The 72,089-nt window shown below is 34.5% G+C and overlaps 1 long non-coding RNA gene across 1 annotated transcript; it reads left to right on the forward strand.

Annotated features, from left to right (window-relative positions):
• The first annotated feature begins 28,590 nt into the window (after positions 1 to 28,590).
• Positions 28,591 to 36,526, forward strand: LOC132674934 (uncharacterized). The gene is made up of 3 exons (XR_009608646.1): positions 28,591 to 28,724; positions 32,875 to 32,955; positions 35,974 to 36,526. It is a non-coding gene; the product is annotated as an uncharacterized LOC132674934 (long non-coding RNA).
• Positions 36,527 to 72,089: the final 35,563 nt, after the last annotated feature.

Here is a 72,089-nt window from a genome sequence, read left to right on the forward strand (position 1 = left end):
TTAGTAGCAGTAGATTAAGTATACTGTTTTATTTAGTTTGGTATGAGATTATAGGTGGGATATATGATGCATATTTGGAAACATGAGGTGTAAAGGATGCCCTGAAACTATGTACCCAAGTTTGTAAGCCCTAGCTGAAGTTGTAAAAGGTGTGCAAGCTGGCAAAAAAAAAAAAAAAAGGCAGAAATACATAATCATGATACATAAGAAGATATTTAAGATCGAGACAGAAACAGGGAAGGGACACACAACCAATGAGAAAAGAGAATACTAATGTCCATTGAGGAAATTTCTATTCCCCTCTATTCCTGCAAGGGGAGTTTGAAGAGGATAAGATAGATAATAATATGTAAGACTACAAGGAAGTACACACGTTTGATATTTCATGACAGAGACAGCGTGAGGGAAACTGAGTTGTATGCATAGATCCTTTTGCCTTAGGATTGCAATTACCTATAGCAATGTTACAAAGCTGGCTCCCTTGGTCCAAGAAAAACAAATATGAAAAAAAAAAAAAAAACATGGGTGGGGGTTGCATGTATGTTTTCCTGAGAGAGCATTTCTACCATCATTATTTTTTCTCTTCATACATTATCCCCTAACTTTTGGACACAATGACTCCCTGGAAAAGTGGCCTGGACTGTCTTATACTTATGTTTAGTTCATACATTTATTTTGGTCATGGAGAATTTTAGGGCCATGTCAAAATTTAGGCAATATGTACTGAAGATACATTGACAATCAGAATTTGGACAGCTAAGATTCTTAGGGAATATTCAAAGATGATACTGCTTTGGAAAAATTACATTGTAATACTTTGAAATCCCCATTAAAATACAAAAACATGAAATACATTTAATTTGCTATACTAACCATCACTATAGAAACTGCCCAAAGCAGAGAGTTCATCCAAAATCTGTCACTGAAAAGTAGGTGGTAAGTAAACATTACTCCCCAACACCTCCAAGTCAGTATGAACTGACAGCTAACAAACTGCATTTTAGATGCAATTTTTTGCCATAATATAAATTTTCTTTGAACCAAAATATAAGGCACAGGATAAAGCTGGTCACCACATGATTTCACAAGAAGGGCACTATTTCTGAGATCCTTAAACTTAATATTCATTTGTACTTATAACTTCAGTGGTACTTTTGGTATCTTTATAAAAGGATCTTTATAATATATAAAGATGTGTACTTTTCAGTATAAAATGGTTATGTTTTTCTTACTAAGTCATATAGCTTTTTACTATAATCATGCAGTATAATAAAGACAACTGATTTTTGGCAGTTCTTAAAGTCCTAAATTAAAGTTAGGATTCCATTATAATTTTCAATGCTTGCCCTTACCCCCAAAGTATGCAGAAAAAGGAACTGAACAACAACAAATAGCAATTAAATACCACCTTTTTATGTTCTATCTCTTTACTTATTTCCCTCCCTGCAAAAGAAAATGAATGAGTGAATACATACATACATACAACATACAATTAGGCTCCCTCTGTGGTGTATTCCTTTGAAAAATGCTCTGGACTTCTGACCAAAACATGTACATGCACAATCTCCTTACCACACCTCAAGACTAAAATACATGCATGCACATGTGCCCCCCCACCCCACCACACACACCCTACTGCCCTATTTTTTTTTCACAATTCTTCAATCAGGGGTCTTTATGTATTTTTTTATCATTTTATTTGGGGTCATTTTTATCAGTGGGCCAAATAAATCTAAAGTAAATTCTTCATGATCTCTATTACCAAATCCATTTAAAAATTCAGTAGAACATCTATAACTACTTGTCATAAATATGTATGTATGGTAGGACATGTATGGTTGCTTTTGTAAATATGTATGCATACACACACCCACACCAGCATAGAAATAACCAAGCTAAGTAGCATTGCTATTTATTTAGAAAAACTTCCACAAAATGTATAAAGATAGAAACTTCAGAAGTAATAATCACAGGGGCACCTGGGTGGCTCAGTCGGTTAAGTGTCCAACTTCGGCTCAGGTCATGATCTCATGGTTTGTGAGTTGGAGCCCTGCATCAGGCTCTGTGCTGACAGTTCAGAGCCTGGAGCCTGCTTTGGATTCTGTGTCTCCCTCTCTCTCTGCCCCTCCCCACTCACGCTATGTCTCTCCTTCTCAAAAATAAATAAAACGTTAAAAAAATTTTAAAGAAGTAATAATCACGTTTTAAATTAGTTAAGTTTATGATGAATGAACACAAACTCAAGCCACATTTCTGCAGTTGTAATCAGCAAATTATTGAGGATATAATTCTCTCTCCAGAGTCAGTATAGGCATTTCTTGACTCAGAGAATTGAGGCTCTTTCAAGGAAGTAACACATAGAAATTAAAGGAGTTCTAAGCATTATGATCCAGAAATAGTTGAATATATAATAAATGAAGAGTAAGTACAGTCCATATAATGAGTATATAACTTGACATACTAACAAAAACCTCTTGTCGAGGATTAGACCCTACTTAGCCTATTAAAAAATAAATGAGTTATTGCATTTCTATTTATTGGCAATGGAAAAACTGTACAAGAACTGAGAGAGTTAATGGAAAATTAATAATAAAAAAAGGAAAAAATGATAAAAGTAGTGTGTTGGATGAGATATAGGGTCATAGACATTTATATAGTCAAGAGAGGAGAAGATTGAAGGGGATTTGATCACAGTCTATAAATACCTTACAAGTATCTGTATAAATGAAAGAATGTGATTATTCAAAAGCATCAGAAGATGGGAGGACAAGGAGCACTGATCTGAAACTAAAGAAGAAAATGTTTCAGCCTTATATTATATTAAGAAATACTTTGCAACAGTAAGAGGATTTGGCATTAGAAATAAAAACCAAGGACAATACATAAAGTTTAGAGAACGCCTGAAAATGAGGTACCTATGAGTACAGAGAATAAATCAGAAATGATGAAGGGAAGAATGGAAAACAGTGAAGCTCACAGGATCAGAAGATCACTTGTTCATGATGTGTGAAATATGTTAGCTGCTGGTCTGTTATGCATGATTCTCCATTAAGTCTCATCCTAGGAAACTATACCAAAACTGGGAAAGCAGTTTATATAAATGAAAAAATTTAACCTGTACTTTAATCAACTATTCTACTATGATACTCAATTATTTCCAGTTTTGGGCTATGTTCTTGCGTTTGATAAAGAGCAATGCATTTACGTGCTGATAGCTAGAGTTCACAATAGATTACACATAGAGATATACACATAGCATACTCTTTATAATTGCCTTAATTATACAGGCTCAGAACCTCTCCTAAAGAAAGTTAAAGAATAATAACAACAATAATAGTGAGATCACTAAAACAAATACATATCTTTCTATAATACTTTTCCATCTAAGAAAAAAGGAAAACCTGTATGTCCCCTTTCCTGAAAAACACATTAGCATAGGGGTGCCTGGATGGCTCAGTCGGTTAATTGTCGTCGGTATCTTTGATTTCTATTCAGGTCATATTCTCACAGTTCTTGAGATGGACTGTCAGCCCAGAGCCTGCTTCAGATTCTTTCCCTCTCTCTCTGTCCCTCCCCAAGTCTCTCTCTCCCTCTCTCAAAATAAAAATAAACTTTTTAAAAAAGACATTAGAGGAGCACCTGGGTGGCACAGTCGGTAAGCATCCGACTTCAGCTCGGGTCATGATCTCGCAGTTCGTGGGTTTGAGCACTGCATTGGGCTCTATCCTGACAGCTCAGAGCCTGGAGCCTGCTTCAGATTCTGTGTCTCCCTCTCTCTCTCTGCTCCTCCCCCACTCACACTCTCTCTCCCAAAAATAAACATTAAAAAAATGTTTTTAAGACATTAGTATAAAAATAAATGTATATTCTCTAAATAATGAAAAATCCATCAATGTTGCTTTTAATCATTTGTTTTTTTCATTGTTCAAACTTTAGATTTTACTTTCTTCCTTCATTCTTTCCTCTTATGAGTGGACCTTCTATCATCTTATCAAAAGCTTTGAACTTTTTTAAGAGAGGTGCTTTAAGGAGTAAGAAGAAGCTTGCTGCTTCCTAGGTGCAGGGTATAGTTGACGACGAACAAAGGAATTACTGCAAACAAGGAAGTGTTTAGCTGAAGTTAAATGAAAGGAATTTGCTGTGGTCCCAATTCATTAATTCCCTCACTTTAAAACAGACAAAAAAAGGAAATACATGTAAAAAAATTCTGATCATCTTCTATGTATCAAGAGATCAACTAAGTAGATCTAAGAGTATGGGAAAATTCTGGGGTGCCTGGATGGTTGAGTGTCCAACTTTGGCTCATGTCATGATCTCACAGCTAGTGAGGTGGAGCCCCAGGTTGGGGGCTGTGCTGACAGCTCAGAGCCTGGAGCTTGCTTTGGATTCTGTGTCTCCCTCTCTCTCTGTCCCTCCCCAGCTCATGCTCAGCCTCTCAAAAATAAACATTTAAACAAATTTAAAAAAAAAGTGTATGGGAAAATTCTATATAAAGATGATTTTGATCCAATCAAAGGCATTTGGCCTGATGTGTTTCACTTCCTTAGTTTCTTGTAATTACTTCGTAATGATCAATACATTGCAGGTGGAGAAAGTGGAAGTTTTTAACAGGTGAAAACTGGCTGTCTAGGAGTTCATGATAGGGTGAGGAATCTATAGGATACTAGTCCTTATACTGTTGACAAGGATGACTATATAAAAAGGCTGGATAGAAAAGTAAGTGGAGCCAGAAAGGGATGACATCCTTAGAGAGCAGAGAATATTTAATAAGAGCACATGATAACGAAAAAAGCAGATTCAGAAGGTATTAAAAATTGGAGAAGGTAGAAATCACAGAGATGATAAGCAGAAGAAAGATTTCAGAAATGTGAAATTGTAGAATTTATAATCTGAAATCAGAATGGAGTGGTCACTGGGTTTTGTGCTGGAATGGAAATGCTAGTTAGTGATTGTCAGCAAGGAAGCCAAAAGCTCTTAGTTGGTGAGATAAAGTATTTTAATAATTGAGATCTTAGAGTTATGTGGATTTTTATATATTTTACGATTCATAAACAAAATAGAAAATATATTAATTTAGATGTTCAAGTGCAAGTAATTTCATTTGACTTTTATATTAAGAGCATTATAGACCAAGTTCACCAAATTAAATTTAATTCATTCTTTTGTCAAATATTCTTTTGTGGCACATGATTAGAACAATTAGAACACTTGATTATTAAATTTCACTGTCTTAGGCTTAACATCAAAACATGACAATGTCTAAAAATGAATAAAAGAGCTAGAATATAAAGAGGGATACAGAATATGTAATCTTACTGTATTAGCTCCTATGACTTCTCTTTTTTGTTCCTACTAAAATATATATATTGCTTTGATGACTGATGAGATAGCACAATTTCAAATTTTTCCTCTCTTCTTCCCTTCCCTCCCTCCTTCTCTCATTTCTCTTAATCATCTAATTTGAAATGTTACTTAATAAGCTTAAATCAATTATGTGCCCCATACTTAAGACTGGCCTATAATATTATTTCTTAAATCACACATTTTAGAAGACTTCAGGACCTAACTAATGGAATTCTTGAAAAACCTATCAAAGTGTTTCAGAACATAAGAAATATATCAATGGGACAGAAACAGTTCTTCATTATGCTTTACACACAATTTTGCTCAACTGCTTATTTTAATTAGAGCAGAACTCTAGCTTCTGCTCATTGGTTTAGCATGAGCAATAAAATGAAGTTTATTTAATTTTCTAAAATAAGTAAAGCAGAGTAAAGTTAATTAAAAGTTAATTACAGAATAATGAATCATCTACCCTTGCTGTGCTAGTGTTGCCCAGATGATTAGATGCTGTCCTTCCTGAATACACTTCCATTCCCTTAAGCTGAGTATTCACTTCATTCAGTATAAGGATTTTCATTTGTGTAGTTGAAAAGTTTATGTTGCCTTCTTCTAAAGCTGTCTTTTTAGGAAATAAACTCAGACATAGAGGTACGTACACACACCTTCCTAGTTTCTCTTTTTATATGCTTTCCCCAGGCATAATTTTCATTTAGACTTCTGATTGCCTTTTAAATTTGACAGAATATACCTATAAAATTCGTTAGTAATTGTTTCATTTCCCAGCATGGCATGTGTAGTTAACCTTGAAAGACGGATTGGGCGTTAACTGTAGTGAACCCAACCTTTGCCAGTATCACAAAGGTCACGGATCTGTTCTCTCTAGCCCTGCGTCTTCAAATAGAAGGTTTTGTACATATTGGAATTAGAATGCTTTTACTGCTCATTAATTCATCATTAAAATGATGTTAACTAATCATTCTCTATAAGGCTCTGGTGTACAGATTTTCTGGCTTGAATTGCTGTAGCTTGGCTCCCAGCCACTTATAACTTGCTGAAAACAGTGCCATTCATGTTTTTGGTAGATTTAAATCTTTTGTGAAATTGTATCGTAAGTAGCAGGTCTTATAAATTGCACTGGAAATATAGTATGGCTTATACTGAGAGTATCTTAATTTTTATGAATGGATATATGCATGGAAATACTTGAATTTCAATTTCAATTTGGCAGCAGGCTTCTCATAGTATAAGGAATAATGTAAAATGAATATTATGTCCTCACCCCAATTATGTGTCTTGCATCTTGACATCATAAATACTAAGGCACTGTAGCAAATATTGCCACTTAAAATAGGGAAAGAAATGAATTGGTGTACTTAGGGTATTTACTGATGATATGTCCAGTCTATGGAAAAAGCTGCAAACTATTAATTTTGTAAAATTATATGAGATTGGATACAAGTGTGTTATGCAGTAACTACAAACAATTGAGTTGTTGAACCTCATCCATAATCCATAATTTTTCAACCCTCTGCTAACAGATATATCTAGAAGCATTCATTTCCCCACATGTTTTTAATCAGATGTTAGATAATAAGGAAACAGGTAGAAAAGATCCACAAATAAAGTTTCAAGAGGATCTTTTGCATGGGGACTGTGAGAAGTTGGAAGACAGGGTGTGTTCCTGCTTTCACAACTTCCTACTTGTCATGCCTTTATCTTCACTATTCTAAAGCTTTCTCTCATTCTTCTTTTGCCCCTGCCTTTCTATTCTAGTTATGTGTGCAACTTCACTCATATCCTAATTTTCTGGTTCTCAATTTTCCAAGCTTTAAAATGATGAGTATAAAGACTCAATAAATAAACAAATCGTCTTTCACTTTAGAAATGCTGATTTCTATTTTAAATATCATTTTCAAATGTGGATCCAAAAATTCGTATTCATATCCATTTCACAAACACAGATATTGGCTGTTCTTTTCATTTGCTTATGAAAAATATGCCAAATTAGGAAAGCACAATTTTATAAGGTGAGTTGTTCATTTATTTATTTTTCTTGGCTTTAAAATTTTATGATGTTACTTAGTATCTATGTGATTCAGACACCTTTACTTAATAATACTTGAAATTCTTCATAAAGAAAAATAAAATAATTCAACCCATACTATAAATTATAGGTATTTCACCATAAGCAGAAGTAAACAGTATACACTCAATAATGGAAATTCCTTCTTTTGGCTTTTTGGTTAGAAAGGGAAATGGTCAAATCAATGCCAAAATATTCTGTGTTGTTTTTTTTTTAAAGTTTATTTATTGTTGAGAGAGAGAGAGAGAGACACAGAGAATGAATGGGGGGAGGGGCAGACAGAGAGGGAAGCACAGAATCGGAAGCAGGCTCCAGGCTCTGAGCTGTCAGCACAGAGCCCAACCTGGGGCTCTAACTCACAAACCATGACATCATGACCTGAGACAAAGTCAAAGGCTTAAATGACTGAGCCACTCAGGTGCCCCACTAAGTCTTTTAAATTTTTTTAATTTTTTTTTTTTTTAGTTTTATTTATTTTTGAGAGGGACAAAGTGTAAGCAGGGGAGGGGCACAGAGAGAGGCAGAGAGAGAATCTCAAGTAGGCTCCACAATGTCAGCGCAAGGCTAAAATTCATGAACCATGAGATCATGACCTGAGCTGAAATCAAGAGTCAGACGCTTAACTGACTGAGCCATCCAGGTGCCCCAAATATGCTAAGTTTTTATAAACAGCTTCATAGTGTCTTCACTGCTGGAGCAGAACTAGGTTTCAAGTGTTTCATTCTCCACAGAGACAAGTTTGTGATTAAAGACTATAGTCTTAACAATCACAAATCATTTCTATAAGAACCCAAAAGAGAAAAACAGATTATAAAGCATCCTACAAATATAAAGATCTATTGTTTTGTGTTATTACCTTTTACTATAACCAATTTGTACATTTACTTAGAGTTCAAGTTCTATTATTTTTATGTGATTACTCCAGTTAATGAATACGCAAACATACAGTTGATATGTCAAGATCATCCAGTTAATTTATAATTTAGCACAAAATATGACTGGCAGGTAGTGCCATAAAACATTTAATTTCTTTGCATTGAATCATACGCATCACCTATTTTAACAATAATACAGTATATAAATATGTTCATAAGAATTTTTTATATATTGAACTAATTATTTTTTGATGTTTTTGAGCTTTTACTGAATCAAAAGTTTAAACATTATAAGCAGTATAAAAATAGCAGCACCACGTAGGAATTATGAGAAATCACAGAGGAAATAATAATGCAGCAAGTGCTCACACAGATAAGGGTCAGAGTGTATTTCAAATATATATATATATATATATATATATATATATATATATATATATATGTGTGTGTGTGTGTGTGTGTGTGTGTGTATGTATTAAACAAATATCTGTGTATAAAATAATAGTATAAATATACGTATTAAATTAAACACATGCAACATGTATTAGAACACCTAGTTTATAATAATTATTAACCATATAGAGTGAGAAAAACAAGCAAATAAGTAACTAAATTTTAAGACAATTAGTACAGTAGGGCAGGATGTATTTCCTGTATATATAAAATAAGTGAATGATGGGAGATCAATGGACATAATATGTTCATTAACATTTTTCTCCGCTTCACAGAAAATTTCTGCTCAGTATACTATAAGAAAACAAAAACTATGCAAAATGAGTCTCAAATGTCTTTAACACTGCCAGCTAAATTAATCTCTGAAGGAAAATATAAATTCATAAACCACTGCCAATCTGAGAATGTTGTTTAGGGACCTGTGCAACACGGTAACACACTGAGCAGACTGACAATACAGTCCTTCTCTAATGCAGTATTTGCAGAAAGAAAAAAACTTTTTGCTGGATTCATTACCCAAGATTGAGATTCCTGCTTTTAGAACCCAAAGAAGACTCTGCGCTGCCTGTTGATCTCCAATGCTGCTTGAGATAAGAGAGGCAGGATGGTAGCACTTCTAAAAGGGACAAGGAAAACCAATGACTCAATTATAAGAACAGCATGTTTGCTACAAGTTGGTCTACTCTGAAGCCAGGCTACTGGCTACTTCACTTACTATCACTCCCCTCTTGTCCCATTGGTTTTCTCTCCATTCCCTAAACACACCAGTCGTGCCCCTCCTGCCTCATGACCTTCGTGGCCGTTCCTTCTTCATGGAACATGTGTTTCCTGGATATGTGTATGTTCTTTCCTTTACCTCCTTCAGATCTTTGATCAAATGTCAATCTCTCAGTGAGACCTTCCCTGATTGCCCACTTAAAACTGCAATCCTTCTCCAACCCTTCCAATAGTCCTTGCCTACTTTAATTTCTCATAGTTTTCTTTATTGTCTGTCTCTAATCACTAGGATGTAAGTTCCCTGCAGCGAACAGCAGTTTTTATCTCTTCTATTTACTGATGTATCCTCAGTCCTAGAACAGTGTCTGGTACCTAGGTGCACTCAGGTAAAACATTTTTTGAGTGAATGAATGTGAATCATTAAGATATCTCATGGAAGGAAAGAGGAGAACAGTTTTCTTCCAAAAGAACAGCATGATTATAAAACACACTTATTTCTAACAATATAGGTCTAAGTACTACACCTTGAAGCCAAGTAAGCCAAACTCCTAGGTCATGTCTATCTTTGACTCAGCCAGATATGTTTTTCTCCAAGTGCTGATTGTGTAATCTCTTCTGCTCCAGTTCCCTTTATCCCACACATCAACAACTACTCTGGCTGCCAACTGGAGCTCATCTTTCACTTCCATAGTATTAAAGGAAGTATACAAGGGAAAAGAACACAAGCAGGAAATGTAATCCTTCACTTTCATAAAATTAGAACACTAGCTTATGTTTACTTGACTGACCTCATCTCATACCCCTCCTATTCCCACACTCCTTGAAAATCAGGAAGCAGAGAAGAAGCAGGACAATTTTAAGCTTAATATTAATTAAAGTGAATTATAAGCCCAATAATTTCCTACAGCAATACTTCAAGGGTTATGTTGACAGATCTACTGAAGGCAGTTAAAGTCATATAACTTCCCCTTGCCAAAACAACAAAACCTAGCTAAAGAAATTCTTAAACATTTCCTTTTTCATTCAAGTATAAGATTATTTATTGGCTTTACTTAACCCACAAAAAATGATCAAATATGTGGGGGTTGGGAGAAAGGGTATACTAGTTTTACAAGCAACTATTCCCACTTGCAAACTAGATAACTAAAAGATGAGTTGGCGATCTTAGCCCTGTTCCAGGTAACAGAGAGGTGTCTACATCACAGAAAAAGTCACTGCTCTTGAAACATTTTGAAAGGCTCAGCAAAAATCAAAAGGTCAACTGACTCTGAGATTAAATTAGACATTGAAATTTTAAAAACTGCACTATATATGAACATGTATTACCTCTTTTATGCAAATAACATCAAAAAGTACTACATTAGAAGAGATTAGACCTACGAAATATAATCCATTCAAATTAGAAATAACTTTAATTATGTTACTTTGCATTTGTATGTGCCAAACAAAATATAGAATAGTCCCCAATATTAAAAGTTATAGAACATAATCTAATTAAGCCTATGCTTTCATAATGATTTCACAATGTCAAAACAGTAAATTTCAAAATCAACCCTGTGGAACTAAATGAATCAAACTGGCTTGCCATTTTAAACACAAACACCAGTCATTTGAGAGTCAGTGTTGAATATCAGTTAAGGACATAGTATTTAGAGCCATCTTCCCTCGGTTTAAATCTTGCTTCTGCTGAGAGCTCTGTGACCTTGGCAGAGTTACTTAACATCTCCGTTCTCTAAGTATATTCTCTCATATAAGGATAACAATGGTCTCTAATTTGTCAAGTTAATTGAGGATTAAATGAAATAGTGTGAAGAAGGCTTGTGATGATGTCAGGGAAATACTAACCGTTTAATAAATAATTATCTGTTTTAGCCAAAGAGACGGGGGTGACAGGGCGCCGGGAGGATTAGGGTTTAGCACATCCTGGAAATTGTTACAGATTACATTTTTTAGCTAAAAAGAGAGGAGGGAAACCTCTGTTTTTATTAAAAGAAATCAGTACAAAGGTGAGTTTAGGCCAGGTGATCTTAGGCCAGGTAATCCCCCAATTATCCAGAATCGTGAAGGTTCTATGCAGTGTCCTTCTCCAAACTCTACAGGTCTATAAGAATAATGGATTATGGAGTTAGAACAAAAACATTTTTAAAATTATCCCTCAACCATTACTTTATAGATTTTCAATGTAATGGATCACCTTATCTAAAAGTTAACTCAGGTTAGTTTCAGATCATCTTTTTAAAATATATACATTAATTCTATATGTTATGAGCAAGGTTTTCAACTAAAACTGTCTGTTTTCTCTATGCCTTGGAGTCATATAGATGTCAGCCAAATTATTACACACTGACTCGATAGAAAATTTTGTTTAAAACATATATACATAAAGGTTTAGAAGTCAACACTGTCTACGTGAAGATTTTCTCTTTAGTTTTGTTATGCAAATTTAATTATAGAATATATATGACAACTTGACACTGGTTAATCCGGTAAAGTCCATTTAAGTAGCACGCATATTACTGTTCCACAAATACCTTCACCTGAATAAATATTTATTTTCTTATCATAATTGTGGAAAAGTTAACAATGCCAAAGTGGCTCAATTACTTTTCATTTAAGATATCTTAAATTTTTAATTAAAGCTCTCCACTTCCAATTTGAGATCTCACACTTGGCTTCAGATATAAACTTGCTTATAGAGACACAAAGCATACTATGTATTTACTGGTGTTTCTACATATTTAGTATATATTTAATGAAGGTCAAGAATAAAACTGCAAATGAGGTTTATGGAAGTGTTGTAAAGGTTCATTATTGTCATTGTGTGGGAAAGTATAATTTTCTTAAGAGAGATGATGACATATACATAATAAAGTCCCTGTCCGTGTCATGACAGCTCAAGAGCATGCCATCGTTACCACCTATGTCACGCCGCAGGTGTGCCTGCTACATGGGTGACAGCCGCTGACTTCTCTGATCAACACATAATTATCTCTGAATAAAAATGCACGTTGAAGTTAGCTGGACATAATGGATTGAAGACCCAGGGCAAAATTATCTCTATCATGGCACATAGCACCACCTGGGGGTAGGAGAGGGCTAGAGAGAGGTGTTGGCAATGATGCAACCTTGAGAATCCTGCTGTAGTGTGGGTACCTCTGGGGTGTTCATGTTTATCCTGCCTGTCTCCTTTTGGATATAAGAGGTCATTTGGTTAATGGTTAGGATGCTCCTGGCAGAGAAAGGTCCCACTGATCAGCGCTATTCTCCACTGATCTAACTGTATATCTCTCTCTCAGCATCTGGATAGTTTCCATTTGCAGAGTTCCCTTCCCCCATAAGATAATAAATATCATATCACAAGGATGGCAGTGCTCCTTCATGGAACACTGACTGTTTATTAGAGGCAAAAAAGTTTAAGAGAAATGCTAACAATGTTCATTAATGGCCCGCATCCAGGTTTAATGAGGCATGTCAATATGCGGACTGGGCAACATCAGTGGCATAATAGTGGTGGTAAATGGGAGTAATTGTATCCAATTGTACGGCACAGCTTCCAGGAATGAGCCCGAACTGCCAACTGACAATGACAGAGCAATTATGGGAAGGCAAGCGAGCTGTGTCAAATTAGCACTTGGTGAGAACTCATTTTTCAGAGATGTGCTTGCTCTACACCACCACAAGTGATAGCTACTTTATTGTGAGTGATAGGAAGACCAGCACTTAGACTGATGTTCTGATTTGTCAATAGCTGTATTTGAAAGCTTAGTGTCACAAATATATAGAGATATTCAGGGAGAGAGGCACACTGCTCATGATCCGAAGGATAAGAACGTTGCCGAGAAGGTCATCTGTCAGTGTGAGCTGTCAGAGAGAGATCACACTCTATGAAAAGGGAACATTCAGCCGACTTAAGTAATTACCTTTGACTGAGATTTGAAGATGTCTTCTTTTGTTGGCCTACATTGACTGCATAATTTATAATTTACTGCAATCAGCAAAGGGCCAGGACTTGTAACTAAGAAAATTCTTATTTTATTTCCCATAATTACTTTTCCTCTCTCTCTCCTCTTTTTTTTTTTAACTCCTTTAGCATTTCAGAAGTGTAAAATGGGAAACTGATGAAATTGATTTTTCTTTCTTTTTTTAAACAACTCAGTCTCAAGTACATCAGAAACAATGTATTTACTTTTGGCTGTTGTTTCACAGGGCCACACCTCCCTGTCATAACCCTATAAAGGGTATAAAACACCCCTTTATCCTTCATGTATTTTTTCTTGCTTTGTGGAATTACTAGGTAAAGAGGATAAAGGAATAATTCAATTTTGTCTCTCTACTGCAGAAGAATAATAAAGAAAAAAGCAGATTTAGAGTACTAAGCACGGAAATTGTAGTTCACATCCTCAGATACTCATCAGTTTGACTGAGTTCTCATAACTATAAAGAGATAAGTATTGTAGCAAATATTTCAGAACTATATGGATTAACAGAATTTTCAGTTCTTGTTGTCTTTTCCCCCTGGGACATCCTACAGGATCGGTGTTTGCAAAATAATTATTTTGCCTTTAATAACCTTATGAAAAAAAAATATTTTGTGACCCATTATATCCTGGGTGAAATAAACATAAAAATTTTATTTTTTATATATTTTTTAGAAAAAGTGATTACTTAATTTTGTTAGCTAAAGTATAATAGGGGTCATGACAGTGTAGCTTTTGATTTTTTACTCACTGGGTTAAAAAAGAACCTCTGAGGAAATACCAAACTTCTACGGTTTGGCATTATTATAAAATTCTAGCTGCTTTTCTTTTTCCCTAATGGTGGCCAATTGATTAATGAATTGTAACTAAAAATTACCAAGATTAGCCTGCTTTCTGGCAAAAACTGTTGTTTAATTCTAGGTGTATTGATTTACTGAAGAGATATTGACAAAAGAATTAATTTAAGTACTTTAAGTCAATATTACTTGAGTAGAAACTCCACCTTTTTGGTTTAAAGAACTACTCTTAAGAACACTCCTTTATTAATATGTTGTAAAACTATTGTCACATAATAAATGTTCATTTCTTCCTATCTGAAAGTCTGCATAGGTTCACACTGCTTTTTCCCCCCAAGACCCATCAAACACTCATATTTGAAATTAATAATTATGGGTTTTTGGATGTTTGCTGATGTATTTCATGTTTCCTTTCAACTAACAATTCTGATAAAAAATATTTTGTTTTCCAGAGTTTACTATCTACTACCTGGGATTATTTTAAATTATACACTTTGATGTTTTTAAAACACAGTTTTAAATTATTTTTTTAAATATTTCAGAATTCCTTGGACCATTCAGTTTCCCAGTTGTAGAGAGCTGTTTAATTCACAACGCCTTGAGTACAGGCCCGTCATCTATTCTATAGTGACTGTGCCACTTAATAATGGAATAGTGCATCAAAGTGGCACTTAGGTCTCAAATTGTTATGTATGACTGTCAAAGCGGCAAGAAAAAAGAATTAAAAAAGGGGTGGAGGGGGGAGAAAAACCCTTGATTTGTCTTTACTACTGAAATGTGAATTTGTCAGCCAGGTTCTGAAATCACAACAGCATTGCATCCCCAGCGAGATGTTGAAAACTTGACAGGTACATATTTTTTCAACTACAAGCACTTCTATAATGAAAACTAAATACACAAATCTTATTTTTTTTACTTTATTTTTTATTATTTATTTTTTGCTCTTGACAGATAGTTGTTGTCAATGGGATTTAATGTTCAGATTTGGGCTGTCAAGAGAAATAACCAATAAGCAAGCCAAAGAGTCACGATACAGATATTCAAAGGCAAAAGCCTTACTTCTGTGATATACTGAAAGGATTTGAGTGTATAATTAACTAAATCTAAACCACTGGCACTTAATCTTCCCCCTAATGGCCTCTCTCTCCCCCTAATGGCCTTCCCCCACTGCCTCTCTCAGGGGAACAAACTGTAACTTGTTTAGTGGTCACCAAGGTTTTTGATCATCACTGTTCTTTTTACTTCCTCACTTAAAGAGGACTTTGCTTTAGTCTGGCATTTTTCCATTTTATCACTGATTATTCTCAGGAAGAATATAAGCATAAACCACAATTCAGTATTGAATTCTGTTTTAGTAAGTGTTTTTAAAATTTCTTAAATATCCATATCTCCCAAACTTTCTACTTCTGAGTTTGATTCAGAACATATCCTGAGTATATAATTTCTCTGGGTATATTTTGTGCACAATGTAAGTGCCCTGACAACCAGTATTAATACCTACAATGATGCTCCATGTGTGGTGATTATTTACCTGCTGGTAGCTTCACTATATTACGGAAAACCTTATGAATATGCTTGGACATGTTGTATAGGGAGAGAGCAGGAGACCTGTAGTTGTAGTGCTGTTTCCTAGAAATGATAAATTGCAACTGGTTGTCACCCACTGCTCTACACAGATCAGTCTTACAGAATTGCATTCAACCATTTGCCTGAAGCAAATAATAGTTTTGACAGGTGAGTGGAATTTTGCAATGCTAGATAACACCACACAAACCACATATGAATAATCCTAAAAACTACAACTCCCATCATGCTCTTTAAATGAACATTAAATAATCATGAGCTCATCAGAATTTTCTTTTATTGCGGTAAGAATACTTAATATGAGATTTATTCTCTTAACAGGTTTTTTTAAGGGCACAATATAAGCATTCTTATCTATAGGTACAACGATGTACAGCATATCTCTAGAACTTAATTCATTTTGCATAACTGAAATTTTATACCCATTAGTTAGCAATTCCCCTTTACCCATGCACCTCCCCGCCCCCCACCCCACCCCCCCGGCCCCAGCCCTTGCCAACCACCATTCCACTTTTTGCTTCTATGAGTCTATCTTAAATACAGCATGTAAGTGGAATCATGCAGTATTTGTCTTTCCATGACTGGCTATTTCACTTAGCATAGTCTTTCATGTTCACTCATTTTGTTGCATATTGCAGGATTAATTTCTTTTTCAAAAATGGATAACATTCTACCATATATATATACCACATTTTTAATCCATTCATTCCACTGAACATTTAGATAGTTTCCATGTCTTGGCTCTTATGAATAGTGCTGTAATGAACATAGGAGTGCTAATATCCCTTTGAGATCAAGATTCCAATTCCTTTATAAAAATACCCAAAGGTGGGATTGCAAGATCATATAATAGTTTAATTTTTTATTGAGGAATATTTTCCATAGCACTGCACCACTTTGCATTCCCACTAACAGTATACAGGAGTTCCAAATTTTCCACACACTTGCCAACGCTTGTCTTTTTTTTTTTTTTTAATAACAGCCATTCCAACAGGTGTGAGGTGATAATATCTCATTTTGGTTTTGATTTACCTTTCTCCAATGATTAGTGATGCTGAGCATCTTTTCATATGCCTGTTGACCATTTGTATACCTTCTCTGAAGAAATGCCTATGGAGTTTCTGTGCCCATTTTTTAATCAGGCTATTTGAATGTTTTGTTTTTAGGTTGTATGAGTTCTTTATATATTTGGAATATTAACCCTTGCCAGATTTTAAGGATTGCAAATATTTTCTCCTATTCCGTAGGTTGCCTTTGCATTTTGTTGATTCTCTTGGTGTACTAGCTTTTTAGTTTGATATAGCCCCACATAATAGATGTTCAATAAATTGCACCTGTTATTTTATACTGACTCACTTGACTATTTCATTTCTTCATGTTTATCTTCCTAACCAGGTCCGAGACTGTTATGGGAAAGGACAGTAGTGGTCATGTGACTTCACCAAAGTGTACATGAAGTTTCTGTTATATGTGAGCTGGCATTGAAACTTGCTTTGCCAATCAGCAGAGACAAAAATGAAGTATAGACTGATGGATATAATGACTATTTACTTGCCTGATGTAGTTCTACTTGTCTATTTCTGATTTTGTTGCCTGTGCTTTTGGTGTCAAATTCAAGAAATAATTTCCAAGGCCAATGTCAAGAAGGTTTTCCCCTGTGTTTGCCTTCAGCAGTTTTACAGCTTCAGGACATTTAAATATTCAATCCATCTTGAGCTGATTTTTGTATATGGAGTAAGATAAGGGTCCAATTTCATTGTTTTACACGTGGATATCCAGTTTTCCCACCATCTGCTGAAGAGACCATCCTTTCTTCATGTGTCATCAAAAGATTACTACAGGCCTTTTTGAATCAGATCTCAATGCACAGAAAATCAAATCAACATGACAGCCTTAGAAATGAACATTAGTTTAATTCAGCTCTTCAAATTGTTATCGGAGAAGTTCCCACATTTTCTTACTCTTTTGGGGAAGTAAAAATTGGGATGTTCCTGAAACCTCTAATTTCAAAAGACTGCTGCAACATAGAGTCATTTTAGTGTCTATGCTTCCCAATGTGCACTGACTGATATACTCATCTTTTTCTCTCTTCCTTACTGTCCACACATAAGTTATGTAAATTAACCCTTTCTATGCTACTCTCAAAATCTGTCTTAGAAGCTTTCTACTTCTGTCACCCGGATCAATGTAATAGCTCTAACTAGTCTTCCTGCATTCACTATGGCCTCTTCTACAATTTAGTCTCCACAGGCAGCTAAAGGGATCTTTTAAAAATAAAAATCAGCCATGATCATTTCAGTTGCTCCCATTACACTTATGTTAAAATATACTCAAAGGTTTTAACTGACTTGGCATTCACAGAAGGATCAAATCACACCAAAATATATCTTGATAGCCTCTGCCTCTTTTGGGTTCTGTACTATTACATGGTCGCTTTTTTGTCTGATCCATAGGTCCTCCAAACTAACTTCTCATTTAGGGTTCAGCATAGGCATTCCTTATACTGAGAAAAATTTTACTCCCTTCTCCAACAATGGACATAATCCCTCCCCTGCAATATACCATAGCACAGTGGATACATGTGCCACTATCATAGCATCTGTTCTACAAAACTGATTTTTTCTATTTGTGCACCTCTCCCTCCAATAGGATATGTTAATCCTGAGGACTGGCACTGAGTTTTATTCATAATCCTATCTTCTGAGACTCGCAGAGTATTTGGTATTCTAGACCCTTAATAAAATTGGTTGAATGAATGAATGAAAGAACGAACCCTGAGCAGAAGCCCCTGTATTACATGCAATTGATTACAATTATAATCTCTAAATTCAAGACTTAGTTATATTACCTTGAGAAGGGAACTGCTTCTTAGTTTAATCACTTTAAAAAATGGGGAAACACCATTGTTCATAAAGTCAATTAAATAAGATATTTACAGAAAATAAAGTGCCTACTGTTTAGCAAGTCTTCAATAAATGCTTTGTGTTGTTTCCTTCTCCAGTTTTCAGCTGAACTCCTTACTTAAAACTACATTTCCAATTAACTTATTAAAGAAGAATGGGACTTCTCATAGGATGATCATTGGCAAGAAAGGAGAAAAAAGGAAAATTATATATAGTATTTGGTCTAAACATGACATAGCTGTGATTTTGTTTCTTATCTAATACATTTTATACCAAATAAATCTCATTTGTCCACATGTTTACAATAATCGTGGCATTCCATTCCAAAAATTCTGACTGCTTTCTTAAAATGCCTCAGTATTTACTAATAAATGTAAAGGGGGAGCATTTCACTTGGCCATCTGAAATCTGAATAGCTCGAGGTTATAGGACTCAGTGAGTTAATGGGATGAGATTTGTGGTTTAGCAGACAGCTTTCTAACATACTGTCATAAATGGACTGAATGAAATACTATAGGCTGTCTTCTAAGAAAGAATCTTTCAGCATGTAGCTATGATTTCAAAAAAGTTACAGATTTGTAAATATTCTACACATTAATGTATAAGGGTTTGTAAAGGAAATCATGTGAACTAATCATTCCCATGAAGAAAATCCACATATACTTATCTGATAGTTTAAAGAAAATCATTCTACATTTTATCTGGATAAATGAAGAACAAAAAGAAATCATTTACATAAATAAGTGATATTTATACCACCTACAGAAATACATTAATATCAAAACTATGCTCTTGAAGCCAGTCACTATAAAAAATTATATTTGATCTACCAACGCCCATTCTGAAAAGTCTGTTTTTTTAAATCTTGCAAGATGTTTCAGGATTAGCATCACTATAAAACCTTAATGTATATGTATTTAACAAAAAAGTGTATAAAATACAAACAGGTTGATGAAAGAGTATTTAATAGCATTGTTTTTCTTGGTTTTTCATGCAGGATTTATAATTACACAGATTCCTTAGGCAGTGTTTCTTAAAATTGGAATGTAAACACAGAATATGAAAACTATATCCACATATTCAGAAATCGGTGGGTTCTTTGATCCTATCAGATTAGCCATAATGTAATCCCATGGCAAAGCTGTTCCCACATCTTCCAATATTCACCATTTCCATCTAACATGGAACACTGAACTAGGCAAAGCCTCAGGTGAAGCAGTCTCTGCAATCTTTTTTAATGTTTATTTTTGAGAAGGAGAGAGACAGAGCACAAACAGGGGAGGGGCAGACAGAGAGGGAGACACAGAAACTGAGGCAGGCTCCAGGCTCCCAGCTGTCAGCACAGAGCCCAATGTGGGGCTTGAACTCACAAACCATGAGATCATGACCTGAGCCAAAGTTGGACCCTTAACTGACTGAGCCACCCAGGTGCCCCACAGTCCCTATAGATTTTTAACCCTACTAAGCCTGCAGCAAAATCTTCTCTGGTATCAAAAAGGTAAATGGGGGGCGCCTGGGTGGCTCAGTCGGTTGGGCGGCCGACTTCGGCTCAGATCATGATCTCGCGGTCCGTGAGTTCAAGCCCCGCGTCGGGATCTGTGCTGACAGCTCAGAGCCTGTATCCTGTTTCAGATTCTGTGTCTCCCTCTCTCTGACCCTACCCCATTCATGCTCTGTCTCTCTCTGTCTCAAAAATAAATAAACGTTAAAAAAAAAATTTTTTTTAAAAAAAGGTAAATGAAATTAAGGAGCAATAATATATGGCTTGCCTTGTTTATTTTTTTAATCTTTGATCTGGAAGACACATCCACACTGTCTACTAACTGCGAAACAAACCAAACTTAGTGTGTTCACCATTTGAAACCTAAAGTCAGTGCTTCAAAACAAACAATTAGTAATGTTTTCCTTTATTTAATTCTGATACCAGTTTATTCATGACACTTTAGTTCCAACTCTGAGATGGCAATGTCAGATGTGCCAATTTGACAGCAGAAGATTAAAACCAAAAGCAGGTGAACATCTATCATTCTAAAATGGTGTTATTTTTACTCAGGTAAGTTTTCCAATGTATTTAAGAGTTGACCTCTATCATGATTTTTTTCAAGAGCAAAAAGAGAAAATATCACAAAAATAGAAAATAAAGCTAGCCTTCATAAAGTAGAGCATGGACTTTTCAAACAGCAATTCTCTCACTTCCCTATGAACATCAATAGCATTGCAAACCAGACATGTAACAAAAAAAGAGAAATACAATATACCCTGAAAGTAGAAAACAAGGTCAGAGGTGAGGCTTTAGCTAAAAGACTTTCTTTAGGCAACAGAGACAGCAAATCAAACTTATGCTTTCTTTTTGTTGGAATCCTCATAAAAAAAGCCTAATACCTCAGGTTTTTATTTTTAATTTTCCTTCCATGGAGTGCTATATTAACACTTTCCTGCTTCATTATTTTCAAGCATATTATGCACCAGCCAGCATTTGAAAAAGACTATTAGTAAAGAAAAAGAAGGGAAGAAGGAGGAGGAGAGGCAAGAGGGCTAAAGGGAGGGAGACAGAACAGAAGAGGGAAAGGGAGGGAGGGAGACAGAACGGGAAAAGATAAGGGAAGGAGAGAGAGAGAGAAGAGGGTAGAGAGAGGAAGGAAAAGGAAGAACAATTGGAGGAAGGGAGAGACATGTTTTCACGTCAATCTGATAAACTGATTTGGGTAAGCAACCCTTACTATTAATAGATAAGTGTAAAAAATCTTTCATGGCATAAGGCCATTCCAAATAATTTTACTGGGTATGAGATCATATTTCTCTATCTTTATCTTTCATCTACCTTATGATTTCCAAATTTATTATTCTTTTGCCCCTTTTATTAAATAATTCTACAAATGTACATCTACCACAGTTTTCACTACTAATTTTGTTTCGTTTATCCAATGGAAGTATTCATCTCCTGGAGATTTATTTCTATTTCCCCTAATGTATTTGTTACTTGTTCCTCTTTGCCTCCCCTCTTTCTCTTCCTAAGTTAAGACATCATTTTATCATAGGGATGCATGTGGTATGTTACTGGTTTTTTTGTTTGTTTTTTTTTTTTTTTTTTTTTTTTAAGTTCAGTCTTAAGGAATCAACAAAAGCGAAGTTGAGTCATTAGGATAACAATCTATTTCAATTACCTGAATTAACCTTATTCAAAGCTCACTTCCAAAGGGCAGATTGTTATTTTACGGAAACAAATGTACTTATTTATAATCAATAATTGCTTAAATAATTTACAATTAATCAAGACTAACAGAGAAAATATAAAGCATTTTGACTTTTATCTGGTAGTGTATTAAATAACGTATTTTTTTCATTTATGAGATTATTATTCACCTACACAATTGCATCTGATTTTCACTTATTTTATTCCATCTTAAAATGTACTTGGCCAATAATAAAGGTGTCTATTGTATAATAGAAATCTTCATGGGGAGCATTAGATTTAGAAGTCTATCTAGGAAATAATGAAGAGATTGGGACTAAATTCATAGTGGAGGGAGGGGAATAAATGGTTCTATTTGTAAAGAGGAGGGGCACAGAACACCGTACAACAATTCTCCCTGAAACATCTGAAAATTGATCTCAGTTTGAGCTGAAGTCCTTACCAGCCTCACCTCAACAAAGTGCCCAAATGACTTTTTAAAAGGGTACAGCTCAAACCGGGGGAGAACGAGGGAAAGGGCAGGTTTGAAACTTACAGTGTTTCTATAATCAATACTCTGCTCCTGAACAAAAGTGTAAAGAGGCGCACAAATGTACTAAACCGCATTTCAAAAATGACATCGTAATTGCTGGCACTGCCCAGCCTACCCTGGCCTCAGCATTGCCAGGTTTTAAATTTATTTCAAACTGTTCTTCCCAAGTCTGCCTAATTTTTTTTTGTCCAAATAGCAGCAACTCGCAGTTAGTGAACAAAGCTTCAGGATTTTTTTTACTTACAGCTAAATTTAACTTTACCCATCCAATAAAAAAGAAATAAGGGAGCCTTTATTATCTCCCTGGATTTCTGGGTATGATACCACATCATAGAGAAGTGGTTATTAGAGACAATGGCCTACCAAGGTGAAGTTTGTAATAAAGCCTATTATGTGGTTTCACCATTGACACTAATGGAATGTAACAGTGATTTAGAATGATTTAATGGTTCCCAGGTTGTGCTCTAATAGTGCTCTTTATATTATGATGTATATCACAAAACCTAATGTGGCTGTTGTGATATATTGACAGTATTCATGCTGTTTCATTTTTTTAGGGGAATTTAAAAAACTGTCAAAGAGGAAAATTAATAGGCTGCAACTGCTTTATTTTCAAGGGTTCTGTTTTTTAAATGTATGTGCATAAATTTCCATTTGGTGCCACTCTCAGGCTAATAAATTCATTTGCATTTTTATTCTGAGATGATAAAGAAGTGTGCATGTGTGTACACTTGCATGTGTATTTCTGCACTGTACAGCTATACATATGTATTTGTGTTTGAAATCCAACTTGGAGAAGTTTTATAATACGTCATTTTAGAATATGCTTACAAAATGGTTCTGTTAGATTAAAATGCACCTGAAGGAACACTGCAGAAGAAATCAGTTTTACTATGTAAGATAAAATTATCTAGTTCGAATTGTGAGGCAAAAGGCTACAGATTTAGTACTAGCTCACTAAACAAACAAACAAACAAACAAAACAAAAACAAAAACACCTGGGTATCTGTCATGTGAGCTCTTAGATTTCTCAGGAAAAGAACAGAATTATTTGAAAGAGTTGAAGTGAGGCATCATTATGCTCTTGTAGCTTGTAGGCATCACAACAACGCCTGATCTTTTAAGTATTGAGGCATATTGTGAACTTAAATAGAAGGTAGACATCACTGCAAATTTTAAGCCTATTATTTTTTGAAAGTTGTAGAACTGGAGGGCTTCAGATAAAAGGGAAAGAGGGAAGGTTTTCAGAAGCCTCCATATTCCACCTCTCAAGCATGTGATCCTACTGAAAAAAATTTTGGGGGGAGGGGTGGGGGTGCCTGGGTGGCTCAGTCAGTTGAGTGTCCAACTTTGGCTCAGATCATGATCTCATGGCTTGTGAGTTCAAGCCCCGCGTTGGGCTCTGTGCTGACAGCTCAGAGCCTGGAGCCTGCTTCGGATTCTCGTCTCTCTCTCTCTCTGCCCCTCCCTCACTCATACTCTGTCTTTCTCTCTCTCAAAAATAAATAAACATTAAAAAAAATTTCTTTAAGTAAACTCTGCACCCAATGTAGGGCTCAAACTCATGAACCTGAGACAAAGAGTAGCGTGCTCTACCAACTGAGCCAGTCAGGTGCCCCTATTTGATCTTCCTTTTTAATAATCTGATCAGTTTGTTCTCTTTCTTTAAAATGTATTACATCCCCTTTTTCAGGTTGCAATCATTTCTTAAATCTAAAACCTTTATAAATCCCACTTACGAAATTAAATTTATGAACTTATCTTCTTCCTTTCTAGCCCACAGCAATTTTCATGTTTCTGATCTCCTTTTATAGTCAGCTAATATATAGTTCAGTCATTTGCTGTCTCATAAGTATATTTTAAGTAAACACATGATAAGCACACATCACATACTTTCTAATTATTTGACAGATTAGTGTGATTCCGTACAACTCCTCACAACTCTAGTGCTATGAAAGCAGACCATGCTTTCTTATGGAAAAGGTGGCTATCACATTATATTGGTTGGATATGAAGCCTTTCAGACATTGGATTACTTCAACAAAAAAATTAACAACTTGAACATGACAAGAGCTTTTTTCCTTAGAGGAAATATACTCCCAAACTCTACAGTTAATTCATTACAAACTTGTACAACCCAGAAAAAATATTACTTTAAACTCTTATTTAAGGTACTTAATTTTCCTTAGGTTATTGCTACCATTGTATCTTAAATGTAATCATAGATATACTTGAATACGTATATAATTTTTACTTTGAGTGACCTCCTCCACCTGTATAAAGATCACCAGCTTTGCATACATCAAAAGCACACGAGTATATGTGTGCCTATGCACGTAGGGTGACTTCTGGTGATTATTAACTAGAAGAGAAACAGTATAGTATTTTAACTCAATACATACAGGCAACATATTTATACAGTTATGTGTATTAACTTCAGGGTATTTTTAAACAAACACTTTTTTAAGTATATCCCACTTAATAATGAGGTAGTTATTAAACTAAGTTTATCTAAAACTGTTCATTTGAAACCTATTGGTCGTCTTAAACTCTCTTTGCCAAAGTTGGCAAATAAAGAAAAAGTAAGTAGAAAAGGAAGATAAAAGTATGGGTAAACAAAAAAAAAACATTCTATTCTTGCCTAGGAATATTCAATATTACAAAGATTGCAATTTTCCCCACAAATTATAAATAAATTTAGTATTACATAAATTTTGGCAAAATGGCAACAAAATGATAGCCTGAAAAAAAAAAAATCAATGAATATATTGAAAGAAAAAAAACTACTATTAAAACACTTTTAAAAACAAATTTAATTATAATAGCTCATAACTAGCATTCAAATAAACAGAAAGATTTAATGAAGTAGAGAGTCCACAAATAAGTTCAAAGACACACTGGAATTTAGCAAATGACAAAGGTGGTGACTGAAATCTGTAAAGAATAGATGTTTTCACTGAGAAATGGTATGTGAACAACCAGCTAGCCATTTGGGGGAAAAAATGGAACAAAAATGGTTGCAGCAATATTTATCTCAAAATAAATACCCAATAATCAAAAATTTCAATTTAAAAATGTTAAGAGATCTAAAGGAGATCACCAGCTAATTAAAAACATAATAATTTGTGGTTATTTGAGTATAGAAGGCCATCATAATTATAGACAAAACCCTTAAACCATGAAGAAAAATGATTGATAAATCTGACCACATAAAATGGAAAACTAAAGAAAGGATAAACCAAATCAAAGAACAAAGTAGAGGAAATATCTGCCATAGACAAAAACTTTAGCAAATATGTAAGAATTTTTTTAGAAATCAATACAATGTTCAACCCAACAGAAAGAAAATGATCAAAGGACAAGAATAATATATATCACAATAAAATGGTAAAAATCATAAAAAATTAAAAAAAAAACAGAACTCTGCTGTGAAACACAACAAAACAAATGTATCACACTAATTATGTGATTTTTTTTCCCCATTTAAAGGACAGTCCCCAGTGCTGTCAAGGGTGTGGAAACATACATTCTATATTATCGATTATATCAATGCAGTTTTTAAGGCAATATGTTAAAATCTACCAATATTATCCAATAAACAAGAAAAAATGCTTATCTTTATTAGCAATCATGGAAATACAAATTAAAACAACGAGATTCTGTTATATGTGGCAAAGAATGTCTAAAATTAATAAGACATTTAACATAAAACAGCAGAGATTTTCTTATACTCTTATATAGTGGGGAAATAAATTGGTACAACCAGTTTGGAAAATTGGTATCAATTTTTCAATTGAATATATGAATAATTTATGACCCAGAACTACAAGTAATTATACACATAGCCAAAAAAACTTGCACATGTGCACGGTGTTGAGAACATTATTTGTAATATTCCCAAAATGGAAATCCAAATATTCATCTGACATAGTGTGAATAAATCATTCAAGTGGTATTCACAAAATGAGCACTGTACAACAATGAAGATGACTCAACTATTGTATACACAACTACAATGAAGAATTTGTCAAATATGTTAAGTGAAAGGAGCCAGATCCAAAAATGATTCTATGTATATAAAGACCACACAAAATTTAGCTTTAAAATTAGAAGTCAGAATAGTGGACAGAGAGGAAGAGGAAGGGAAAAAAAGGTGTGAGTAGCAATTGGCAATGGTCCAAAGGATGCTTCTGGATTGCTGTCAATTTAGTATTTCTTGACCTCCCTAGTAGTCACTCACTTGTGATTATTCTTTGAGCTTCAGGTTTTGTGCAAATGATCTGAATGTGTTATACTTTATGATAAAAACTTTATAAAACAAGAAAGAACAAGTTAAAGAAAAAATAAAGAGATACTAGTTATAATTTTTAATACTCAAAAAAAGGTAGCTTGTCATAATGGCCCTTAATAATAACAGTAACTTCTAAGCCAGTAATTTAAGAATAGAAATGTAAACAGAGATATACCTGAAAAGGAGATTAATCATCCATTGATTTTAACCTGCTGATACAAATCTGCTATTAAATATAGAACCATAAAATTCACAAATAATTTTTTATACACACAAATTTTCTGCCTTCTTATCCTCATTTTAATTAAGAATATGGAAAATTTTCTGATGAATATAAACAGACTAAACATTTTATGGCTAATAAATTTTATGACTTTTTACAACTGTGTACTTGGTAGATTATCTTTATCCTCTGGGAGTTGTTCCGGGTCCTAATCCTTAAAGAAAACTCCAGGCCTGAAGAGAATAAAGGTATTCTCTTCTACCTTTATCACTTAACCAATGTAATATTTATTAAACTCCTAGTATATTCTGATTACGATAAGAAAGAAGACATAGTTTTTGATCCCATGCCCTTAGAGACCAATTTAATAAGAGATGAGCCCACATAAAGATCACTTTGTTTACACCATACCACATGGTTCACCTTAGGAGTCTTACCTTTCCTTAAAATGAAAAATGGGATTTCAATTTGGAAGAGCATCGAGTGGCTCTCCTTACATGGGGAAATTATAGCATCTTCGCTCCTGTTATGGAAAAGATGCAGTTTTGCTGGGAGAGCGTGGGTCTCTGAGCCAGAAATAATCTGTTTCAAATACAGTACTGGCTTTACCTAGCCTCAGTAAAGACAGCTTAACAAATGAAAATGAGTATCTCGCAATTCTGTGTCCGTTAATTGGAGTTATACAGACTGACTGGTTAGCTTTAGGTGCTTAATAAACTTTAGTTACCTTCTCCCCTTTCAACTGTGTGCTATAGTTATTTGTCTAGTGTCTCACCCACCATATTGGTCTGTAAGCTTTCTGAAATTAGGGATCACATCTTATTCTTCTTTATACCCCTTACAGAGCTTGGCATAATGCCATGTGCAGAACTGAAATTCCATATTTGCTGAAGGAATGAAATTTTTTCAACCACATATTGACTATGAGAAATGAAGATAAGATATGTGCCCTTAATTCTGCTGAAGCTAAAGGAGAACTTACTCAATTAACCCAAACTGAATGATGCTTTACTCACATTCATTCTAGAGAAAACTAAATATATACTTAACAATTGTCGTTAGGAACATAAAGTTATTATACAAAAAGTGAAAAGTGACTCACTGAATTTCATAAGGAGACTGTAGGAAAAAATAAGTTTCAACTCATTGAAGAAGCTTTTAATACAACGTGTAGCTATATGACTGATTTTTTGTTCTGCTTGTAGAATCAAGTTATTCCTTTATAGTCATAATGCTTTTTGCAGATAGACATGATGCTAAATTTTGGAATTTTGTATAAAATATACCCTCACCAGAAATAGCTTAGCTATTTGATGCCAGGATGTAAAAGGAATAGACAAATTAATGCCAAGGTCCTTTAAAGCCCTATGATTCTCTGACCTATTTGGTTTTCCCTTCTAGTTCACCTGTTAGGAAAGCTTTGAAAACTTTAAACAGATAATTAGACAACTACAGAAAGAACTCTAAAGCTACCCAACCATTCCTCTTATTCTACAATGGTACATCATAATGAAGAGTATCAATGTTCTAGGTGACAAAGGTCATATATATATAAGATAGGTAATAATCATACCATTATGTGTTAATAGCACACCATATCCCATCCTACTGTATTTGAACTTTCCATGAAAACAATAGCCTGTGGTGAAACAGCTTGTCATGGATACTAATGAAAAATTGCCTGAGACATCCTGATGGGATTCCTCCTGCATTCATTCTGCCCTTAAGGTCTGGGAATTCAGTGAACACAAAAGTAAGATTTTCCTGTCTCTTATATTTTGGCAAGATTGTATACAAATTCTGAATACTTCAAGTGGGAAAAGTAACATGTGCAGAATGGTTTTTAGAATACAATCATACATCGATTAATCATTTTAGAGTGCTGAATGGCCAGAGGACAGGTTGGTAGAGGGGACAGCCATTTGTTTTCGACACCAAAGTTATTTCAAACTTATGAACAAACAGATGTTCCTCTTTGTTTCTCGTTTTGTATAGCACCTTCCCTGTGGGAGCTGGGCAAAGTCCTACATAACAGAAATAGGCAAAATGCCTCCCTATGTAACCTTAATGTCCTCTAAAAATAATAGTGCATTATCATCACTGGAGCTGCCTCTTTCCAAAGACTATATATAGTAGGTTTTTAAAACGTAAGTGGGGGGAATGACTAAGAAATACAAAGAACCTTTGTAAGATAATAAAATAAGATTTGAATAATTATTATTCCAATTTGATTCTTCAACTTTGGGTCAATTTCTAGTGCTTTAATTAGCAAAATCAAAATAACAAAAAAAGGCAATTTCCTGTACTCTCTTAGGTGTTTTTTTTTTCATTTGCAGCCTGTAGCAATAATTATATTTTCCAAATGCAAAACACCTCATTTAAAATGGAAGCTTCCCAGAAGTTGGCCAACTCTTATGTCTTGAAGTAGCAGAAACAAGTAAACCTTTTTTTCTGACATCTTCCCCTGTTAAAACTCCTTTTGGCACACGCACTGAATGTGAATCAGCCACCGTGTAAATAAATTTCTGTGTCAATACTTCTTTTTCTCCAACACTTTTTATTGTAAAATAGTTTGCCTGCTGGAGTAAAAGAAAAAAAAAGGTTTACAAGTCAAACTAGTAGCAAACTTCTAATTTATACCCTGCATGGATAGTCTTTAAGCCACAGTTGACTATGTGTGTGTGTGTGTGTGTGTGTGTGTACACACACACACACACACACACACGTATGTATGTATGTATGTATGTATGTAAGTATGTATTAGCTGGAAACAATTCATCAAGTTAGTTACCCCCTTTCCTTTCAAATCCACTTGTATTACTAAAAGGTTGAGTAAAGACCTCTGGGGAACAAGGGCAATTTTTGACATGGGTCTCAACAGATTAAACTATGCAGGGACAATATAGAATACATTGGAGCAATAACATTATCACATCATAGGCTGATTGAGAGGCATTTCCTTGCATTTCTGTCCTTTTACCATAAGCCAATAGTAGCCACAGGCATTTGACTGGAGAGCCTGGAGGATTGACAGGCCTGGCAGTCATTACACGCTGGATTGAATACTAGATTACTCCAAAGTGGCTGAGGGTCAGGGATCAGTGTGTTCCCTTTTGGCACTAAATGACTTTAATATCCTTACTGTATTAGTCAATTACTTTAAAGCTGCTGCTCTCTGAGCTCTCTCTGCCCCCCTGCAGTTTACTATGGACATTTGAATTGCTCCCATACTTAACCCCCACATCTGCTTTTAGCTGTCAAAAGAACAGTGCTATCAGTGGAGCTATTGACAATATGAAAAGAACTGAGATACTTGCTGGAAGTGTCAAGAGGCTCTTTCTTTTGGCTGCTTAGTTTAAAAAAATAAAAAACTAAATAACTCAGTTATAAAGGTGGTCCTCAGAGAAAAGGAATTCAGCATCTTTTAACCCACTGGCATGTAAAGTGGCCAATAGGAAGAAAATGGTGGAGTTAACTTTTTTTTTTTACCACTTACTTCCATCAACTATGCATCATCTACGTGAGTTTTTATTAACTTTTGTGAACACACACTTTGAATACAACTGTGAAAGAGTGAGCACCTGAGTGAGGGCCAATATCAAAGTCTTTATTTCATTTCACAACGGTTCCAGTGATAGTGGAGAATTATACTGCACTTCTCAATTTATTGGTGCAACACAGTGAAGAATTTTATATCACAGCCACTGAACTTTAAAAGGTCTGGTGTGGCTTGGTGTTAAACCAACATGTCTAGATTAAATATGGACTAAGCTGATTTGAAATTTAAAACTACTTGAAAGTCATGCCTTCAGTGTTTCAGAAAAAGTGATATGATTCCCACACGGGAGCACATCTGTTGAGCTGGCCCTGACTTTATGTGTGTACATGTATACAGTCTGCTTACATGTGAGTATCTGTGAGTGCTTGTAAGTCACAGTGCTGTGTAATAATAAAGGAAATTGCTGAAAGATTCTTAAGAGCTATTTCATATAGAAATTAAAAGATGAGACAGAAACTTAAAGATTAACACATTGCCATTAGCTTACACCGAAAATATGGGAAAACCACTGATTTCCTACTTACAGAGCCTCCTTTCAGGAAGATCTAATGATTTGATCAAAAAGTATTCATTAACTGGGGCAGCTGGTGGCTCAGTCAATTAAGCATCTGACTCTTGATTTTGGATCAGGTTATGATCTCTGGGTTCCTGAGATCTAGCCCCCCCCCCTGTAGAGCTTAAGATCCTCTCTCCCTCCCCTCCTCATCTCTTTCTCTGCCCCTCCCTACCACCTATCCCCCCAACCCAGCACTAGCATACCTGAGAGCTCTAGCTCTCTCTCAAAATAAGTAAACAAACAACAACAACAAAAAAGAATACTCCTTAACTGTTCTGCTAAGTTTCCACTATTGATTTTAATTTTTGTGTATACTAAATTATATACAGATATAAGCAATTCTTCACAACATAAAATTTAAGCTAAAGCTTTATTTTCCTAAATTAGTGATTGAATTAACAAACACAATGGAAACTTTTTTTCACTTGTATCCAAACATTTGAACCTCTGAGGCTATGATTTCAGTGACCATCCATCTCTCTTCCCTAGAAAAGATTCTAATCAGGCATGAAAATGTATCACAAAACACTAGGTCAGGAGAAACACAACAGAGCCAACCCAAGACAAAATTGATAAAGAAATCAAAGTTTAGACTTCAAAGTCATTAGAAACAACAGTTTTGTCATCAGTAGCATTTTTAAGACAGTATAAAGGAGAAATAGCATGAAATTACAAGATTTGGGAACTGATCCACATTATTTGCTAAACATAAAACTTTTAATTGTTGAAAATGGTACCATCCTGACCCTAAAGATTTAAAATATGCCTTTAACTTCCAAAAAATACATGTTTCCAAATCTTATAATTTCAAGCCATTTTCCCCTCAACTAAAATATAATTTTTATTAGTCTAGCTTTTATGAGCATAGATCTTGTAAATAAACAGGGAATAAGCTACATATACTTGAGTTGTTAAAAGCTGATTATGACTCGTATCATAGGAAAGCAGAGAGAAGACAATAATATGTATTTCTTTTCAATGGACATCTACTAAAAATATAAAGATTTGCCTTGGGAAATGATTTTGCTCATTTAAAATTTAGTCAGCAAAGGACCTTTACAAACTTAATACCTCTTGGCAATCATGGGTCATTAGCACTTTCCATTCATTTATATTTTGTTGTGTTTTGGGAATTGAGTATTCTGGGGAAGAAAGGTAGCCTGACAAGAAAGCGATTGAGTCAGCCCCCTTGATAGTTGGGATGACAGAAGGTGAAGAACTGTAGCTGCAGCTGACAACTTCTTTAATATGAATCACTTATAAATATTTACAATTCATAATTCAACAATAACTCTATGGGTAGCACATAAACAGAAGTATGTGATGGTTTGTTTGGAATCCTTATCATTACTGTTTTGAAAGGAGCATGTTTCTATTAGGAATTGTTTTTAACCAATTCATTTGGAAAAGTCTATTCTTTCACTGTTTCTAATAGATAACTTCCTCTTGCAGCTTACCTATCACATTTTATCTTTGTAAGAAACATAGTTTGCATTACCAAAGATTACCTTCCTCTCCAATCTGTCATGATGTTTAGGTGGATGCACTTAAATTATACTTCCACTAGAATATATTATAAATTAAGTAATTTTTTGGCAATACCATACCCTAGCTATCTTTTAAAGATAAGAATGATCAAAAAATAATAAAATAAAATAAAAATAATAAATAATAAAGATAAGAATGATCATCACTGCAAAATATACAAAGTAAAATTCTGTGGACTGTCTTCTGAAATACAAAAATCTACAATAATCTGTTGGTGTTGTATCTAATTTTCATTTTCAGAGATTTCATTATTGCTTCCCTGATGTAACCAGGAGGATTTAAATAACCAATGGGGGTGGATACTCCTTTCTTTCTGACCTGGTGAGTAATGAGGTAGACAACCCCCTAACCCATTATGCTTTCAGTTGTGGAGTGGGAGTGCAGTTAACTTTCATAGCATAGAAAAAAGTACATATCATTTATGACAAGGAAATATAAAGCATGTAGAATTATAATCTATGCATTTTAACATCTTTACTCAGCAATTACATAGCAAATTAACTAACAACCAGGATCTTTAAGAGTTTCCTCTCTATTATAGCACAAAATATGAATATTTTATATTCACATGTGTAGTACATCATTCAATACTTCTTGATTTTAGAAAGAACACTGTAATTTCTGAAACAGAACACATCACCAGAAGGTACATTGGTTTTAAAAATAGACTTCCTTAAAGTAGTGAGAAAAGTTTACTTTACAAGTCAGATAAATACGGGTGAGAAAGCTTTTTAACAATGTGATCTTTTCCTTAACAATTATTTCTGAATCCTTCCTGCTTTTTTTATGAAAAGGAATATGCACGCAAGTATGTGCACACGTGTGCATGTTTAGTAATTCTGGCATAAAGAAATTGAGAGTTACTTGGGGAAGTATCGTTAGAATTATTTGAAACATCAATTTCCCTTTGAATTTGTATCATACAACAATAATAAAAAAATGCAGAATTTGCTTGTCATGTATCACACTTCAGTATGTAAACAATTTACTGAGTAGCTTTGCATGAGAGTAGGGCTCAATAATTTTCAGTCTGAAAATGACATACACAAATAAAGGAACTAAAGCATGGAAAGTAACATATTTTGGTCTTATGACTAATGGTAACCTGGTGCTATTGAATTACTGAACTGTGTCTGAGAACTAATGAGAAAATTTTCCCAGGGGAATCTTTATCCAGTGCACTTGGAGAGCACCTCAGGGACCTATTCTGAGTCTGTCACCTTCCCCGTCTCATTGACACTCCACTTCTTTACCACCATTACACTGTGCAACCATTTCACTTCACACCTCACGATTAGAATATTAAAAGGAGAGAATACTATACGACTTGTTCCAGATAGCAGAGTTGTTTTTGACACTTAGAATAGAAATTGTCACCAGAATATCACAAAGACATGAGAGTCTCCAACTGAGTAGAACATTCTAAAGCTTAAAGCTATTTTATTTTACAGCTAATGAAAACTTTTCAAGAAATCTCTTAATGGCACATAATTCATTTACTCAGAGTTATTTAAGGGCTGCATAATTTTAACCACAAAGAATAATTGTACTTTTACAGTTACAAAAAAATGATTCTGCCATAGAATTCAGCTTGGACCATTATTCTATTGATCTTTTGTTGGTTATTGTTCATTTGACCTTATTGTATACTTGGATAGAAGGTATGTGCCTAGACAGAGGGTGGCATTCTTGTATTGGGCAGTGGTTAAGATTAGCACTGTTACCCACAGACGTCTTACTGTAGTAAACAAGTAGTAGTGAACAAAGACAGTGTTATTACTTCTAGAACTAAGAGTGATATACTTAATGGGACACTCCTACTTTCTGACACAAAGGAACAAAGAAGGGGGAAAGATAAGACCATTTAAGAATCTCTTCCCCTGGGGTGCCTGGGTGGCTCAGTCGTTAGGCATCTGACTTCAGCTCAAGTCATGATCCCATGTTCTGTGAGTTTGAGTCCTTTATTGGGTTCTGTGCTGATAGCTTGGAGCTTAGAGCCTGCTTCAGATTCTGTGTCTCCCTCTCTCTCTCTGCCCTTCCCCTGCTCACGTTCTGTGTCTCATTATTAAAAATAAACATAGGGGCGCCTGGGTGGCGCAGTCAGTTAAGCGTCCGACTTCGGCCAGGTCACGATCTCACGGTCCGTGAGTTCGAGCCCCGCGTCAGGCTCTGGGCTGATGGCTCAGAGCCTGGAGCCTGTTTCCGATTCTGTGTCTCCCTCTCTCTCTGTCCCTCCCCCGTTCATGCTCTGTCTCTCTCTGTCCCAAAAAATAAAATAAACGTTGAAAAAAAAAAATTTAAAAAAAAAAAAATAAACATAAAGAAATTTTTTTAATAAAATAAAATAAAAAAAGACTGTATTCCACTATTACAATGCTATATATTTATATTTGTTTTTGTAACAAATTATTATTTAGGGAATTCTCTTCTGAAAGATAAGAGCTACTTTTTTTTTTTTTTAATCAGAAGCAAAATCCCTTCCACCAAAAAGATAAAAATAGTGCTGATATGTTATTTTTGCCTTTCAAAAAACATGATGACTGCCTCTGTGGCTGCCTTTACTATATTCCTGTAGCAGAGTAAGCATTTTATTTCTATTGCTGAGGTCTGGCTACTAAATTAAGAGCACTGCACAATCACACAAAAGACCCTCCCATGTATACTTTGGGTTGGAATTTCTGAGTTCTGCCAATGACCTTAGCAGTTATATGTATATTTTGCAAAATATAATTTGCATAATAAATAATATTCTCTTATTTACATTTTTTTTCATGTTTATTTGTTTTGAGAGAGAGAGGGAAAGACAGAGAGTATGTGTGCCCATGCAAGTGAGCAGGGGAGGGGCAGAGAGACATGGAGAGAGAGAATCCCAAGCAGGCTCCTCACTGTCAGCTCAGAGCCTGAAGTGGGGTTTGATCTCATAAACTGTGAGATCATGACCTGAGCCAAAATCAAGAGTGAGACACTTAACCAACTGAGCCATGCAGGTACCCCAATAAAATCCTCTTATCAATATTACTGCTACATTTGCCAATTAGCCAATTTGTACTCTTTTTAACAAGTGGTCAAATTCATATATCTACAACATGGTCAAATGTAGAAAAATATTAGAGACAAGATTCTACAGAATGATAAACGTCCTTCCATTCTCCTTCAATAACAAAGCCTCTTTTTTCTATAGCTTAATCTTATTTCATTATTGGAACTCAATTGGGCTAGAAAAGAATGTAGTCCTGGTCTGGTCACTCAGGTTTACACTATGAATGTGCATGCTAGAATTTGGCATTTTTAAAATTTTCATTCCTGAATTGGCCTGATATATTGTTATTTCCATTTCAGAACCTTATTGCAAAACACCAAGTGGATAAATGTAAATTCTGAAGTTCCCTGGTTTTCTCCAGGACACACCCAGAAAGATTCATCACTCTGACAAAAGTTTAAATGCTTATAATCCATTTGTAATGGAGCATTTGGGATGGAATTAATATGGAGAACTACCCATTTTGAGGGAAGACTTATGGAAAAATTATCAGTTCAATATGGTAAGTCCAGGGAAAAAGAAAGGAATGAATTGGACTCAGCATCCTGGTGTCATTTGTTTCCAGTGTTCACTGAGCATCATTTTGCTACCTCTGATCCACTCTACATCATAAGAGGTGATCTTACCCCTTTGTCTCATGGATTTTTTTCCATTGCAAAAAAAAGGCATACAAAAGCTAAATTTGGGCTCTTTTCCTCTGCTATGAATCTAAAAACATTGTTCTTTTGATATATAATGTAGGTCTGTTACCATGTCTATTAATTTAATGTGATAGAAGCAAAAGAAAAGGACCAGAAAGCTCTAATTTCTGGCTTAATATTTGTATTTAAGTACTCAAGGATTAAAGTGATATTTGGCAAGTTGACTTTAGAATGCTTTTCCACATAGTATCTTGAGCTTAAGTAGATGAAACCTGGTGACTCTTGAGTGGTAATGATTCAAAATATAATTCACATGAGGGAATTAAACACACACTTATAATAAGCCTACATGAGCAGTCCATTACAAGGGTTTCCTTCATTTTCTATGCCAGAGTCACAAACTAACTTCAAACTTTGTCCCAGAGATGAAATCAAAAGTCCACCTCACATACATGAAAAAGACATCTCTACAGATTTAAACCAAGACCCGATTATTCAGGAGCAGCTTATTTGGCTCATGGCTAAGTCAAAGTTTGCTACTTCTGGGCATGTTTGACTATAGGGAACTCGCCCTCATTTTCATCCCTTAGCCTGTTCTGAAGTATGTGAAAAACACACAACTTCATTTTTACTCATGTGGTTTTGAATGGGCTCTTATTTGACTCATCTTCTTTAGAAGTGGGGAAAAAAAAAAGTAAGAAAGCTTTTACATGTGCAGGGATTTGGGGATTTAGTCTCTTTCTTCTCTTTTCCATTTCTTCTTCCCCTTGACAGAATTTTTGGTCTTCAGGCATTTGTAAGGTCTCTGCTTCATTCTTTCAAACCAATCCCTGATATATGGGTGGGGAAATGGGGGATACAAGAAATAGGAAATGTATTCCTATTCACAGGACAACTTAGAACCTTGGGGATTGCAGGTCACTACCCCCACACAGAACACTTCAGCTGGAAGTGTCTCAACACAGCTTAGGCCAACAGAACAGAAGCATTCCAGGGAACGAGTCCTTTTGGATGCCAGTCACTGAGGTGCACAGCCCTATCCTGGCACATCGCTCTACCTTGCATACACTCTTAAAACCTACTTTTTTTTTTCTTTTTAACTTATTGCACCTGAACCACCTCCAGTCCATTTGCTATATACGTTTTTAATTTGCAAATGAGACCTTTTTTTGGGAAAACAACAAATAGAGACGTACTTATCTGACTCAAGATCCAGATCATGTCAGAGGAACCACTCTCTTAAAAAGGACCAGAGAGTAAGGGAAATCCAGTGCTACGGCACTTGCTAGTGAAATTAGGAATGACTGTGAAACGGTTTCTTCAAAGGATAAAATGTATGTGCCAGTAGAAAAGGTGTGTGAAAACTCTGAAACTATTTTTGACTCGTGATTGAATTCATGCAAAAAGAGCCAATTTGAACTTCATTTATCAATCAGTTTGATTCATAGTTAAAATAACATTATAAAATAGAGGGTCATGTTTTTCATTGCTCAAGTTTTCTACATTAGTACATTTGGTATTTTATTTTCAGTGTCAAAGAACTGAGCTGACAGTTTGAATCAGAGTCAATTTATTTCAGCAAATATTATAAATTGATACCTGGTTTATATTTCTGTTGTTTTGATAATCCATGGCTGAACTGATTTCCCCACACTATACTCCTATAACTTTAAAGTGTCATTTGAGAACAGAGGGATTTTATTTTCTCATGATCTTATGCAGTTGAAGAAAAAAATTCTTTGAGGTGTTTTTGGAGAGATTTCTTTTTGGCTATGTCTATACAGTGTCCAAATAAACAGTGAAAAGTTGAAAAGTTCAGTCAATTCTCTGCGTTATTGGCTTTTTAGACACCAAATAAGAGTTAAACTCAAAACAATATACTAATGTTTTCAATTAAAGTGACCTGTCAGTTTAGTCCAATTAGTCAAAACCTATGTGCACATTATTAAAGTCTTTGCTACTCAAAGACGGTAGAAAATTTACACATAGGTAGAGCCTCTGAAGTTAAATATAAGTTCAGTACTACATAGGTCTCGGTCTAGTTTTCTCTCTTTGATTTTCTTAGGCATTTTCTCCATAAAATCCAGATACAAAATATAAAAATGCAAAGTAACTGGAATTTTTTCTCTACTAGTTTTCCACGGACGTCTAGATTTGGGACTCTTTTCTCTATGCAAATCACCAATATCTAGGAGTTACTTGCTAAGAAATGTAGATCAATGAGGGACAATCTCTGCTTTCAAGGAGCTTTGCATTAGTGGGGGGAGATTGCCTCCAACTGACTTAAGAACAAATACCATGTTAAAGAAAAGTAATTCAAAAAGAGGCATAAGCAACATTTTGAGAAATGTACAAGGACAATGAGGAAAGAGTTTATGGAAGAATAAGCACCAGTGCCCAGCTTTAAGGGATGAGATTTAAAATTTAGGGGAAGGGCATTTAGAATAGGAACAAGATAAGTAAAATATTAACTTACATGAGCAAGTGAATTTCTGTCCTAGTGCAGACTGTGTGGAGGGACACAGTAGTATTTCAGAGCCTTCAAGGGGACAATGCATAAAATGATTATATCTGAAGTTATTTACCATAGGCTCTAAAACAAGAGTTTAAAGCTATTAATGTGTGACTAGCTAATTTTATTTCACTCTTAGGAATAACAAAGTATTTGCATGCTGTAAATCACTTGCTGGCAAGTCAAACTTAACCTGACTTACATTATAATGAAAACACATTTAAGAAATTTCTTAAAATTTTCAAGAACAATTTTTAAAGAATTTTTTTTAATTAAGAAATTCCTATATTCATTTTTTAAAGTTTATTTATATATTTTGAGAGATAGAGCATGCAAGTGGGGGAAGGCAGAGAGAGACAGAGAGAGAGAGAGAGAGAGAGAGAGAATCCCAAGCCGGCTCCATGCTGTCAGCACAGAGCTCAGTGCAGGACTCAAACTCACAAACTGTGAGATCATGAGCTGAGCCAAAATCAAGAGTTGGATGCTTAATCAACAGAGCCACCCATGCACCCCCAAAATAAGAAATTCCCAGCTACATAAAGATATATGTGCTAAAAAACTAAGGGGTTTTTTATATCCCACCAAATATAGGTATAGATGGATTACCCATTATTATTTTTTTTTTTATAATAAGGATCAGAAAATGGATTTCCCATGACTAAGATTTTAGGGAGACATCATTAAGGGTTCTCAGCTACTATTACCAAAGTGTTTTCCAATTCTGTGGCTCTGTTGGTGTTCTGGGACCATTCTGCTGGACACACTGAAACCATGCTTCAGCAAACAAAGGCACAGTGCTTCCTGGATTCAGTCTACCTTCTGGGATGCAGGAAAGAATGAAGGCAACTGATTTAAATCTTGGAACATTAGCTAGTTGTGAAGTCTTTGTTGATATGATTCTGGGCACATAGTCATAGATGGAAATGAAACAGAATCCCTCTCAAAAAATCCACCAAAGCATTTCTTTCATCTGTGTGTGTTGCTTATTGAGGAGAAGTTTCCAACCACAAGGATCATACTACATATTCTCTCTGCCAAACTATTTTGAGTAAGTAGCATCCAGCTCATGGGACTCAATGCTAAATTAATACTGAAGTTTCTCAAATTCATCATAATTGTTTCAAGTCGGCATTCTTTGGAATCCTCAATGAATCAGAGGTCTTTAGTGATGGGGTTCCAAAATACACTGTAGAAATATCACTTTCTCCCAAGAGAGACAGTGCAAGCCTTCAATCTGCTCTGGTGATCCAGTTATACGGTAAGACTGGAAGATACTGCTATACCAGGGATTCGAGGTTGAAAATACCCTCTGGAAAATACTAGAAGTTTGTATGAGCTATCACTTTTCCATTTTTATTTTTGTTTATTTTGCAAATGTAATTTTTGGTAAGAACTTAATGGAAAGCTTAATGGAAAGTTATATTCATATATAACAAATTCAAATTTGACTTTTTGAAATTCCTTTTCTTAAAAGATATTTGACCATATGCCATAAAGTGCTTCCTACTAACTCTTTTCCACATGCTCCCATCTCTAAATATGGTACTTGCCCCCCTATTCTTTGCTTAATTCACATTTTTTTCAATCCTTTCTCATATCAACATTGTCATACTCATAAACATAGAAGTTGTAACAACTGTGTTTTGCTGTCCCAGTGCAGACAATGACTGCATAAGGTCCTTTAATTCCTTTTCAAATGGGTCCTTTTAACTCCTTTCCTACTAAGATATTCTTTTGGGAATTTACCTGGACTTGAATTGTAAAACTTCATGTACCACCTTGGAAAAGCTTTCATCTGAAACTTTTCATTATTTTCATAAGCTTAAGAAGCTGTAAATTATATAATTTCTAGCATATTTTAAATATCACAGTTTGAGTTTAAACCAATTTAAATTTAAATAAATGATGTTAACAGCACATTAAGAGAAGCACATCAGGAATGGTGGGAAAAGGACTTCTGAAAAATCTACTCCTCCAAAGAAGCAATGAGAACACTGGCAAAAACAACCAAAGTCAACTTTTTCAGAACCTTAGAAATTTAATAACCCAAGGAGCATTTATTAAGACAAACTGCTGAATCTCAGAAGAGTAAGCTTTGTGTCATTTTAGTTTTCCCTATTTCCATCCTCCTCTCCCCAGGTCCACAGCACTCTTTAAAACCAGCAGCCTCATAACTATGGTGGCTATAAAAATTAGCAACCTAGTAGCCACTGGAAGAAACAGATGGGTTTGGAGATCCTCAAAAGTCCCATTCCCAGAAAAATATCACAATTTGAAGAGTCCCTGAAAGAGTTCTTTACGTTTATGTGATCTGAATCAGAACTTGCTCTGTGTGAACAGCCACATTCCTAGAGCAATTTTTAAAAGTGATTAGTGGCAATTATTTAACATTAAAGTAGCCTGAGGTGAAGTACTAGTCAGTGCTAATAAGAGGCTGAATAAAAATCTTAAAATGAAGGGGTGCCTGGCTGGCTCAGTCAGTAGAGAGCCTGCTGTCAGCACAGAGTCTGATGCAGGGCTCAAACCTGAGCAGAAGTCAAATGCTGAACCGAATGACCTACCCAGGCACCCCTAAAAAAAATCCTAAAAGGAAAACCTAAAGAATGATATTTACATCTGTAAACTTCTGATATATTCCTGAGAATCTAGAATGCCAAGCACTGTGCAGAGCTGTGCATATCTCAAGGAAAAACTGAGAATGTCCTAATTGTTCATCTCTAGCTGACCTTGAGTCTCCTCACAAGTAGGAACAGAAGGCTAAGGCAGAGACGTAGACTGCCTGCTGGAGCACTAAAGCATGCCTTCAAACACAGGGAACCACTTTGCAAAGGGAGGGAGATTAATTAAAGACAAGTAAAGTAATTTCTGTCCCCTCATTAACTGACCACTCAGCTTATTCAGCACAGATTTCAGTGCCTGCATAAAACAAAAAGACAGACTACATGAACTTAGTCCAGTGAAGTCACTTAACAATGACAACAACACAGAAGGGTGCCAAGCAAATTCATGAGTAAAGAATAGTCTTTAACAACTGGTGCTGAGCAACTGGATATCCACATGCAAAAGAATGAAAATGTACCCCTAAATCACAAAATATACAAAAGCAATTCAACTTCCACCTAAATGGAAGCACTAAAACTCTACAATTCTTAGAAGAAAACTTAGGAGTAAATCTTTATGACCATGGGTTTGGCAATGTCTCCTTAGATATATACCAAAAGCACAAGTGACAAAAATAATAGCTTTCTTGAAAATTAAGCCTTCTGTACTTCATAAGAGACTGTCAAGAAAACAAAAACACAACCCACAGAATGGAAGAATATATTTGCAGACTGCATATCTAATAAAGGACTTGTATCCAGAACACAGAAGAATTCTTACAAGTCAACAATAACAAGACAAATAGCCCAATTTAAAAATGGGCACAGGATTTAAATAGACATTTTTCTAAAGAAAATACACAAATGGCCAATAAGTACATGAAAACATACTCTCAGTATCATTAGTCATTAGGAAAATGAAAATCAAAACCATAATGAAATTTTTAAACCTACTAGAATAACTAAAATTAAGAAGAGAGACATTAATAAATTTTGTCAAAAATGTGAAGAAATTGATACTCTCCTACATTGCTAGTGGGACTGTCAAAGATACAACTTCTTTAAAAAACACTTCAAAATATGAAACATACAATTACTGTATAACTCAGCAATTTCAGTGCTAGATATACATCCAAGAGAACTGAAAACAAATGTCTACACAAAAACTGGAACATGAATGTGCATAGTAGCATTATTAATAACAGTGCATAAAATATAAACAACAAATCTCCATCAACTGATTAACACATAAAATGTGGAAATCCATAAAATGGAATATTATTTGGCCATAAATAGGAATGAAGCTCAGATCCATGCTACAACATGGGTGAACCTTGAAAAAAATTATGCTAAATGAAAGCCAATCACAAAGACCATAAATGGATAATTCCATTTAAATGAAATTTCCAGAATAGGTAAATATGAAAAGGACAGAAAATACACTAGTGGCTCTAAGGGGGGGGGGGGGGGGGACGGAGAATAATGCTAATGGTATAATTTTTTCTCTTTCGGGTGATAAAAATGTTCTACAGTTAGATAGTGGTTATGGTTGCATAACTTGTGAATATCCTAAAAACTAAATTGTATAAAAGGAGAGATTTTATGATATGTAAATCCTGTCTCAACACAGTTGTTACTTAAAAAAGTAAATTAACAGACTTTATTTATAATCAGAAATCAGGCATTCAATCAACTCGTTTTGAGGGTGGAAGGGATGCTGTATTATCAATTTAGTGTTCACTGATTAAAAGTAAGGTTACATAATTTTATGTGTTTATTAGACATTTGCATTTATTTCAACTATATGTTTAGTCATTTGATTTTTTAATATTTATTATACTTAATGTATAATAATTTAATAACATCAGTCAGTGATCAAATAAATTGAAAATAATTTCCCAATTTAAGGCTTAATTTTTTGTTTATATAAAAGTTCTATACAAAACTTGTATATATACAAATTTATATACAAGTTCTATACAAAACTTTAAGATTCTATACACCCAAATCCATTTATTTCTCTTTTATGATTTATTTAATTTTTATAAATACTTTGCTATTGTGAAATCACAAATATTTGCTTATTTTTTCTTGCTTTTTTTCAGATTCGTATTGTATTTAATTCTTTAATCAATCTGGATTATATTTTAAAGTATGATATGTTACTGGGAATGTAATTATGGCTAAACAATAACTGTCCCAGCACAATTTAGAAAATATTTCATCACCTTGCACTGATTTAAGACACAATTTTTATCATATACACTACTTTTTTTTATTGACACTTACGTTTGGTGATAAGTTTTCTCTTCATTTGGTGGTATTTCCCTATTAATTACTATTAACTTTATCATGTAATTAACATTTAAAATCCAAGTACATTAAATAAGCTATATTTTTAAAGAATTATCTTGGCTATTATCATAGATTTAATCTTACATATGAATTTTAGAGTTATTTGATAAAGTTTTCCAAAACTCTTTAGAGGTATTTTAAGTCCTATTACACAGTGTTCAAGTTGGGAGGGTATGTAATTGTACAGCCTGAGACCACGTTTAATTGTGTCATGTTATCTACTTAACTCTTTAAAACCTTAGTTTTTTCACCTGCAAATAATAATACTAATAGAATATCTTAATCAGCAAGATACTGTCTTTAAAAGCATTCATACATATATATATGAAACATATATATTATATAATTTATATATAATATAAACTTAACACAAAGCCTACCCCAGAGTAAAGCAGTTAAGAAAAGCTATACTGTGTGATTTAAATTTTTTTTTCATTATATGAAATTTATTGTCAAATTGGTTTCCATACAACACTCAGTGCTCATCCCAAAAGGTGTCCTCCTCAATACCCATCACCCACCCTCCCAATTAATTGGATTTATAAATTATTTAAGTGAATAATTACTATCTTAGCTTACTATGTTTCTAATTCAGAAAAACAATTACTGAAGTCCCTTTTTTAATTTTTCTTTCCAAATCTTCATAGATATATCTCAGACAAGTTTGGAACACATTTCATCTTTAAGTTATTATAGGTATTACATATTTTCATTGCTTTGTGAATGAAAATATTTCCTATTGTATTGACTATATTTTTACAGTGATGTATTGTAAACAATGATTTTTGTAACTAATCACATTACTGATCTTGCTTATTAGGTCTAACTTTATCAATTAATTTGAGTTGTCTAAACAATTGTGATTTCTAGCAATGATAATTTTATCTCTTCCTTTCCAATTCTAACATCTCATTTTTTTCTTCTTTTACTGCATTCTCTAGAACTTCCAGAACTATCTTGAATAATAGTGATTGTTTTGGTTCCCAATTGTAAAAAGTGTATTCAATGTTTCAAAATCAACTACAATGCTGGTTATCGTTGAAGTAAATTTGATCATGGTATTTTTTTGTTTCTGGTACTTTTTTTTTAAAAGGAGAGACAGTGCATTTCATCTAAATTTTTGAAATCAAACAAAATGATGACATTTCTTTTTCTAAATTATTGATCCAATGATTTACTAAAATTAATTTCTCTATTTTGATCCATCTTTGCATTCCTGGAATAAAAATGTTGTAACATAAATACTGAAACCATGCTTGCTATGTTCCCATACTGGCTCTAAAATTTCTAAATATAGAATTTAGAGGTGTGCCTGGGTGGCTCAGTCGGTTAAGCGGCTGACTTCGGCTCAGGTCATGACCTCACAGTTTGTGAGTTCGAGCCCTGTGTCAGGCTCTGTGCTGACAGCTCAGAGCCTGGAGCCTGCTTCAGCTTCTGTGTCTCCCTCTCTCTCTATCCCTCCCCCACTCACACCTCACAGTATGTTTCTCTCTCTCTCTCTCTCTCTCTCTCTCTCTCAAAAATAAACATTAAAAAAATTTTAAAAATAAATATAGAATTTAGAACCTATTAACCTCAGTTCTCCATCTATAAAATGGGGATAACAAGGTTGCTTGCCTCAGGGAATTGTTTTGAAGTTTAAAAGTGTTAATACATATCATGATGGTTTACTTTTAACATTTTTTTGGGTTTTCTCTGAAATTATTTTGTGATGTTTGTATCTACATTTAAAAGTATGTTTTACCATAAATTTTTGCATACTTTACTGGTGAGATTTTGAATCATTTCAGGAGATCCTGGCACTCTTTTAGGTTTTCAAAGTAATTAAGATTAAATTGTATTCAGTGATCCACTAATTTTAATTTCAGCCATGCATACTGTTTTATGTTCAGTCTTATTTTTTAATTCTCCTTAAAAATTTTATTCCTTTTATTAGCAGTGTTAGTTTCCTATTGCCACTGTTAACAAATTACCAAAAGCTTAGTGCCATAGCAACACAATTTTTTTATATAACAATTGTATAATATATATAAACATGATGTCTATAAATTAAATAATATCTTGTTTTATTGTATATAAAATTTATTCTATATGTTATATATATGCATATATATAAGATGTAATTATATCAGAAGTCTAAAATGTGTCCACAGGGCTGTGCTCTTTTTGCAGGCTCTAGGGGAAATCTACTTTCTTGCTTCCTTGTTTCCCACTCCTAGATGCTGCTCTTATTCCTTGGCTCCTGTTCCCTTCCTCCATCTTCAAAGCCAACAGTGTCAACATCTTTTCTCCTTCTAATCTCTGTTTCAGTCCTTACATCTCTCTGACTCTTTTTTATGAGGAATCTTATGATTACTTTGGTCCCGCCTGGATAATTCAGAATAATCTTCCCTTTTTGAGATCTTTAACTTAATCACATCTCAAAAGTCATTTTTAATATAACATATTCACAGGTTCCCAGGGGACAATGTCACATCTGTAGGAGGCCTGCCAGACTGTATCCTATTAGCTGTATTACAGATTTGCATGTTTTGGTTTTCTTCAAAGAACACGATCTTGGAGTGATTTGTTAATTGTGCTATTTTTACAATTATTTTTTATTTTATATTTTGCTGCCTTCTTCAACTCTGGTTACTTTCATTTGTCCAACTTTTTGAAAGCCAATAGTTGTTTGTTTATTCTTATTTTTAAATTTAAGCATTTACAACACCTCTGAACTTCTATCTGACTACACTTTTGGAGGCACACCACATACTTTGTTTTGTGATGCTCCCATTATTGTCATTTCAACAATCATTTTCAGGCTTGACCAACTCTTTGATCTTAGCATTATTCAGGTGAAAATGTTTTTAATTGCAGGTAACATTTTAAATTTGTACTTAATTATTCATTTCTGAATTACTGCATGTGTTAAGACAATAGCCTAAATACGCATTTTGAGTCTAGTGGGTTTTATTTGTGGCCTGATAAGGAACCAGTTTATATTAATTCAACAGTTACTTTTTGGTAGGTATAGAATGTGATATCTAGATATTAACCAGCATTATTTTTATTTTATGTCCACTGTAGGGTTATTTATCTATGCCTAATTTGTAGGCTTTTAGAAGTCCATTATACTGCCATGGATTAGAAAACACGGTCATATTATAGGAACACTGAGATGCTGTTCTCAGAATAGTTTCTAAATTTGTAGATAAAAAATTAAAACAAATACAAAAGTAGAAAAGTAATTATTTGTGGACAGTAATAATTCATTGCTTGCACTGTACCTTGCTTTTTTCACACGTGCTTACCAAAGCACATTTAGAAAAAAGCAAGTCTTAGACTTTGACAAGTAAATAAATATCCTTTTAAAAAAATGCCTATTTAATCTTTCTTTCTATCTATCTTCTTATCTTTTGAAAAAAGCTTTTGACCTTGCCCATCCATAGTGGCATTAAGAAACACCAAAGAGACAAAGAGTGACACTTATAGCATTAAGTATTATAAAAGTATGAGGAACTTACTTTTCAATAGATAACTGCTGTCCCAGCAAAAGCCCAATGTTGGTTTTAGCTAGCTTTTCTTTAATCTTCTGGATTGCAGCAGAAAGCTGATACTGAAACCATGTCTGCAAGTTCTAAACTAAATGAGTTTGATGGTGTCAGCTTAACTGGAGCCAAAATAAGCCTACAGTATATGTTTATAGTCTCTGTTTTATACATGTCTGGAGCAAAGGAACTATTGAAGTTGAAATACTTCTCACCCCTAGAGAGGGTACTCCTTCAATGTCATGACAAAGGTTACTGACAGGTCACCATGGAGAAGACAGCTTCTGGATATCAGAATACAGTTTCTAAAACCTGTCAGTTCACTTTTACAAAAAACAAATTGTAAAAGTATTTTCATAAGAAAAGGAACACACACACACATATTTGTGCACATTTACATGTTGGGGTTTAAAATATTTATGTTCAATGTACATACAGAAAAGTATAAATTGTACCTAGAACTACTGTTGTATTTGGAAGCAATTTTACATTGAATTTGTATGAAATACTACCAGAAATAAGAAAACTTCACTTCTACATTGATACCAAAAAGTCATAGCTTTGCCTAGGTTAATAGTGAGCATTACTGATAGATGCTATAGGCTGGTGAATCAGATATGAAGAATACTACCCTCATTTCAAAGGAACAGAAAATTTTCAAATCTTTGAGCATACATAAAAGACATTTATTTTTATATAAAGTGGTCAACATTTTAAATTTCATTTCTCACTGCATCCCCCACTTTTTTGAGCAGAATGATTTTCCAAATGTTGATTTTCTTCAGTTACAAAGACAAATTCTTCAAAGGGTGTTCTATCCTCATTATTACAAATTTCATTTTAATGTTCAAGATGTTGGTATATGTAAATAAGTATGTGATCTAATGGACCACCCTCAGTATTGATTAACTTATCTATGTGATGTCTTGTTGCTGTTGCTATACTGACCTCTGCAGGCTTCTGAAGTTGGGAACAATTGTTTACTTTTGTGCATAGCGCTGTCAGCCATTGTAGAGTAAAATGAAGGAGTTTATTGTCACCAAGGACTTGTACACTTTAAACTACTGATACGCTTTCTTTTTATTTTACCTTTGATAAAGAACTTCATGCACATACATATATATGTTTGGAAGAACCATTTCAAAAGCAATATTGGTCATTTTTGATTACTAAATAAACTTTTTGCCTGCTTAAGCTGAAATATCTCCCTTAAAAATAAACATTTAAAAGTCATTTTTACATTTACTATAGGAAAAGATTATTGGTGGGGTAGTAGTTGCAAAAATTTTAGTTGAAAATTGTCCCTTTGCAAATAAAATATGTTGACTCTGATTTTCTCCTGTGTGCAGTTTGGTTCTATTTTTCCATCTGTTACTACTTAATAAACACTTTCACTTGCAAGTTAGGGGACCAATTGCAGACTTACTGAAGCTCAAGGAAGACTATCTATTACTTCTGACATAAATATTATAAATAGTAAATAAGTTTTCTGAAGTATCTATGCTAAATTGAATTTTATCAAGTAGAACTGTACATTACCTGTAAAGAACTAGTGTTTTTTTTCTAGCTTAAGTCTTTTTACCCCTCTGTAATTTGTTTCCAACATTTACTCATGCCAAACTATAACTTTCCAATTAGTCTCTGACACTTCTTTTGCATGTATGTATGTATGTATACATTTGTATATATTTGTATACAGTTACAGGACATGGTCCTGTCTGGTTGATTTGCAAAGCAGTGCCCCAAATTTTATTTTTGTTAGCAACAAAATCATGTTGAACTGCAGCTCTGTGTAGGCCTATTTGTGGTTCAACAAATGACAAAATACAGAATACTTAAAAATTTGGTCCTGGAAATGTATTTTTGTCTGGTTTATGTTTTCCTTTGCTTTCCTTGCATTACTGATTTTAGTAGCTATTTCATCCATTTCCTATAGCTACCCAAACTATTTTCTTAAATAGATATAGGAGATATTCAAGCAGTTTCTAGCTCTCCAAAAAGTAGTGAAATCATTTATGAAATGATCTTTCACTATGCACCTTTGAAAACTGAACTGTGGTATGTTCTGTCACCTTTCCTCCATTCACAAAACTACAGATGGTACTGACTCTAGTAGTTCATCTCATCCTAGCTGTTGACAACTGAATCCTGTGTCCTAGAATTTAAATAGTCTAAGATTCATCATAAGGCTATCATTTGAAACATACAGTAACAGTATTCAATTAGTTTAGCCTCCCCAAAATGCACTTTCATGTGAAATATACAGACACAACCAGGACAAAAAAAGTGTCCTTAGCATACTATCCTTAAGAGTTCTTAGAAGAATAACTGGGAAAATGTTAATAGTGACTATTAAATGTTTTATGTGTGTTCCAGTTATGTTTCTGATAAGTCCTATGTTACAGATACAGAGTGAACTGTTTCCCGATGAAATACATAATGTCTAGAGTTTGGTTCAAAACATTCCAGTGGGAATGCTGGGGTGGGGCAAAGAGTGGTTGGTGAATATACAGATGAAACAGTGTCTTTAATAATCTAGGGTGTGAACACCTGGGGGTTCACTATACTATTTTCTTTATATGACTTTTTTCTCAATAAAAACTTGAGAATAACTAACTAATTCACACCTTATTTTCACAATCATTCAACTGAACCATCATCTCAAACCCGGGTCACTGAGGTTCTTCTCTATCTATACTTTTCTAACACGAAAAGCTACACATTGTAGATCTGGTCAGTTTCATGCTCACTGATGACCCCACCTGTCCTTCCTTCTACTTTATGATGCAACATTTGATTTCCCAACCACACTACACTACTCTACACCATGATATTTCATGTCTGCATGGATTATTCCACCCTGTTCTCCATGTGTCTACTCTTCTTCTTGTTCCTTCCTAAGTGTACCACTTCTTCCCAAAAATCTCTGATTTAGTTAAAACCTCAAAAATATGGCTAGTTATGCAATGCAACTTTTCTCTTACAGCTCTACTTTACAGTTTTTATTAATGCTTAATCACACATTGTATTTTATCTGTTTACAGATATCCAACCTAAAATATTTAAGATTTCATTGAACGTAATTTCACTGAATATAAGGCATGAATCTTATTTCTAATTACATTTTACTTCCCTACTCTTGTTTATTCTCCCCTTCCTTATTCTTTCTCACTTGTTTTTTATTCATGTTTTACTGTTACAATATAAGTTCTCATGATGGCCTTAAATTATCTGGGGTACAATTTGGAGCAAATATAAATGAACTAACAATCTTTCTAACTAATTGTGAAACTCTTCAGGACAGTTAATGCCTCTTGTTGACTTGTATATACCCAGCAATAAAGCTATCTTTAAATGAATTGAGAAAGCAAATAAAACTTAAAAGAACAGCTGGTAAATTATTGGTAAATAGAAGGAGGACAGTGAGAAATTGCTAGAATCATCCAATTTATGAAATGCTCTAAAACAAATACCTAAAACTTTATTTTTCATTTTATATATCTTAATGTATAAAATTATTATTTTCTTGTTACATAGAACCTGATGTACTTTATTGACTTACAGCATTGTTATTATCACTATTTATTAGAATTATGTAGTATTCCTTTATTTATTTATTTATTTATTTATTTATTTATTGTTTTCCCTTAGAAAAACAAATACTTAATAGTTATAATGTGAGATCAAAGTACATATTATTTCACAGGTTGGTAGGTTTTTGACAAATTGTAGGTTATCATGAGGACATATTTGTACAATGCTAATTTACAAACATATTTTCAAAATTAAGTATAGTTTTTATCTCAATTAAGTATTCCTTTATTTATTATGGTGAAATTAATAATCAACATATAAAAACTAATGGGAAAGTGAAAGATATAACTCTTCTGTTAAGTGTTTTCACGTAATTTCGGTCACCTTTAAATAATATTTCTGGATTATGAATAATTATAACTATGGGCTATAAAATCTAACTTTATTAAAATTCATAAATTTTCAGAATAGGAGAATGCCATATGCAAATATTTTTAATATAGTAGACTGGTATGGTAGTATTCAGTCTAAAATTGAATAGAACTATTAGATCATATTTTGGGTGTTAAATTGTCACAGATATAATTGTACAAATACCAACAGGAATGGATAGAAACTTAGTTGTTTTAGGAAGGAATGGAGATATTACTATAATCTTCCTGTGTTTAATATTAACAGTTTTAACCATGATTGTAAATAGAAGCAATGGATTGGCTTTATCAAGGGATAAGTTCGGGCACCTTAGGACTTACACAATGTGTGTGTCCATGAACTGTCCCTTCCCTCCCTCACCACTACTGCAAAGGGATTATGCTGTGGCTTTCAGATCAGCAGTCAACAAAGCAATCAGATCCTCCAGAAGAGGAGATCATTTAGCAAGTTTAAGTTATGCTCCCAAAGCTGCTTCCAACTCTTTCTACAACATTATCATGAAGGGGGATATGGGTGAGACAAAAGAGGCTTCCTTCAATTTGGTGTTTCCCTCCTAAATTGGTGAAGAGTGGGAAGTAATAATAATAAGGAAAATCGTAACATTTATTCCCAGCTCATTATTGCCATACATTCTGCTAAATTCAACATTCATAGGCCCTTGCTACAAATAATTTGTGTGATTTCAGATTGAAATGCTTTATCTGAATCTTTGTCTCTTTTTAAAAAGCCTCTCAAATGGTGAAGAAGGACCAAGAAGTAGCTGAGCACTGGGGCAATGAACCTGAAGGGGTTTCGGATTGAGACTTAAAGATAATTCATGACTCTGGTTACTGAAGGTCATTGATGCAGTGCCACAAATGAATGCTTATTTTATTTTTGAGATAGAGTCAGAGCATGAGCGGGGGGAAGGGCAGAGAGACAGAGAGAGACAGAGAGAGACAGAGAGAGAGAGAGAGAGAGAGAGAGAGAATTTGAAGCAGGCTCCAGGCTCTGAGCTGTCAGCACAGAGCCGGACACAGGGCTTGAACTCATCAACCGTGAGACCATGACCTGAGCCGAAGTCAGACCCTCAACTGACTGAGCCACCCAGGCACCCCATGAATCTTTGTCTCTTCATTTATTCATAATAAGTATTGTTTAAAGATTAAAAACCTAGAGCTGGACAATAAACAAAAAACAATTTACCTGTTTTAATTTTCTAGGACAAATAACAGGTTCAGACAGTATAATATTCTTCTACACTGAATCCAAAACTTAAGCCGAGACACTCTGAGAATTAAAGAATTATTTAGAATATCTTTAAATTTTTATATCAGAGGCAAGGTATGATTTTATAATCACAGCCTCAGATGTGCAAAATTATAGTATTCTGTATTTCTCTATAAAGCTAAGTTAGCTCATGACCCTCCATTTTTGCATAATCCTGTCATTTTTAGGTACACTCAGCCACTTTCAGCTTAAATTTGACATTTCAAGATTATATTGACTTCCCATGTTTCATCCTATCTCTCTCTATGAGCAAGAGAAATTCAGGGAGGTTGGTGGGGCTAAACTTGTCCATCACTATCCTCCAATTTCCTGTAACTTACACAATTCCCTTAGAAGCATTCATTTGTGGCATCCAATATTATTACATCAATGAACTCCAGTAACCAGGGTCATGAATTATGTTTAGGTCTCAATGTGAAACCCCTTCAGGTTCATTGCCCAGTGCTCAGCTACTTCTTGGTCCTTCCTCGCCAACTGAGAGGCCTAGAAAATTTAATATAACCTCCCATGTACTGTATTGGATCTAAGAGATGCTGTATGGCTACCTATGGCCAATTTAAAAGTAAAAAATAAATGTTAAATAGTAAAAGAAACAGGCAAAGGTAATTACTGATATATGATATTTAATTCATATATTCAAATACTAATAGAATGACTGCTTTTATTTGGGGGAAAAATCCCAGATCCAACAGAAGTTTTATGATATCCCAAAGAAAATTTTTAAGCATGTTTTTATTCCAGCTTTAAAGATGATCCCTATATAGCTTGGGAGACTTAAAAAAAAAAAAAATACATGCTTTGGCAACTTATTAGAATCTCAATCACCCCTACTATCCATTGCCCACTAAAACGAAAGGACTCTAATTAGAAGTGGTATGGGTTACTCATTCACAAACATAGTTAAAATCTAAAGGGATCATACCCTAAAGTCTTTATAAAGTCACTATGACTGTTAGGGATACAATTCAGAAGTAATATTTATAAAAATTATGATCACCTTACTGTACGATGTTTGACTGATTTCTAGTATAGCCTACTACTTTAATCATTGTGAGAATTAAATAAGTGATTTTTATTAATAATTGTATTTGTTCAGATTCACTTGATAAGTTAAACATTTTACAATTCTATTTATGCTGAATCTAAACATTCTCCACTTCTCTGGCTAATGGTAGATAACAAGCTAACATAGAACAAGATATCATTCTATTATAACTAGTTAATGGTATGGAAAAAACATCAACAGAAGCAACTTCTCTTTTCCCTTTTATAAGGTGTAGTAGGATTCATCTTCAATCTTTCTCCTCACCAATATGACTACCACTGCCACCATATATATAGTGAACCACCAATATTAAGGGACCAGGATCTCAAGTATGCTGTTTATTCTAAATACAATGTACTTTTTTCTTCCAATAAGAGATTAGCGCATCATCCTGCTGATTCAATCTTAATGGAAATTTTACCCTACCAACACATGTAACCACTTAATTCTTTACCTTATTTTGACTAGGGTCAGAACAGCTTTACTAAGTGATTGAGTTTCTCTACACTTTGGTCTAAAATGTAAAGAAAACAAAGATGGCCAAATGGCACACATCCAAAGCATTCTAAAAAGGTGATAAGTGTGCTTTATAAACTGGATAATTTTATAAGTGAAAGACTGTATTACTAAAACTTAGAACATCTTTATCAGGAAAAAAAAAACATTTTCTGTTATATATTAGATCATGTAAGTCAGCACTGTACATCTAAGGGTTTATGTTTTTGTTTTGGGTGGGAGGGTTGTATTTTGTTTGTTTGTTTGTTTGTTTGTTTGTTTGTTTTACCTGATTGGAAACAATTGAGCTGTGTCATATTGAAAGGTCATAAAAGAGCTTCAAATTCTGGGCAACTATGTGATTGGTGAATTAAAAGAGAAAAGTGTTAGACTGAATTCACAATATGTTTTCACATTTATATATTTGCTAAATTTTCATAGTTCCTTTTTTCCTGTCTCTTGTGCTTTGTGATAAAATGCAGAATGGAGAGAAAAATGACTATGAATCACAAGCCATGTGTTCTACCCACACCATTAACTAGTTGTCAAATTTGTGATAAGCCTATTAACTTCTCTGAGCTTCATTTTTCTTTGTGTTTCCTTTAAAACATTAATAATACTCATATTCCTTTCCTTTATTTAATATACTTGACATCCTTGAGGTCCTGAATAAAAGGAAAGGACCATACTGAAGGAGCAGTCTCAGGTTTAGATAAATGTTCAGAAAGTTCCTGGACCTAGTATCTACATCACAGAAGCAGATAAACAGTAATAATAGACCTGATTTCTTAGCTGAGTTAAATGATGGATTTAGCTCAGTACAATGCTCCCAACATAAGTAACATGGTTACTACTTGTGTATGTCCAGAAACAATGATGAGATTCAGAAGATAATTAAACATTTAAATACAGCAATAAGCACAGTATCTGCTGCTTCATATAATGGGAGAAATTATACAAGGCATATTTGAAGTCAAATAGTTTGAATTACATGTTATTTATATGCTGGGCCGATTTTTTTTCAGCTATAAAGCTAGGAAACAATATGTATTATTTGTCCAAATTTGTGTTTGATGAAACTCTAATCTATCTTGTCTCTAATTTTAAAGGGGAAACTCCTCTCCTCCCATCTAGAATAACATGAAAAAGATGCAATGTCAAAGGATAGGAGGGAAGCAGCAGGGGAAATACTAGTTCGCGCTGAAACAAAATAGTGGAAAACAGTACGTATTACTTAAGTGAGTTATACTGGGTAGAGCTTGAGCAAAAAAGCTCTATGTAAGAGCTTATATCAAACTTACTGTTTGTCAGGCACTGTATATATATATATATATATATATATATATATATATATATATACACATATATATACACATATTTATATATGTATATATATATAATTAATTCTCATATTCTACATAAGATAGGTTGGATTACCACCCTGCACAAGGTACAGGGGTACAGAAGGATTAAGTGTTATGCTCTAGAACATGAAAAATTTTAAACTGGTTACTCACCCCAAAACTACTACATCTATAGTTTCTAATGTTTTTCATTTGTTCATCTTATATTCACATAGTAACTACTTGCTTATTATTCTTAACACAAAATTAATTCTGTAAATCATTATGTTTTAATTTCTCCATATTTTAATATATATTATTAGAATTTCAGAGCATTTTTCTATTGAATGACAAGTCACCGTTCTATCTCACTCATATGGATTGAAGTCATTTTAATGAACCTCGATCTCTAACTTCTAAAATGGACGTCACATTTGTAAGAATTTATGAAAAGAATAAGACTGGTGTAGAATGCTGTAATTAGGTGTATAATAAGAGCATCACAATTTGCAGTGCATCCTACAGAGGAATAGCCGCCTACTATGATTTAACTAGGATTGGGCAAATGTGCAGCCCTCAGCGCCATTTATGAATTAATCAGGTGCACAAGCACCTCTTAGGAGCCTTCATACCGAGTGAAGAAATCTCCTAAGGGACATCATATTAAAACAGCCCTACAAAACTCATTAGTAGAAACTACATCTTCCTATTTTTAATTTAAATATATAATAGAAAAAGAAACAACCTCTTTCAATCTATCACTGGACTTGAATTAGGGTCATTGTAATGCAGAAATTACTAAAGTTTTTTGTTTAGTTTCTGAATAAATGCATATTTTATATCCATGCAATTCCAAAACTAAAAGAACTATGGAAAAAACATTTTTGATATAGCTAATGATGTATATAGAACACATATGCCTTACAAAGTTGCAAACAGACACACATAAATGCTTTATTTCATCCTGAAGGCAATACAAAATGTTTGTAGTTAAAATAATCCCTTTGCTTAATTTAAGCCAATGCCATATGACTTGACTATTATCAGCTTTGAAATTGAACCAGAAATTAGGCAAAGTTGTAAAAAAGTCACTTTTTTTTTTTTTTGCCTAGCTATTACAGAAATACTTTTTAATGCTTTCAGGCAGAGCAGGTAATATAAAATTTCCAATACTGACTTCTACTTGAGACAAGGATACACTTTAGGAGTTATTAGCACTCTGCAACTTGTGTTAAGTCTGACATTCATGATGTCTCCATTATTAAATAGATACTAGTACGTACTGATTTTCTTATAAAACTTAATAATGGTAATGACCTTTCCTTTAGGAAGTGGGTTTCCACACTGAAAACACAGGTAGATATATAGAATTTGATGCCAGACACAGACTGTAGCAGGCTGTTGAGTTTTTATAAAGAGAGAAGTTGAAATGCATTTTTCACCTTGGGCTTTGAACATTGGTGTGCCATCACGGTCATCAAATGTATATATTTCAGTTCATAGTGAATATAATTAGTGTTACACTCAATTTATTACCTGATTCATTGTCCATATGCCCCATTGCATCATTCCACTGTCGGATTTGCACACCAGAGGATCCTATTAAGCGAAGAGCAGATGATAGTACACATTTTTTTTCCTCATGTCACTTTGTTCTATTTAAAAAGCAGTATTCAGCCAAATTTTTATGACCATACAGAGGCTAGTAACTTATAGATATAATGCCACAATCCTTAACCTTATTCACAATCCAAGACTAAGGCTTATTCAAATATGATGTATTTAATGGTTCAGTGGTCCTATTAGTATTGCTTTGTTTTTCTCCAACTTCAGAAATTCTAATAATCAAAAACTCATCATATAATTAAATATTTCACTTAATATTAAATGCATGAAATAGCTATTAGTGGCCTTCATATTTTTCCTGGCCATGAGACTGTTGTGTAATCCATTAAGTTGTATGATCATCAAGGGCCAAAGAGAGAAACCTATTATAAAACAATCATATCAGTGCATATCAAGAATAGAGAAAATTCAACAGTTTCTTTGCATTCAAAAACACTTTCGGAGTATTATAAAATTTAGGTTCTTCTCTAAGCCTATCATATTGACCTGTACTATATAACTAGTATTTTACCTTATCTCCAATCACTTATACAATTAGCAATGAGCAATCAAAAATGACATATCAATTGTTAAAGCCTTTTAAAAGGGCATGATAATTGAGTTCAACCAAATCTAAGCCCAATTCAAATCTTGGCTCTGATTTGCTACCTATATTAACTCTCACAATCTTTGGAAGCTTCTGCTCCCTTGACCAGAATCTTTTGAGTCCTATTAGTGTGTTTCTGCAGGCATTTTTGCACAGCATGAAGTGCTGGATAGATACAAGCTATCATCTGAATGTCCATCCCTTTCCTAGATGCTAGCGTCATCCTCTATCACTGGTAAGCTCCACACTCAACATATTTTTAACAGTGTATTGACTTGGTCTTAATTAGTTTGCACATGGAAAGGCTTACTCAAATGACAAGCAAATAAGGAAGTTTAAAATTATTTTTCCTTTCATATGGGCCATGATGACAGATTGGGAGAAAGTGGCATTTAGCTGTAAGAATATGTCAGAAGACATGTCTCTAAAGTGAGACATTGGGATCACCTGGCAATTAAAGAGTAAAATATGTTTTCATTTTGCCCAGTAAGGACTCAGCCATCTGGGGCTTTGAGAGAGCCATGGCACTGAGTGACTGTACTATGGACAAAAAATCCTTGGTTTTTAAAGTTTGCTGAAGACTAATAAGCTATATTAACTTGAAAGTGAGCCATTTACAAACCCCAAGCCTCACTTACCTCATCTGTAAAAGGTGACTATAATCAAAATCAGGGATTTTTAAACTTTCATTCTTAGAAACTTAGGAGTCTATGGCATAACTCAAAGGCCTCTGAGAGAGGTAACCAAAAGCAGCACAGGGAAACATCCAGGCCTCTGCCCCATTTCAACAACATCAATTTGTTTTCTACTTTGAGCTTCCCCTAATTTCCTTCAAAAAGAGCGGGGGTGGGGAGAAGGTGTGGGAGTGGTAATGCTATTTAAAAAGTCAAAACCACTGTTTCTACATAATCTATGAGTTTCATTCAAAGATTTTTTTTTAATTTTTAATAACCAAATGTTTTTTAACATTCCAATAAGCATCTCTTATCTAGAGAGTTATAAATACTCTCACTCAGTTATCTATTCACTTAAACACATAAAAGTACTATGTAAAATCAATGCACAGAAATCAGTTGCATTCCTATACACCAACAATGAAGCGACAGAAAGAGAAATCAAGGAATCAATCCCATTTACAGTTGCACAAAAAACCATAAAATACCTAGGAATAAATCTAACCAACGATGTGAAAAATCTATACACTGAAAACTATAGAAAGCTTATGAAAGAAATTGAAGAAGACACAAAAAAATGGAAAAACATTCCATGCTCCTGGATAGGAAGAACAAAGATTGTTAAAAATGTCAATACCAACCAAAGCAATCTACATATTCAATGCAATACCTATCAAAATAACACCAGCATTCTTCACAGAGCTAGAATAAATAATCCTAAAATTTGTATGGAACCAGAAAAGACCCCGAATAGCAAAAGCAATCTTGAAAAAGAAACCAAAGCAGGAGGCACCACAATCCCAGACTTCAAGCTATACTACAAAGCTGTAATCATCAAGACACTATGGTACTGGCACAAGAACAGACACTCAGATCAATGGATCAGAATAGAGAACCCAGAAATGGACCCACAAACGTATGGCCAACCAGTCTTTGACAAAGCAGGAAAGAATATCCAATGGAATAAAGACAGTCTCTTCAGCAAGTGGTGCTGAGAAAACTGGACAATGACATGCAGAAGAATGAACCTGGACCACTTTCTTACACCAGACACAAAAATAAACTCAAAATGGATGAAAGACCTAAACATAAGACAGGAAGCCATCAAAATCCTCGAGGAGAAAGCAGGCAAAAACCTCTTTGATCTTGCCTGCAGCAACTTCTTAATACATCTCCAGAGGCAAGGACAACAAAAGCAAAAATGAACTACTGGGACCTCATCAAAATAAAAAGCTTCTGCACAGAGCAGGAAACAATCAGCAAAATAAAAGGCAACCAACAGAATGGGAGAAGATATCTGCAAATGACATATCAGATAAAGGGTTAGTATCCAAAATCTATAAAGAACTTATCAAACTCAACACCCATAAAACAAATAATCCAGTCAAGAAATGGGCAAAAGACATCAATAGACACTTCTCCAAAGAAGACATCCAGATGGCCAACTGACACATGAAAAAGTGCTCAACATCACTCATCATCAGGGAACTACAAATCAAAACCACAATCAGATACCACCTTACACCTGTCAGAATGGCTAACATTAACAACTCAGACAACGACAGATGTTGGTAAGGATGCGGAGAAAGAGGATTTCTCGCATTGCTGGCAGGAATGCAAATGGGTGCGGCCACTCTGGAAAACAGTATAGAGGTTCCTCAAAAAACTAAAAATAGAACTACTCTACGACCCAGCAATTGCACTACTAGGCATTTATCCAAGGGATACAGGTGTGCTGTTTCAAAGGGACACATGCACCCCAATGTTTATAGCAGCACTATCGACAATAGCCAAAGTATGGAAAGAGCCCAAATGTCCATCAATGGATGACTGGATAAAGATGTGGTATATATATACAATGGACTATTACTTGGCAATGAAAAAGAATGAAATCTTGCCATTTGCAACTATGTGGATGGAGCTGGAGGGTATTATACTAAGAGAAATTAGAGAGAAAGATAATTATCATATGACTTCATTCATATGAGGAATTTAAGATACAAAACGATGAACATAAGGGAAGGGGAGCAAAATATATTATTTTTTTGGGAGGCGGACAAAACATAAGAGACTCTTAAATATAGAGAACAAACAAAGGGTTGCTGGAGGGTTTGTGGAAGGGGGGATGGGCAAAATGGGTAAGGGACATTAAGGAATCTACTCCCAAAGTCATTGTTGCACTAATATGCTAACTAATTTAAAAATTAATTAATGAAAAAAAATTTTAAATATTCTAATGGAAAACATTATTACTGTAACTGGGTCTAGCAGGCTGCAAAGACCCAGAGATGAGTTACCTGTAAAGTGGTGCACCAACCATGTAATGGACCATTTCAGGGTGTGTTTGGGGAGAGGAGTAACACAAAAAGAAAAAAAAAATTATGTCAGGATTTAAAAGAGAATAAAAATATAATTTTTCTTTATTAGCTCTGAAGAATTGAGGTACCATAAGGAATGGTGAGAAAGCTATAGAAATTAAATGGGGATAACATGGGACAATAAAGATCAAGTCAGTTATAGTTATATGGCGATTTACCAATGAATCCCATCTCTGCAAGGTTTAATCACATGATTGCCTTCCCCAGAATATCCCAAGATGTTTTCAAAGACTTTCAAAAATTATAAACCTTCAATACACGAAATTCTATGTCAATCAATGAATTTCTTTTCTTCCTTTCTTTATTCCTTTTTTCCTTCCTCCCTCCCTCCAAGGTCAATTTACTAATAGAAAATGGACAAAGGGTTCTAAGAAGAACATACTGCTTTTCAAGGTCTAAACTCCTCATGTGTGTTATTTCATCATTCCATAACACATTTTGAATCAGCTATACCCCTTTGCCAGGAATAAAGACTCTCACTATTTTTGTTGGTTTTTTTTTACTTTAGGTATTATGAGACTTCTGTCTTACCAGGTGTCCCTGGTCTTTGGTGTCTAATTAGCCTCAGAAAAGCAAACATATTCCCTTTGGCTACCAAAAACCGTATTGATAACAAACATCAAATGGGTTAATCACTGTTCTCTTACAAGGACTTCAATGTATGGTGGGATGTAAATATCAATCTCATATAATTTCAGTTTGCAAGCCTCTAAATATTTGTCAGAGATCTGGTTTCAATTAAACACACCTAAAACATTTTTTTGTAGAAGAGAGCAGTTATTAATTGTGTATTTAAAGCTAAATTATGCAACTATTCTTAATTTAGAGCTACTGAATAGAAAAAGGTGCTGTGGGATAATATTAATAAGATTTCAAATGTTTTCTCTTGGGATAAAGAATTTTACCAAAAAAGGTAAATACATAAAATTCTAGGCTTTAGTGGGTTTCTCCATGGTTGTGAATTTTAGCTCAATTAAAAAGATAATCTGTTCACTAGCTTATGATAATTTAAGAAAATACTGATATAAACTTACCATTTCAAAATCTACATTAGAATTTCATGACATACTAAATTATAATAACAATATCCCTTGTTTTTACCTTTTATAACTTTTATTACCAATCTTCACTAAATTATTAAAAACAAAGGTCTTCTTTTCATATCTGTCCAGAGAAAATCTACAAAACTGTTTCCATTCCATATTAGAAATATTTTCAAATTATATACCTCACTTTGTTGAAAACTCAGTAAAGCAGGGGGAATTAAAAAAATAATAAACCATCCTCCAATACAGAAATACAGGGAACTTTTCTTTTTCATTTTTTTCCTGTGCTCAGTGTTAGCCTTAACCAGTGCCCAATTCCTTCCCCATCATGACCTCAACCTCCTGCCCCCATCTCTTAGTACCTAAGATTGGCTTTGTCTGTTCTTAACATTGAAATAGCACCTTAATATTATTAGACAGATTTATTTAATAAAAACCACATTATTCTAAATGGCATTCCCCCTTTTAGAAGTTTAAACAATATGCCAGAAATTTACCCCAGCATTGACCTTGCTTTCTTTAGTAGAGTACAAGCTTTCAATAAAACACTCTGACAGTCAACAGCAAAAAGCTGTTTGCCTCACCTGAATATATGACAAGGATAAGTATCCTTGTGCTACTCTATATGAACACATTTATATAAGCACATACACTTTGGGGGTTGTTGGTTAGTACAAAAACATATATTCCAAATGTTCCTCACATTCAAATCCAGGTAGTTACGGTACGTTTTGATCTTTGAAAAAGTGCTCAAAAGTTTGAATCTATTTGTGGGCTTGCTTCATGTATTATATCCAGTTAAAATTTAATACAAACTGACTTTTCCCCCTGTATGTAGCCACTCTCCAACTGCTATCAGTCAGCAGGAGCTCTGGATATACAGACTCGTGTTAACGGTGGCCTCTAGAAGGATACGATTTCTAGCCCATTCATTCTATTACAGAAAAGCCCAGATTGTATTTCAAACAAAAATAAAAGCTTCTATGGAGGTGATCCTTTATTCCCCACCTTTACTACTTACTAGCACAAGTAATCAATCAAAAAGGGAAATGGATAATTCAATTTTAGATATGTAACTAAAATGTGTTCCAACAAAGAACATATATGCTTCTATTCTGGAGAAATATGGGAATAGGTGGGTGGGAACTTATGAAATCTCCTTCAAAGAAAGCCTATGAAAGTAAGAGATGACTTTAACATTTTTCCCTCTAGTGAATGGATTATATAATATCTAAGTTTCTCCTGGGCATATATTTAGTTCACGAACTTAGTCTATTATATTTGATGTCAAGATGGCTTAAAATGATTTTGCATTCTTGCCCACTTGCTAACAGCCTACCAACCTTTCAAGACTCAGCACAAATAACATTTTACTTTGACACTTTCACTGAATCCACCTATCACATTTAGGAATTCTTCTGTAAATCTGTTTTCAAAGCAGTGTTTCCTAAACTTCAGTATCTTACTTTGTGGTCATGCACAGTATCCAGTATGTACCTGTGAACATATTGAGCATGCAAAATAGAAATGTTTGCTAAGTATTTTAAAATGAAAATTTCCACTCATTGAAAGTTAAGTTCCATCTTATGCCACCCCCCTATGAAACTTACCTTACGAACCCAGCCAAAATGGTTTTTCTTCTCTGAGTTCTTTGTTACATATCTAATTCATTTGGTGTTCCCTTGTACTTTCTACCAATAGGAATGAAAATTTTTGAAATGCAGGAAGAATTTAGCATAGTCTAGCATCTAGTCCACTGCTCGTGGTAATGGTTGATTGCACTGAGTAGAGATTCACCAAAATTTCTTGAGTAAATTCTAGCTATTCTGGCCTAATACTAGATAGCTTTAGATTTTTTAACTTAATTCTGGTGTCAGACTAAAGTCTTTTTTATCCTTGATTACTAGTGACCAGCTAAGTACATCAACAACTACAATACGCTTCATCCAGGGGAAAATCCTCTTTCCAATTCACATTTTCTCTAAAAATTCATAATGCCCCTATTGTATTCATTTAATAGGTGCTTCCAATGTGAAGTTTAAGGTATGCCCTCTTCCAGATGTCAAAACTTCTAATAAACTAGCCAAAACCTTAAAGCAGAATAACAAGGAAATACAGATTGTAGTTTATTTTGGAGGAATTGCCATTAGCCTGACTACAAGGCTAATCTTCAAACATGACTCCAGAGGAAAGGTCAGCAGCATGAACTCAAGCAGGAATGGTTGTTAATAGATGAATGCAATGATGAGGGCTCTCGGGGGTGGGTCAGCTCAGTGACTTCTGACCACCTCCAAAACACAAGCTGTGAAAACACAAGCATTCCTTCATTTTACTTATCATTTGGATCCTAAGCTCCGATTCACTTTTTTCAAAACTTATTTTGGAGCCAACAGCAATTGGTAAGTGAAAGGCTACCTGGGGCTGATTGTCATCAGCAGCAGGGCCCCACATCGAGGAGAATTATTGCTCTTGTTCACAAGAGTATGTTTATAATACATCTGAAATTGACTGGCAGAGGGTCTTTGAGGAGACTGTGGAGCAAGGGTCGAAAGAGGTAAGAATATGGCTTGAAAAAGACACTTTAGTGATTTAGAAAGTTCTCTGGGGGAATACTCTCCCTCTCTATTCATTCTTTATCAACTCAGTTTTATTTAGTATTTGTGTATGAAGTTAAAATTTGCTTTCTAGTGTTTTCTTCTATCCAAATAACCAAATGCAAAGTCTAGATGGTTATTAACAGTAGATCACATACTTTGCATTTACTACCCACTTAGTCACCTAAGAACAACGTGACTCAGACACCTGGACTCCATTTGTTAGCCCTTCCCAAGCCACTGTCTGACCAGGCCTGAGTAGTGAGATGCAGTGGGCACTGGCAGACTCGGTTTTGCTGTTCCTCAACGACTAACTGTGTGACCTTGGGAAGGACATTTACCTTCTCTGAGCTTGAGTGGTAGTACTAGAAGCGATGGGTGTGACAAATATTGAAGTACAGGTGCCACAAATCACATTTAACTACTACTTTTAAAATATTCGCATCAAATAGCATCTTCACAATAGACTTTTTTTTTTCTGATTCTCATGATGTGGACACTTACAAATGATTCTGTAGGAAAATCCTGTGGTTTTACTTAACAAAAGTGAAGATTACATATCGTTCAACATATCATCACAAGGCTCTTTCTATTTGAAGGGGCCAAAGTCTAGATATAACTTGTAGCCCCGTGGAATTCTACGCCTGAGAACAAAGGGTAATTTCTGCTCAGCAATCCTCAGTGGGTATGTAAATGAATGCTGCTGAAATATTCAGAAGCTGATACCAATACAAAGTGAAGTGTAATAATCTAAATGTGCCATTGCCTTCCCCTGCTACTAATTACTTGCTTTAGGCTTTTTTCAACACTGTTTTGTCTCCTTGCCTTTTCTGTACAGACTGAATGGACAACCCAACTGTATAGGATCACTAGAATTTCTTACCACAACTTTCAAGGATTGTCTTTATTTTACTGCCCTGGCTGTACCAGTTAGCAGAGTTGGTTCAAATGCAAAAAGGCTGGAGTCACAATTTATAGGGGCTAAATTATTCTTTGTTCCACGGAAACAGAAATGACTCTGAAAATGGGGAAAATATTCACTGGTTAAAAGAAAGATCAAAACCAGTGCACCTCAGAAGGTATGTCTATCCAAAGGCTAACAGTTGGTGCCATTTTTGGATAGAACAACAGCTCACTGGTAACATAATGCCATTCTCTTAAACAAAACTCTCAATATAATGTATGGACCTATGCTTTGTTTATACTTTCTATCTAGCCCCTTAAGAAAGTGTCCCCTCCTTACAGGAGTACTGATGCATAGGGCACTTGTACCCCAATGTTTATAGCAGCATTCTCAACAATAGCCAAATTATGGAAAGAGCCTAAATGTCCATCAACTGATGAATGGATAAAGAAATTGTGGTTTATATACACAATGGAGTACTATGTGGCAATGAGAAAGAATGAAATATGGCCCTTTGTAGCAACGTGGATGGAACTGGAGAGTGTGATGCTAAGTGAAATAAGCCATACAGAGAAAGACAGATACCATATGTTTTCACTCTTAATGTGGATCCTGAGAAACTTAACAAAAACCCATGGGGGAGGGGAAGGAAAAAAAAAAAAAAAAGGTTAGAGTGGGAGAGAGCCAAAGCATAAGAGACTCTTAAAAACCGAGAACAAACTGAGGGTTGATGGGGGGTGGGAGGGTGGGGAGGGTGGGTGATGGGTATTGAGGAGGGCACCTTTTGGGATGAGCACTGGGTGTTGTATGGAACCCAATTTGACAATAAATTTCATATATTGAAAAAAAAAAAAAAAGAAAGTGCGAATTATGGAAAAAAAAAAAAAGAAAGTGTCCCCTCCTTAAGGATGGAGTCCCAAGAGAGTCTCTCCAAGAGAACCTATTCCAGAGCACTCCCTCCCATTCAGCATGTGACACATTCAGCACTTTGCTCCTCTAATTCTCCAGTTCCCATCAGCCACAGGCTGCCACTTTTTATCTAACAGTCCAACTGCTATTGATTTGCTGAAAGTTTTGAGAACACATAATGAAACTGAACTGTCTCAAGTCAATGCAATGAAACTTGGTGGTATTTTCACTTTACACAAAATAATTCTATTGTTAATTACAGCCACTCTGCCCCCATCCTTGTTTCCTCACACGGACTCAGATTTATTGATTAAACTGAAAGACAAATCCAAAGGATACTTACATTGCTTACTCAAAGACAGCCTCTCCTTTTGGACACAAAGGCCTTGTGTCTAGCAAAAGCTTGATGGCTAGCTTTCCCTTCCATCAGAACAAGCTCTGTCCTTAAGAAACTCTTCAGGATCTCTTGAAAACTGGTTCCCTATATGCCCACTCCTCTGACACTAACTGAATAGGCGTAAACCCAGAAGCTGATTCAGCTTATGCTTGACCCATACTTGGAGCCACTAATCATTAACCTTAGAAAAACTGACAATGATTTTCCTGTTACTTACTTTATAGTATTTAATACTATTTTTATTTCAAAATAATCCTTTTTCAAATGACTCACTACTTAAAACTGATGATAGCAGATGTGGATATGGAGAGGTATCAAAAACCCAGAGCCATCAACCCAACTTACTCTTTCCCTTGGAAACATCTCCCTTTCAATTCAAGAAAAATGACTTGAACACTGCACTAAATAATTCTACTCGTGGAATCACATTCTCTAAATTATACATGAGTGTCAGGACTCAGGAGAATTAAAAGAATACATAAAGTCTGGGTAGGCACCTAAATATTACTAATGATTCATAATTTTTATGACTAACGATACAATATAGAATTTTACTAATATTATTAATAAATTGTACCTTGAACACTTACTATGTTTGCAACTGTGCTAAGCATCTTAAGTACTTTTTCTCATTTAATCCTCACAACTAACAATTCATAAGTGTTATTATCTTCATTTTGTAATAAAGGAAAGGGAGTCTTAGCAAGGTTAAATGATTAACTTAAACAGAAACAAATAGTAAATGGAATATCTAGGACTTGGATACAGGTTTCTATTCAACTCCAAAGTTTTTTACCTCTATTCTCTATTGCCACATTATTCATTCATTCATTCATTCACTCATTCATTCATTCCTTTATTCTTTCAAAAAATATTTATTGAACATCTTCTAAGTGGAAAGTTTTAGAGCTGATATTGTGATATATACCAGATATTATAAAGATAGCTCTTGTCTTTAAAGAGTTTATGGTTATTTAGAAGAGATATGATTTAGGGCATCTGGGTGGCTCTGTTGGTTGGGCATCTGACTTTGGCTCAGGTCATGATCTCACGATTCATGGGTTCGAGCCCCATGTTGAGCTCTGTGCTGACAGCTCAGAGCCTGCAGCCTGCTTAAGATTCTCTGTTTCCCTTTCTCTCTGCCCCTTCCCTGCTCTGCTCACACTGTCTCTCTCTCTGTCTCTCTCAAAAATAAATAAACAATAGAAAAAATTTTATAGAAGGGATATGGTTCTTTAAAGGACTCAGAATACATGAAAAGTATATCTGAATAATTATATAGTTATCCCAGGTTGCATAATAATTTAGATTTTTTCCCCCACTTTCCAAAAACATCTTGGAAGAGGCAAAGATCCCACACACAAAAAAACAAAAACCAAACCAAACAAAACAAACAAACAAACAAACAAAAACCAGTAGTATAGTTTTGAGCATAGGTACAAAAGGGAAGTGCAGGATTAATCTGGAATCAAATTGAGCAGACCTTGAATGTCTGGATAAGTGCTCAATATTTTATGGAGTAGCCTCAGTTTTTCAGAAGGATAATTTAGTATTTAATAACTCAAGCTAAAGTATAAAATAATTCAAACTTAGACTATTTTCTCTTTGTGTAGACATCTGTGGGAATTACATCGGAGACAGGAGATGTCAGAGAAAGAATATAAACTTGGAGTCAAAAAAATCTGTTTGAATCCTGGCTCATCCATGTTATAGACAAAATACTTAAATTCTTTGAAACTGTTCTCACATCAGTAAATTAGACATGGTAATAAATGATACTCATCTTATGGGACCATTTTTAAATGATTGAGATTATATATGAAACACTTCACATGAAAGAGATGTTCAATATACAGTATATCTTTCTTTCTTCAGGAATATCAACACATATAGATAGATGTCCTTGACCTCTCCCATTACTATAGATGAATTCCTCCTAAAACTACATAACTTGGTCAAAAAAAACAACTTTTTTACAATAAAAATGAAATAGAATTAACTCCAGGGAACATGAGGTATTAGTCTCCCCTGATAAACTGCTCAAACTAAAACTCAACTCCAAAAACACCTGATTATCATATTGTAGATTACAGAAAAGGAAAACAGATTTTCCTTTTTATATATATTTTTAAAAACAGGTGGTTTTTTTTGAGGTACAAATACCTTAAAGTTTATCTTTTGTTTAGTGCATAGTTCTATCAATGTTGACAAACACATAGAGTCATGTAGCCATCACTAAAACCAAAATAAAAACAGTTTCAAACCCCCCCCCCCTCCAAATTTTCCAAGCCTCCTTATCCCTCACCATACCCAAAGCTCCTGGAAATTCTGATATGACTTTCTGCCTATAGTTTTGCCTTTGCAGAATGTCGTAACAGAATCATCACATATTATAAAGTAGCTTTTTGAATCTGGCTTCTTTCACCAAGTGCAATGCATTGAGATTCATCCATGCAATTGCATGTACCAGTAGTTCATTCCTTTTAATTTTACATTTCACTGCATGGATGCAACAGAGTTTGTCCAGTTGAAAGACATTTTGATTTTTACAGTTTGGGACAATTATAAATAAAGCCATCAGACACTTTCACTTATAAGAATCTGTGTGAATACAAGTTTTCACATCTTACGTAAATATCTAGGACTGGAACTGCCAGAGTGTATAGTGAATGTAGATTTAACTGTATCAGAAACTGTCAAACTGCTTTCTATAGTGGCTGCACAATATTGCATTTGCACCAGCAATATATGAGAATTTCAGTTGTTTCACATCCTCAACAGTGCTTTTTAAGAGGCATTCTAACAGGTGGGTAGTGGTATCACAAGATGGCTTTAATTTGCATTTCATAAATTACATCCAACGTAAGCCTGATTGGTCAGTACCCCTGCTTCACCTGTTGTTTAATGCTTTTCACATCACACCTTCATGTCTTCTCATAATATGAGGTAATGTAAAATCTATTAAGATTATGTAAACCTTTGTTGGATAAACAAATATCCCACCACAGAACTCAACTACTCAACTGCTGCACCTCTGTATTTGAGTGTATATCTTTTACTATAAAATTGTGCCATTCTTTCCACATTGCCATGTAGTTTTCCTTTGATTTGTTTCATCTAGGAACATTATGTTTCCCCAAGTAGACTTCAGTCTTCAAAAAGACAGCAAATTAATGGTATCTGTATTAAAATGTATATTGTACTAAGTCAGTACAAATGCTTAGTACAAATGCTTGTGGAGTGAGTTACAAGCTTTAAGTCACAACTTTGTCTTGCCCTTCTCCAACCTAAATGTCACCACTTGCAGAAGATTGAAACTAAACAGAAAAGAATACAGAAGAGGAAGTGTTAAGAGCATGAAAACATTTGAGACCCTATGTAGGAACTGGATAGAACTCTAAAGAAAGCTGAAGAGAAAATGCAAGGTGAAGTATTATACAAAGTAAATAAACATGGCAAAATAAGGAGTATTAAAAAAAATAAGCAACGGGAATATTGAAAAATATAAGAAAAGGAAACAATTCATCATAAAACTGGGTAGGACTAAAGAATAAAAATATATGCCAAAAAATACACATAAATCTATTTTGTTGATAATATTTAGTTCTCTTGGTCTATAAGTTAAATATTTTTAAGTTAAATCAACCTTTTTGATTGAGAGGTAGAATGATGGATGAGTAATATACTATTTGATATATTTCTGGTAATAATATCTGAACAGATATTTTCCTATTAACGAAAAATTGGAATAGTATAGACTCTGAAACAGTCAAGATTCTATGATGTAAGTAGGACTGGAGAGAAATTGAGGAGGACCTAGTGTTCCCCTGATAACCATCATCCTAATACTATGGTTTTAAATATTACTAAATACTGACAACAACCCAACCACTACTCTGAACTCTGAATTCAACAACTCACTCAGTATTTCCATTTGAATATTTGATAGCATGTCAAATTTTGTCACGGTCAAAACAGAATGATACTCAAGCTGTTCACATCCACTCTACCACCAGTTTCTTCCAACCCAATAAATGGCAATTCCAGTCTTCCATTTGCCAAAACCTTAGAGTCATTCTTTACTCCTTTTTCTTACATGCCACTTCAATCTATCAACAAATCCAAACATCTACACCTTTAAAATACACCCAGAATCCAGCATCCTACCATTTTTTAGTATAGTGGACATACAATGTTACATTAGTGTCAGATATATAACAGTGATTCAACTTCTCTATACCCAATGCTCTGTTCACAAGTGTAGCTACCAAATGTCTACTTCTTATTACAAGAGTCGAAACTACCATCCCCTCTTATCTGAATGATTGCAATGACCTTCTCACTGCTTTCTCTAATCTCACACTTGTTTATCTGGGCTTATGTCTAGCCCTCTCTTACCAACAATCCCTGCCTGGCTCACTTTTTTCTAGACACACTGCCCTCCTTTCTCTCCTGGCAACACACCAAACAAACTTCCCTCATAGGACCTTAGTACTTTTTTCTCACTCTCTCTGAAATTTCTTCCCCCAGATGTATACATGCTCCTGTCCATACTTCTTTTCAATCTCTGCTCAAAGGACACCTCCTTCTCTGAAAGGCTTTCCCTGACCATTCTGCAGAAAGAGCACCCTTTTGCTTTTCTTTATCCAAATTATTTTGGTTTACTTAAGTTCACTTGTCACCACCTAACATTTTATGTATTTGTTTGTTTACTGTTTATTCTATCAATCTTTGGGTACCCCAAATAGAACCTAAGCTCCATGAGGTATACAGCCTATTTTGTTCACTAATGAATCTCCAGTACCCAGAAAAATGAGTGGTTCATAGAATGTGGCAATATGTATTTGTTAAATTAATGAATGAATGAATGATTTAGGAGCTTGAAGTAAGGTCACAGCAAGTAGTAGAGCAGGCATATGAACCCAGCACTTTGATTCCACATCAGTGCTCTTAACCACTCTGCTCTACTGATCCAGGGAAACTACTGGAATGATTAAAAGACAATTTAAGGGTGCCTGGGTGGCTCAGTCAGTTGACTGTCTAACTCTTGATTTTGGCTCAGATCATGATCTCACGGTTTGTGGGATCAAACCCCACATGGGCTCTGCAGTGAAAGCACAGAGCCTACTTGGGATCTCCTCTCTCTCTCTCTCTCTCTCTCTCTCTCTCTCTCTCTCTCTCCTCTCTGCCTCTCCCCTGCTCACATTCTCTCTCCCAAAAAATAAAAACATTTAAAAATTAAATAAATAAAAGACATAATTTAGAAAATTTTCCACCATTGCTTTTGATACAAAGTAATTACTAAATAAATGACAAATATGTTTTCATTACCAGAACTTTCTCAACTTCAACACCTTCAATGATGGGTAAAAAAAATTTTAAAAAATGATGAAATCTCTCAACAGTCATTGTTTAAATATTCAACTTGAAACCTACTTGGTATTTGGCATGGTAGAGGATAAATGATGTGACTGTCCCCCAAATTTGAGTAAAATTGGGCCTCTACCAGTTGTAATCCACAACATGTATATAATGTCCCCTTTCT

Source organism: Panthera onca, chromosome A2 (genome assembly GCF_046562875.1).
Source record: "Panthera onca isolate mPanOnc1 chromosome A2, mPanOnc1 haplotype 2, whole genome shotgun sequence".
In the NCBI taxonomy this organism is placed as follows: domain Eukaryota; kingdom Metazoa; phylum Chordata; class Mammalia; order Carnivora; family Felidae; genus Panthera; species Panthera onca.